This window comes from Capra hircus, chromosome 10 (genome assembly GCF_001704415.2).
Source record: "Capra hircus breed San Clemente chromosome 10, ASM170441v1, whole genome shotgun sequence".
Classification (NCBI taxonomy): Eukaryota; Metazoa; Chordata; class Mammalia; order Artiodactyla; family Bovidae; genus Capra; species Capra hircus.
In genome coordinates this window covers 5,517,851-5,589,939 of record NC_030817.1, presented here as the reverse complement: position 1 = coordinate 5,589,939, position 72,089 = coordinate 5,517,851, and positions in this window count along the sequence as shown.

Sequence of the window (72,089 nt, the reverse complement as noted above, 5' to 3'; positions counted from 1 at the left end):
AAGTGAAGTCACTCAGTCGTGTCCATCTTGGCAACCCCATGGACTGCAGCCTACCAGGCTCCTCCACCCATGGGATTTTCCAGGCAAGAGTACTGGAGTGGGTTGCCATTGCCTTCTCCAGGCCAAATACATACCCCTGAATTAATCAGGGTTCTCCAGAGAATAGAAACAATAGGTTATAATTATATAAACATACATATACGCATATTGCACATATAGATCTACATTTATGTAAAGTATAATATGCTGTTATATAATGAGTACATATGCTATGCATACAAGTGCGTAGATAATTGTATATGCTCACATATTATGCACATACACCTCTACATATTTTATGTAATAAAATAAGCATATATACTTATATATTCTTACCATATACATATAGTTATAATGAATGTACACATGTGTAAAAAATGATTAAAAATTGGTTTATATAATTGTGGAGGCTGACAAATCTGAAATCTGTAAGTGAGTCAGGCCTACACACAGGAAATTCAGATCCAGTCTCAAGGGAGAATCTCTTCTCCAGGGAACTTCAGATCTTTGATTTTCAGAAGTTTCAACTAATTAGACGACACCCCGATGACTATGGGGGTGAAAAATCTACCTGCATAGCAGGAAATGCAAGTTCGACTCCTGGGTCAGGGAGATCACTTAGAGGAGGAAATGGCAACCCCCTCCAGTTTTCTTGCCTGGAGAATCCCATGGACAGAGGAGCCTGGAGCCTGGATTACAAAGTGTTGGACACAACTGAGCGACTAAGCGCACAGGCACATTAGCGAGGATAGTCTTTTTCTAAAGTAAACGGGTTGTAAATATTAACTGTATATACTGAATACCTTCGCAACAACCGCTAGATTAACGTTTTTTAAATAACTGTGTATTACAGCCTAAACAAGTTGAAACATAAAACTAACCACCATACCTTCCAAAAGCAATAAGATAGATAGATAAGAAAATTCCCTGACATACATAGCATTAAAAAAAAAAAATAGAGGGGCAAAATATATTAGTTGGAGGTATAGACTTTGGCAGTCATCAAATTGAGGTCAAAACTCTAGTTTGCCACTTATTAGCTATATAAATGTGGGAATTAGTTCTAAAGTTCTCCCCTCCCCTATGAACCCCTCCTTTGAGTCTTCGTATACCTGCATAGTCTGCCTCTTTGCTTCTTCACTTGTCTGGTGATGCACTGCCTTATTTTGACCAAACATGGCAAGAATAACAGTATTATTTCTAGGGCTGGTTTATAAAAAGACTTACAGCTTCCACCTGGTTCTTCTGGATCATTTATTCACGTTTCAGAATTCTGACTAACCTGAGACAGTCATGCTGCAAGGAGAGCCAAGCTAGCCAGGTGGAGATGCCACCTGTCAAGTCAGAAGCCCAGCTAGTGGGCAGGTGTCACTTTCCTACTAACTGATACACCAGACAAACAAATGAAGAAGCTGTCTTGGACACTGGACAATTTCAGGACCAGCCCCGTTGGACCACGGTCACCTCTAAGCAGAACCTCCAAGTAGAACTACACAACTGAGACCATTCAATTCACAAAAACTTGGGACATAAAAATAAACTACTGTTTTAAGCTTCTTAACTTTGTAGTGGTTTGTGGAGTACGAATAGAAAACTCTCAAACTAAACAATGACCTTGGCAGAAAGATCAAAGCCAGACTGTGACCAGTACAATACTGGAATAAGGACTAGGATGTCAAGGATATGACTCTCTTAAGACCTGAGAAAGATTTAAGCCAGCGCCTTGCAGACTCTGTCAACTAGGAAAAAAAAGGACTCCAAAGAATCTTATGGGCATCTTATCACAGCTCCCAGACTCTCAGCTGTTAGCCTCTTCTAAAGGAAATCAACCCTGAATATTCATTGGGAATACTGATGCTGAAGCTGCAATAATTTGGCCACCTCATGCAAAGAAGCAATTCATTGGAAAAGACCCTGATGTTGGGAAAGACTGAAGGCAGGAGGAGAAGGGGATGACAAAAAGTGAGATGGTTGGATGGCATCATCAACTCAATGGACATGAGATTGAGCAAACTCCGGGAAATGGTGAATGACAGGGAAGCCTGTCCTACTATAGTCCATAGGGTTGCAAAGTGTCGAACATGACCGTGACTGAACAACAACACCAAAAGTCTCTCAGCTCAAATAGCAAAGAACCTTCACTGCAGAAATTTTGGCATATGGCTTTGGTACAACAGGATGGATCACAGTAAGTTTTATAGGTAACCCACAAAGGCATGTGTGTGTTAGGAAAGAAATATATCAGTGCAAGCAATATTAGCTTGCTATGGCAACGTAGGCAGCTTATTAAAAAGCAAAGACAATTACTTTGCCAACAAAGGTCTGTCTAGTCAAAGCTATGATTTTTCCATTAGTCATGTATAGGAAGCAAGAGTTGAACCATAAACAAGGCTGAGTGCCAAAGAATTAATACTTTTGAACTATGGTATTGGAGAAGACTCTTGAGAGTCCTTTGGACTGCAAGGAGACCCAACCAGTCCATCCTAAAGGAGATCAGTCCTGGGTGTTCTTTGGAAGGACTGATGTTGAAGCTGAAACTCCAATACTTTGGCCACCTGATGGGGAGAGCTGACTCGTTTGAAAAGACCCTGATGCTGGGAAAGATTGAGGGCAGGAGGAGAAGGGGAAGACAGAGTATGAGATGGTTGGATGGCATCACCGACTCATTGGACATGAATTTGAGCAGGCCCCAGGAGTTGGTGATGGACAGGGAAGCCTGGTGTGCACAGTTCATGGAGCTACAAATAGTCAGACAGGCCTGAGCAACTGAACCAAACTGAACTGAAAATGAAAAGAGACCTTTAAATCCTTAACCTTCTATTAGAAAATTTCATCATTGCAAACTCATGATAATTTTCTTTAAAAGGAAACATGACTCAGAGATCAGATATAAGAGACATGGAGAATTGTTCATGGCATGTTGATTGAGCTCCAACTATTGGCTTAGGTCTATCTTTATTTTAGAACTGCTGCAGACCATTGGCTGCAATGTGTATTCCATTTCCTCCCTTTTGCATAGAAGAATCTATAGTGGTTTTTCTGTCCCTGATTTGCAGCGGTGACTCTATTTCAGAGAAGACAAAAGGGACAATTTTTCCCTTACTTCCTACTTCAGAGTTCGCTGCATTGACAGAAGCTTCCCCTGTATATGTGTGGTGGTTGTTGCTTTTCCCTCCTCTGAACCTGATTAACATGATGTGATCTTGATCTTGAAACCTGCTTGGGTAAAACTTTGAGGATGTTGGAATGGAGTGAGCACTTTTGTTCATGAGAAGAATGTGAACAGTCTGTGGTCAGAGAGTGGAATACATTGGATTATAAATTGTTATACTATTTTTATTCAGTCAGTTAAGTCACTCAGTCATGTCTGACTCTTTGCAACCCCATGGGATGCAGCCTGCCAGGCTTCCCTGTCCATCACCAACTCCCAGAGTTTACTCAAACTCATGTTTGAGTCAGTGATGCCATCCAACCATCTTATCCTTTTTGTCCCTTTCTCCTTCTGCCTTCAATCTTTCCCAGCATCGGGATCTTTGCTAATGAGTCAGCTGTTCACATCAGGGGGCCAAAGAATTGGAGTTTCAGTTTTAGCATCAGTCCTTCCAATGAATATTCAGGACTGATTTCCTTTAGGATGGACTGGTTGGATCTCCTTGCAGTCCAAGGGACTCTCAAGAGTCTTCTCCAACAGCACAGTTCAAAAGCATCAATTCTTCAGTGCTCAGCTTTCTTTATAGTCCAACCCTCACATCCATACATGACCACTGGAAGAACCATAGCTTTGACTAGATAGACCTTTGTTGGCAAAGTAATATCTCTGCTTTTTAATATGCTATCTAGATTGGTCATAGATTTTCTTTCAAGAAGCAAGCGTCTTTTAATTTCACAGCTGCAGTCACCATCTGCAGTGATTTTGGAGACCCCCCAAGATGGATGTGAGAGTCGAATGTTAAAGAAAGTTGAGCACTGAAGAATTGATGCTTTTAAACTGTGGTGTTGAAGACTCTTGAGAAACTCTTGGACTGCAAGGAGATCCAACCAGTCCACCCTAAAGGAAATCAGTCCTGGGTGTTCACTGGAAGGACTGATGTTGAAGCTGAAACTCCAATACTTTGGCCACCTGATGCAAAGAGCTGATTCATTTGAAAAGATCCTGATGCTGGGAAAGATTGAGGGCAGGAGGAGAAGGGGACAACAGAGGATGAGACGGTTGGAATGGCATCACCGACTGAATGGACATGAGTTTGGGTGGACTCCGGGAGTTGGTGATGGACAGGAAGGCCTGGCATGCTGCAGTTCATGCGGTAGCAGAGTTGGACATGACTGAGCTACTGAACTGAACTGAAAATAAAGTCTGTCATTATTTCCACTGTTTTCCCCATTTATTTGCCATGAACTGATGGGACCAGATGCCAAGATTTCATTTTCCTAAATGTTGAGGTTTTAAGTCAACTTTTTCTCTTCTCTTTCCCTTTCAAGAGGCTCTTAATTCTTCACTTTCTGCCATAAGGATGGTGCCATTTACATATCTGAGGTTACTGATATTTCCCCTGGCAATCTTGATTTCAGCTTATGCTTCATCCAGCCTAGCATTTCACATGATGTATTTTGCATATAAGTTAAATAGGCAGGGTGACAATACATAGCCTTGACAGATTCCTTTTCCTATTTAGAACCAGTCTGTTGTTCCATGTCCTGTTGCTTCCTGACCTGCATACAGGTTTCTCAAGAGGCAGGTCAGGTGGTCTGGTATTCCCATCACTTTCAGAATTTTCCACAGTTTGTTGTGATCCACACAGTTAAAGGCTTTGGCACAGTCAATAAAACAGAAGTAGATGTTTACTGGAACTCTCTTGTTTCTTCAGTGATCCAGCAGATACTGGCAATTTGATCTCTGGCTCCTCTGCCTTTTCTAAATCCAGCTTGAACATCTGGAATTTCATGGTTCATGTACAGTTGAAGCCTGGCTTGGAGAATTTTGAGCATTACTTTGTTAGGTTGTGAGATGAGTGCAATTGTGCAGTAGTTTGAATGTCCTTTGGCATTACCTTTCTTCTGGATTGGAATGAAAACTGACCTTTTCCAATTTGCGGCCACTGCTGAGTTTTGCAAAGTTGCTGACATATTGAGTGCAGCACTTTCACAGCATCATCTTTTAGGGTTTGAAATAGCTCAACTGGAATTCCATCACCTCCACTACCTTTGTTCCTAGTGATGCTTCTTAAGGCCCACTTGACTTTGCATTCCAGGAAATCTGGAAATATTATTTCTGATATTTTTCTTAGCCCCTTACATAAAGAGGTCGAACTTGTTTTCTCTTTTATAATATGGATGAGCCTTGCTGTTGTTTCAGCAACGAATGGCAGTGGATTGACAATTGCCAGTTTTAGGTCTAAGCCGATTGCTTTCATGTGACCAGTCACATAACCACTAGGTTGTTGTTGTTTATCACTAACACAAGAAAGTGTAGAAAGAGACATTCCAGCTCTTCAGTATCCCATAGGTCAGTGCCTGTGTGTGTGCTAAATCACTTTAGCCATGTCCAACTCTTTGTGACTATGGACTGTAGCCCACTAGGCTCCTTTGTTCATGAAATTCTACAGACAAGATTACTGGAGTGCGTTGTCACTCACTTCTCTAGGGAATCTTTCCAACCCAGGGATCTAATAGAGCCATCCAGATTAGTCCCCTAAACCACAGAATGTGAAAAATAATAAGTTGTTTGTTAATATGTTTCCAATCACTAAACTTTGGAATATTGTTGTGCTATAATGGTGAGTAGTATTCCATTGTATCACTTTCTTAAAAAGCAACTTTCCCTGTAAAAATTAAAACCAACATCAAAATTCAACTCTTTGGCCTAAAGAGTCCATTTAAAAAAAATGTATTTATTTATTTATGTATTTCTTTTACTTTACAATACTGTATTGATTTTGCCATACATCAACATGAATCTGCCACGGGTGTACATAAGTTCCCACTCTTGAACCCCCCTTCCACCTCCCTCCCCTTAAAAAAATTCTGATTTTACTTTGAGAAACAGTAAAGCAGAAAGAGTATTAGATGAAATCGAGGCATCTAGGCTTTAATAATTTCATAGTTCTGTGCAAATCTATCTGATAACTTCAAACAAAATTAACATTAATTTCATTTTTTACATAAAATGATAAATTTGGTCTTGGTTTAAATCTCTTCTAAATATCACACTTTATGGCTAAGATTTTAATCACCTAGAGCAGAATTTCTCAAAGAGATATGAAAAGTTCTTCCTTTTGAAGTAATGTCTTTCTTGTTTCAGCCCTCTTCTCTAGGCATTAAACTATCTTTTTCTCCTCTCCCATCATTAAGAAATAAACCGGCTCACCCGTTACATACACATACATTCCCAAACTTCCTCAGGGATCACTACCATCTGAATCAAGAATCTCTTCATTTTTTACAAAATTAAATTTTGGGGAATTTTTTATGGATTGTATTGAATCTGTAAATCAGGATATGAAGAATGATTGTCTAAACAATGTTAACTTTTCTAATCTTAAATCAATACATGTCTTTCCATATATTTTGGTTCTCTTTAATTTTATATGCAATGTTTTATAACATTCAAAATAGGAGTTAAGCAGGTTTTGATGAATATATTCCCAAGCATTTTATGTTTCTGCTGATGTGAATGTTATACTCATTTTCCTAATTGTTTTTGGCTACTATATGGGAATAAATATGAACTTTGACTAGTAATAGTGTACAGCTCTATGGTGCTAAATCCATCTATTATTTCCTTTTTCCTCTTTTGGAAAGTCCCTAAAGTTTTACTTTCACCAATTTTGTTGTTTTCAAGTAAAAGCTGTCTGATTTTGTCCTTTCTAATCTGAATACATTTTATTTCTTTCTTGCCTTATTCCAATATCCAGGAATGCCATTCAAATGGTGAGTAAAGACAGTAAGATGCATGGGCTTCCCAGGTGGCTCAGTGGTAAAGAATCTGCCTGATAAAGCAAGAGAAGCAGGAGGCTCCATTTTGATCACTGGTCAGGAAGATCCCCTGTAGGAAGAAATGGCAATGCACTCCACTATTCTTGCTGGGAATATCCCATGGACAGAGGAGAATTGTAGGCTACAGTTCATTGAGTCACAGAGTCAGACACAACTGAGTACCAGCACCACCAGTGATAAACCGCTTTGCTCTCCCTCTCCAACATAGGGAGGAAACGTTTAGTATTTCATTATTAATATGATGTGAAGTTTTATAGACATGCATTATTTGAGAAAAATTCCCTCCCTTCCTATGTTGCCAATAATTTTTTATTGAGAATAACTATTGGATTTTGAAATGCATTTCTTAAATATGTGATTTTATTATGTTTGTTTCTATTAATTTGGTGAATTATGTTGATTGTTTTTTAAAATTTTTATTTTATTATTTATTATTATTATTATTATTTTACTTTACAATATTGTATTGGTTTTGCCATACATCAACATGAATCCACCATGGGTGTACATGTGTTCCCAATCCTGAACCCCCTTCCCGCCTCCTTCCCCATACCATCCCTCTGGGTCATCCCAGTGCACCAGCCCCAAGCATCCTGTATCCTGCATTGAACCTAGACTGGCGATTCGTTTCTTATATGATATTATACATTTTTCAATGCCATTCTCCAAATGTCTAATCAAGTGAGATAAACTCTACTTGGTTATAACCTATTATGTTTTTTGTTGTTGGATTTGATTTGCTAATATTTTAAAATATTTCTAAGTCTATGTTTATGAGGAAATATTTGATTATCACTTTTTCTTATAATGTCTTTTAAAGATTTGATATGAGTTCCTGGTAGCTCAGCTGGTTAATAATCTGACTGCAGTGCAGAAGATCCTGGTTCAATTCCTGGGTCTGGAAGATCCTCTGAAGAAGGGATAGACCTCTCACTCCAGTATTCTTGGGCTTCCCTCATGGTTCAGAAGGTAAAGAATCCTCCTTCAGTGCAGGAGACTTGAGTTTGATCTCTGGGTTGGGAAAATCCCTTGGAGGAGGGCATGGCAACCCACTCCAGTACTCTTTCATGGAGAATTCCCATGGGCAGAGGAGCCTGGCAGGCTATAGTTCACACAGTCTCAAACAGTCAGACAGGATTGAGCGACTAAGTGCAATGCAGCACATGCGTGGCTCTGGCTCAGCAAGAAAGCTGGCAAATGGTCCCTTTCTATTTTCTGAAAGAGTTCAACGCTTTAATGTTGTTTCTTTTTAAAATGTTTAATAGGTTTCACCATATGTGAATGAAACTAAAGTGCTTGATATTTTTAAAGATAGTTTATAGCAAATTTAAATTTTTAATAAATATTTGACTTTTAGATGTGCTTTTATCAGTTTTTGTGAGTTGTGTTTTCAGAGATATTTTCCTGCTTCATTTAAATTGTGGAAATTATTGGCATAAACATTTATAATGTTATCTATTTCATACTTTAATTCATTCTCAATACTGATATTTTGTGCTTTATTTCTTGGCTATATTTATTGCTATTATTATACGGCATTATTATTATGCATCATTTTGTTATTAAATATATTTATAGATAATGTATTATTATAAATCACTTTCCATATTAAACATAAATAAATTTTATCTACAGTTATGTAAGTATAAAATAGTTTGTTGAATATTAAATGTTAACTGGATTATTACTAACCTTTTCAGAGCAGAAGCAATGTGGCTTTATTACTTTACATTATTTTCTACTTCATTTTCCTACTTATTTTCATTTCCTTCATTCTGGATTTTTCTTTTTTTGGATATTTTTATGTTGGATTTTTCATTCTTTTCTACCTTCTCAAGGGAAAAAACTTGTTAATTTTTAAATATCTTCTTTAACTGTTTTAACATGTTTTATCTTTAACCATTGATTATATCAAAGATCAATAAATCTTTTCTGTAAATATTCATACAGTAAGTAAGTATTTCAACATTTGTAAGCCATATAATCTATGTCACCATTACTCAACTCTGCTGTTGCAATACAAAAATAGCCATAGACAATGTATCCATAAATAATGTGGGTTGTTTCTAATAAAACTTTATTTACAAAAAAAGAGCTGACAGGACTTGGGGCTATACTTTGTGTCTTTATATGCATCTCACAAATGTAATTCATTATCATATATAATTTCTTTTGATTTTTTTGAATATGGACTAATTATAACTGGTTATTTAATTATAAATATATTACTTTTCTGTATCTCATGTATACTTATTTCTAATTTAATTTTTTCTGTGATAGGAGAGTACAGTATAAACTTTTAATCTTTTGAAGTATACTGAGGTTGTTTTTCTTATGCAGGTGCACATGACCTATTTTGGTCAACATTCCATGCAGTTTGAAAAGGATATATGTTCTACAACTGTTATATGTTATTCAGATTCAAAGATGTAATTTTAAACCCTATGCATGTGCTTTGGTTTGGGTGATCTCAATTCCTAGTGTTAAAATCTCCAACTATTATTGTGGATTTATCTCTTTTTTGCTGTCACTCTGTTATAGGAATTTTGATGTATATACATTTTGAGTTTTTAGGTTTTCCTAAATCTGCTTTCTAGTGATTGAAAAAAAATTGACATGTTTGGATTTTCTTATGAAAATGCAGCCAAATAACATTTTAGTGACAACTTTCCTATCATCCAGGAACTATAAAATAGAGCTACAGCAAGTGAAGAGCCATGGACTGATGCCATACATATCATTTTATCATCTTCAGATCATTCTGTGAATTCACTATTCTGGGTGCATTTCTGTGCTTAGTATCAGCATCTCTCAGCTCAACCATCAACACCTATATACTGACGGTAAAAGAGTAAGTTCCTTGCAAGTGTCCCATAGTCTGAGGAGGACCCCATGTCAGGAACCTATCTTTTTTGATGTGTGTGATTAAATTTGTATTTAAAGTAATATATCTACTCTTAAGTGACAATATATTAGAACATCAGCTTTCACAAAGCCATAAAAGGGAAAGGAAAATTCACATGATTTGGAGGAGAGACAATATATCTAATTTAGATGAAAACTGAATTGGGATTAAAGACAAACAGGTGAAGGAAGGAAGAGCAGTTCAGGAACCCTGGAGAGAATTTGATACTGAAACCTATCTTGGGAACTAAACTTTGTATGCTTGCCGCGTGACTAAGCTCAAGCCCCAAACCGATGTTACATCTTCCCCAGAATGGCTCTGTGTGTGAAGGACCAAAGAGATTGACCTTGTCAGTGCTCTTTGGAAGCAGAGTCTAGGCCCACTCGAGCTTACCTGTGAACGGAGTGATTTATTGCAGGATGTCAGTATGGGGCCACTGAGAATCTGAAGCTAAATACTAGGGCATAACTAGGTCTTATGACAAATGGGGTCAAGAAAAGTTTTGACATCAAGACCCACACTAGTGGTAGAATCCTTGAGGGACATTCTAATCTGAAGAGTCTATTGGAGAATTCAGATATGCCTGATCTACATATTGCAGGCCCATTAGAAGTGGGCAAACTGATAATGTGAAGCATATTTGAATCCATATGCCTGCAGTGAACTGTAGTTTGAAAATAATCTCATACTTAATGAATTATGCTCTGCTGTGTGGAGAAATGGACATCCTTGGGGAACCTAGAATTTAGTACTTTTTCAAGCCAATATTTTAAAAAATTGCTATCCAAAATCACTGCAGATGGTGACTGCAGCAATGGAATTAAAAGATGCTTGCTCCTTGGAAGGAAAGCTATGACCAACCTAGACAGCATATTAAAAAGAAGAGACATTACTTTGTCGACAAAGATCTATTTAGTCAAAGGTATGGTCTTTTCAGTAGTCATGTATACATGTGAGAGTTGGACCGTAAAGAAGGCTGACCATCAAAGAATTGATGCTTTTGAAATGTGTTGTTGGAGAAGACTCTTGAGAGTCCCCTGGACTGCAAGGAGATCCAACCAGTCCATCCTAAAGGAAATCAATTCAATATTCATTGGAAGGACTGGTGATGAAGGTGAAGCTCCAGTAATTTGGCCACCTGATACAAAAGAGCTGACTTATTAGAAAAGACCCTGATGCTGGGAAAGATTGAAAGCAGGAGAAGGGGATGACAGAGGATGAGATGGCTGGATGTCATCACCAACTCAATGGACATGAGTTTGAGCAAACTCCGGGAGTTAGTGATGGACAGGGAGGCCTGGCGTGCTGCAGTCCATGGGTTCACAAAGAGTCAGACATGATAGAGCAACTGAACAATGACAACATCTATTTCGTGGAAGTGGGACTACGGACCCTTGAAGAGAGTTATGAAATTCCTACCTGAAGCTGTTATTGTCTTCTTCAAGCAGAGAAATAGGGACAATTTACAATTCAATGAGAATTTAACAAGTCAAGTTTAATCTGAGTTAATAGGCAACCTATTTTTATTTCAGTCTTGTTTTAGTGTCCTTTGTAGGCCAGCGTTCTGATCAACTGTCTGGCATGTCTCTTTAATCTAGCTTCCTAAATATGTACCACTTTTTGTTTGTGCTTATACTACTGTGACTTCTTTTTTATTTTTATTTTTTTAACATTTTGAAGTATCAGTAATTTAAAAAAGCTTTGGTCATTTCACAAACATTGACAGTACATTAACTATATTGTAGATCTCTAAAAAAATCATGGACATCTAAAAAGAGTCCTCATCATAAAAAAATTGAAAACTACTGTATTGAATTGTAAAGCTACCAGCTGCAAAAACAAAAGCTGTTTTTATTTTACTTTATTTATAAGCTCAATATCATTTATAAATGCAAAGAGTGTCCTTTTTTATTCAGAGATTGCTCTTTCATTTTATTCATTTACCCAAATACCCACTTTCTCTATTACAGAAATTGATTCTCATTTGATGTTGCTTTTTCCTCCTACCCTCACTCATCTCCCACTGAATAAACTAAATGAATTTTAGTCATCTGTAGAAACGTCAGAATTTACATCATCATCTATCTATTTTTCTCTCTCAAAATAAACTTGAATCTGTGGTATTGTAAGCCTTTCAGCTTAAATAATTTTGAAAATTTTCATAGTGTTTTCCAGATTTTTTTTTTTTTTCTGAATGGAAACTTTGTTAAAGCATAATCTGTCTGGACCTCAAAAAATATTTGGTTGGTAGTTTTTCCTCTTCTTCTCTTTGCTCCAAATTAAAGTTGAATTCTATGTCATCTCTGATTGGAAAGATTTTTCACCCTTCTTTTCCTTCCTAAATGGGCCACACTACATTTTTAGGGCAATAACATATTTATGTGAAATGTACATGGCGATAACCAATGGACTCAATACTATTAAATATTTATCAGTACAATAGTACAATTTTGACTGTGAAATAAATATTAGGTCCTGTAAACTTACTAGTTTCTTGTAAAGGCGGAAAGATCTCTTCAAGATTTTGAAGCCCAAAGTTATGATCTTAAGAAATAAATAGTTCATAGTGTGCCAAAACTGAATTTTCGAGTGACTGACAACATCCTATACGGCACAAAGAGAAGGCTACTATTGTTTGTACAAGTGTATTTTGCTCAATGTACATAAATAGTAGGAAGTTGGTATTTCTAAATTAACCTTTTTTTTTCAACTAACTACAGACAAAGAAGTATAATGCAGGACAAAGAAGCTGAAGGATATAAGGAAAGAGACCTTGAGCTGATATATCCTTCTCAGAAGGAAGAATTGTTTATTTAAATTTGAGGAGATTAAACCCAATGTTGGCTTCCCTGGTGGCTCAGAGGTAAAGAATCTGCCTGCAATGCAGAAGACCCAGGTTCAATCCCTGCTCAGAAAGATCCCCTGGAGGAGGGCATGACCACCCACTCTAGTTTTCTTACCTAGAGAATCCCATGGACAGAGAAGCCTGGCAGGCTGCAGTCCATGAGGTGGCTACATAGAGTTGGACATGACTGAAGCAACTAGGCAGCAACAGCAGACCCAATGTAGTACATTTTTGTACTATCACTGATATAAAACATTTACTACTTCTTGGAAAGGAGATCAAACCAGTCAGTCCTAAAGGAAATTGACCCTGAATATTTGTTGGAAGGACGATTGGTGAAACTGAAGCTCCAATATTTTGGCCACCTGATGAAAGAGCTGACTTATTCGGAAAGACCCTGCTGCTGGGAGAGATTAAAGACAAAAGGAGAAGGGAGAGGCAGAGGATAAGATGGTTAGATAGCATCACCAACTCAATGAACATGATTTTGAGCCAACTATGGGAGATAGTGGAGGACAGAGGAACCTCGCACGCTACAGTCCATGGGGTCACAAAGAGATGGACCCAACTTAGCAACTGAACAACACTAACAACAAAACTTTAAATAGGTAGATAGTGGTTTTAAGATACTAAAGAGTAAATAAATTATTCTTTATGACAACACTTGGATGCCTATGATATTACTTCAGCAAAAGGTATCTTTGGACAGCTACCTGTATTTGAACAAGTTATCCTCCATTGGGTAATTGTTTCCAGTTTTTAGTTGAATTGGAAATACTACATCAATATATTCTATGATACCTATATTGACGAATTCAATCACAAAACACTAAGTTCATAGTATGTTTTCATATTTCAAAATATTCTAGAATACATAACAAACACATATATAAATCTCAACTGGCCTATTGACCTTCTAAAGCAATAAATTACCTATAGACTATAGATGGCTCATATTAATATATATGTAGATAGCAATTAAACACCATTATGTATTTTGTCCTAGAAATAGTTATATATTTAAGATAGAAGAAACAAACATCTTGCTCTAACAATGTTAATTATGAAAATAAAGATAACATTTATAACAAAGCATCACTCACAAACACTTCTCATCTTTCCACTTGATTCATTGATACGCAGCCTAATACAGAAAGATACAGTGTAGTAGCACCCTAATTTTACAGATGAGAAACCCATGACTCACAGGGCTCAAGTTACTAGATCAGGTTAACACAGTTAACAATGTCAGAGCTCAAACTTATTATAAAATCTGAGATGTCTGTCTTCTCATACTAGGGTAAAATTACCTAATATTTTTACTAGCAATTTGTAGCAGAGGCTTTCTGGAAACAAAAAATATATATAATCTTGCCCATCAGTTCAGTTCAGTTCAGTTCAGTCGCTCAGTCATGTCCAACTCTTTGCGACCCAATGAATCGCAGCACGCCAGGCCTCCCTGTCCATCACCATCTCCCGCAGTTCACTCAGACTCACGTCCATCGAGTCCGTGATGCCATCCAGCCATCTCATCCTTGGCTGTCCCCTTCTTCTCCTGCCCCCAATCCCTCCCAGCATCAGAGTCTTTTCCAATGAGTCAACTCTTCACATGAGGTGGCAAAAGTACTGGAGCTTCAGCTTTAGCATCATTCCTTCCAAAGAAATCCCAGGGTTGATCTCCTTCAGAATGGACTGGTTGGATCTCCTTGCAGTCCGAGGGACTCTCAAGAGTCTTCTCCAACACCACACTTCAAAAGCATCAATTCTTTGGTGCTCAGCCTTCTTCACAGTCCAACTCTCACATCCATACATGACTACTGGAAAAACCATAGCCTTGACTGGACGGACCTTAGTCAGTGAAGTAATGTCTCTGCTTTTGAATATGCTATCTAGGTTGGTCATAACTTATCTTCCAAGGAGTAAACGTTTTTTAATTTCAAGGCTGCAATCACCATCTGCAGTGATTTTGGAGCCCCCAAAAATAAAGTCTGACACTTTTTCCACTGTTTCCCCATCTATTTCCCATGAAGTGATGGGACCAGATGCCATGATCTTCGTTTTCAGAATGTTGAGCTTTAAGCCAACTTTTTCACTCTCCTCTTTCACTTTCATCAAGAGGCTTTTTAGCTCCTCTTCACTTTCTTCCATAAGGGTGGTGTCATCTGCATGTCTGAGGTTATTGATAATTCTCACGGCAATCTTGATTCCAGCTTGTGTTTCTTCCAGTCCAGTGTTTCTCATGATGTACTCTGCATAGAAGTTAAATAAGCAGGGTGACAATAGACAGCCTTGACACAGTCCTTTTCCTATTTGGACCCAGTCTGTTGTTCCATGTCCAGTTCTAACTGTTGCTTCCTGGCCTGCATACAGATTTCTCACGAGGCAGGTTAGGTGGTCTGGTATTCCCATCTCTCTCAGAATTTTCCACACTTTATTGTGATCCACATAGTCAAAGGCTTTGGCATAGTCAATAAAGCAGAAATAGATGTTTTTCTGGAACTCTCTTGCTTTTTCCATGATCCAGCGGATGTTGGCAATTTGATCTCTGGTTCCTCTGCCTTTTCTAAAACAAGCTTGAACTTCAGGAAGTTCACGGTTCATGTATTGCTGAAGCCTGGCTTGGAGAATTTTGAGCATAACTTTACTAGCATGCATGGCCATAATTCCAACAGCTTTATCTGCCTTTCCAGTAACTTCCTTGCAAGATGACTTAGGTCATAAAATCAAAGAGGAGAGTAATCTGATTTTGAAGATGGTTGGGACAACAACACTGACTGCTCTCAGGACTTTCCTGAACCACTGAATCAACATGTAACAAACAACATTTTTCTCAACACTGGTTTTTTTTTTTTTTTTTTTTTCATTCTACATGTCAGGAATAAACAGCACCTTCAACTACGTGGTCGCACAGCGTAAAATCTGAGCATCCTTCTCCATTTCTGCCGTTTCCTCTTTAATCCTTTATCCTTCATCCTTTAATCTCTTAAACCTCTTGTCTGCAAAATATGGGTTCTGCTGAATCTCACCTTCCTCACAGCTCCCACCAAACTTCAGGGGACTGATATTAAAAGTCTTCCAGAATAGAAAGTGTGAGAGATGAAGGGAGAAGAAGACAGAAACCCTCATAGTATCTCCCATCACATTTGGAATTCTTCCCCCCATGATCCAACAAACTCCTCAGGTCTCTGAGTGCTCAGTTTTAGCCCTAGCCTTCCATGGTCTGCGTCTAGTTCTCCTGGCCAAGGTAATAGTCCCTAGGGAACATTTCAACAACAGCTTGGGGAACAACTTGTGACGAGGAGGCCTTTCTAGCATCTTCATATCTCATTGCTGATATAGCAACTTTTTGGTCTGTATGCAAAGTTATCATTATGATATCTGTAATATGCTCTAAAATATGTCAGTCATGATACTGAGAGAGTACAAACATGTCAATATATTAAAAAAATATCTCTAATGGTCAATATCATAATCCAGAATCCATGTTGGAGGTACAGCAAACCTCATATGAAGAAGACCAAATGCAACTCACAGAGCTATAAATTCATTCTTTATCCACATATATGATGAACATCAGAAAAAAGATTTTCATTCATTGATTTATTTGCTAATCAGTCCAATGAAACGTTAGAATAGGCTTTCATTGCAAAGATCAAATTTATTCAAGATACAGAGTTACTAAATGTATTTTAAAGACTTCTCATTTTTGCCTGAACATGTCATTGCAAGAACTGAGTGAGGTCTTACTCCTTTACCCATGGGGAGACTAGGCTCAAGCTAAATTCCTAGACTGTCCTGCTTCCAGGGTTTAACTGTGTAGGACTCTGGTCACCTAATGCCAACATATAGAATATTAATAGCTTGAATCTGGAACCTTGGTTTTTAACTTACAAATAGCTGTGAAAAGAAGAGAGGTGAAAAGCAAAAGAGAAAAGGAAAGATATCAGCATCTGAATGCAGAGTTCCAAAGAATAGCAAGAAGAGATAAAAAAGCCTTCTTCAGCGATCAATGCAAAGAAATAGAGGAAAACAACAGAATGGGAAAGACTAGAGATCACTTCAAAAAAATTAGAGATACCAAGGGAACATTTCATGCAAAGATGGGCTCTATAAAGGACAGAAATGGTATGGACCTAACAGAAGCAGACGATATTAAGAAGAGGTGGCAAGAATGCACGGAAGAACTATACAAAAAAGATCTTCATGACCTGGATAATCATGATGATGTGATCCCTAACCTAGAGCCAGACATCTTGGAATGTGAAGTCAAGTGGGCCTTAGAAAGCATCACTACAAACAAAGCTAGTGGACGTGATGGAATTCCAGTTGAGCTGTTTCAAATCCTGAAAGATGATGCTGTGAAAGTGCTGCACTCAATATGCCAACAAATTTGGAAAACCCAACAAGTGGCCACAGGACTGGAAAAGGTCAGTTTTCATTCAATTCCAAAGAAAGGCAATGCCAGAGAATGCTCAAACTACTGCACAATTGCACTCATCTCACATGTTAGTAAAGTAATGCTCAAAATTCTCCAAGCCAGGCTTCAGCAATACATGAACAGTGAAATCCCTGATGTTCAAGCTGGTTTTAGAAAAGGCAGAGGAACCAGAGATCAAATTGCCAACATCCGCTGGATCATGGAAAAAGCAAGAGAGTTCCAGAAAAACATCTATTTCTGCTTTATTGACTATGCCAAAGCCTTTGACTGTGTGGATCACAATAAACTGTGGAAAATTCTGAAAGAGATGGGAATACCAGACCACCTAACCTGCCTCTTGAGAAATCTGTATGCAGGTCAGGAAGCAACAGTTAGAACTGGACATGGAACAACAGACTGGGTCCAAATAGGAAAAGGACTGTGTCAAGGCTGTCTATTGTCACCCTGCTTATTTAACTTCTATGCAGAGTACATCGTGAGAAACGCTGGACTAGAAGAAACACAAGCTGGAATCAAGATTGCCCGGAGAAATATCAATAACCTCAGATATGCAGATGACACCCACTTATGGCAGAAAGTGAAGAGGAGCTAAAAAGCCGCTTGATGAAAGTGAAAGAGGAGAGTGAAAAAGTTGGCTTAAAACTCAACATTCAGAAAACGAAGTTCATGGCATCTGGTCCCACCACTTCATGGGAAATAGATGGGGAAACAGTAGTAACAGTGTCAGATTTTATTTTGGGGGGCTCCAAAATCACTGCAGATGTTGACTGCAGCCATGAAATTAAAAGACGCTTACTCCTTGGAAGATAAGTTATGACCAACCTAGATAGCATATTCAAAAGCAGAGACATTACTTCACTGACTAAGGTCCGTCCAGTCAAGGCTATGGTTTTTCCAGTAGTCATGTATGGATGTGAGAGTTAAACTGTGAAGAAGGCTGAGCGCCAAAGAATTGATGCTTTTGAAGTGTGGTGTTGGAGAAGACTCTTGAGAGTCCCTCGGACTGCAAGGAGATCCAACCAGTCCATTCTGAAGGAGATCAACCCTGGGATTTCTTTGGAAGGAATGATGCTAAAGCTGAAACTCCAATACTTTGGCCACCTCATGCGAAGAATTGACTCACTGGAAAAGACTGTGATGCTGGGAGAGATTGGGGGCAGGAGGAAAGCGGACGACCCAGGATGAGATGGCTGGATGGCATCATGGAGTCGATGGATGTGAGTTTGAGTGAACTCTGGGAGATGGTGATGGACAAGGAGGCCTGGCGTGCTGCGGTTCAACGGGTCGCAAAGAGTTGGACATGACTGAGCGACTGAACTGAACTGAACTGAACTGAACCGAACCCCCCATGCAAACAGAAAGAACTTTGAGTGTGAAATGTAAGTTGTGTGTGTGTGTGTGTGTTTTCTGCTTACTTTTTAGTGCATGTGTAATAAATAAATGCCTGTATTAATGGCAGAATTTGGTCTGGAGTGTGCTTTCTTTATAGTTTTGAAGCAAGGTTGGGAGGTGATTAGTTAACCTTACTCTGTAAAACTTCTTTGGCAGCTATTGTTAACACCTAAAAAGTCCCCAAAGTTGTGTAGGAACAGTTCTGTAGGTCACTGTACCTTCATATTTGCTGTGGGAGTGACTGAATGTTTATAGTGATGATTCTTATAATAATATTTCTTTCTAGATGTTACAATCAGATTCAAGATTACTTTTAGTTTCTTTTGAATATAAAAAGAAACCAGGAAAAACATACTCATTAACTAAAGTCAGGGTTAAGTTGATGTTGCGATAACATTTATATTAATTTTATATTACAATTGATGAGTAATAAAATTTTACTTACACTCTGTTTTCATTGACAATACCTCATTTGAATTTTCTTCTGAAGGTATTTTTGAGATATATACTCTGTGCTTATATTTGATGTTTGCCATGGTAATGGTATATCCTTTTACATTTTGATTCCCACCCCGCCCCCTTTTAGGGAACTAGCAGCATAAACAGGTTTTTAAAACATAAGGTTTCAAAATTATTTTATCCCTTGTAATTCTGTCAGTATCTTTTATAGTACTCTCAAGTTTTTTGCAAATTTTCTCTTAAAATAACTTGAAATCTCAGGATTGGTTTATATAGAATGCATACAGCATGATACATATGTTTATTTATTTAATATATAAATATATATGCAGAAATATATGTATATGTATATAAGCATATTCTTTGTGTGAGTATGTATATATATGCACATACGTATATCTAGATTTTAAGTCATCTGTGAGTGGCTAGTTATCACAATGATAATAAGTACATGAAAATATAGGTAGGCTGATAAATAAAAGACATATTCTGAATACAGCATAGACAGCAGAGAGCAAAATAATTTTATTCTAAATGGGTTTGATTTTCAATGAGGATAAAAGTTGTGATAGTTTGATAGCACCAGGGCATTACTAGTAAGGCCTGGAGAGAAAGCAGGGAATACCTTGCTCATCTTGACAAAGGATTTGATCATACGTAATTTCATTTCGTTTCATTTCATCTTATCTCTGTAGAAATAAGTCTGATGTGTCAAACAATTAGTCACAGAAGATCTGTAGACCTACTGTGAAAAGAATAATGTCCTCAGAGAATCGGTTGCCTTTTAATCATTTTGGTGATCCAGAGAACAGATAACAGACATAAAGGCATTTGTTTTCAGGCTAATCACCTGAGTAATTTTCATGTACATTAGCATGCTATTAATCCACAGTGCACCAATATTTCCCTTACACATTGCCCAGGTACTGGTTGAACCATTAACTTGGTTCTTTATCTTTTTTACACTGTTTGGACTACCAGACTTCTCGGAGAAGTCTTAGAACAGTTTCAGGTCAGTTAGCTCCTAGTGTCAGCAAGAGAAGAAAATTTGATCTGTTGCAGTTCTTAATGTCTTTTCTGGCTAAAACACTCAAGGGGCTATCCTCAGTCTAGTGTTTCTTAAAGTCTCATTCTCTGTGAATTTATATAAGCCACCTGAAGAGTTTACTAAACACAGAGATTTCGGGAGCTTCTCCAAGGTCACCGGGATCAGGATGGGGACCATGAATCTGAGTTTTAAATATATAGCCTCTTTCAGTGATGCTCAATGAATGTTAAAACAGCTATATTCCAACAAGTCTAAATGAGCTGCATTTTTTCTGTCTTAAGGACCCTAAATTTCCCTCGACACCTTTCCAGAAGGCATGTCTAGGGCATACCTTTCTACAGTAGGGGACTCAGTTTTGCAACGTTTTGGCAAGAATCACCTCTTTTCTCAAGTCTTTCTGTCCTCATAGGTTTCAACCACTGGCATCACCTTTCTTTGCCTCTCTTCTCTGCTCCCCTCTTCTCATTTTTCTCTCCTCTTCTCTTGAATCCGTTTTCCATCCGTTCTACTATCAGAACTCTCTCTTCTCTTGAATCTGTTTTCCACCTGTTCCAGTATCAGATCTCTCTTCGTTTCATTCTTGGTCAGGAAGGAGAGATGTAGTCTGCACATTTTGATAGTGTAAGTTTCCCAGAGATTAGTGAAAAAGTGTGATCCATGAAGAAGAAAGTCCAGTAGTTCAGGCACAATGATTCTGTGAAGTATGTATTGAGAGACCTATATTCTAGGAGATCAGGAGCTTCAGGGAGGTATTTTGGAGTCTCCAGTGAGAATTACCCTTAAACCCCGAGTTCCTGGATCCAGATATCGAAGCCAAGAGAGTAGTCAAACAGAAATCTGAAAACTGGTAATTAGGGATGACACATTCTGGTTGTTTTAGGACCTAGGTCAACAGTTTGGGAGTGAAACGCCTTTCTCCAATCACAGAATAAGATAATCCAGCTTGACAAGTTTGACTACGTAATCGGAATATTGGTATACATAAAACAAGTATCTTGTCCACATTTTCTCACATGGGTAGGCACCGCTAACCTTCCAGAGTTTTAGCTGAATTCAGTGCCTCATGTAACCAAAACGAAAAACCATTTCACCAAGTGCTTAGTGAAAAATGATTATTTTACTGAAGATTTCTTTGATGAAAACGAGAAGGCTTATATAAAATGTTACACAGCAAAAATCAATACAAATCCCCACTTGTCATTTCTATTGCTTCTCAAACATGTACTTTCTCCTTCAGACCCCAATTCTTCCCCACAGTCACTTTCAGAAGAGCCTGTTTATTTTCCCTCTTAATGTTCTGGGTCTTAAAATCAGGAATCTTCATTCTGGATGTTTCTATAGTTTTTGTTTCATTATCTAGTTTATGAATAATTTACATTTGTGTCAGTCCTTACCCACTTTAATACCCAAATCCATTAACTTTTGATTCAAAATTAACCAATCCTTTTGTTATGATGATCCACCCTCCTTAAGAAGTCAGTGTTGCTGTTTAGTCTCTATGTCCAGTCCAATTCTTTGAGACCCCATGGGCTGCAGCACTCCAGGCTCCTCTGTCCCTGGTATTTTCCAGGCAAGAATACTAGAGTGGGTTGCTGTTTCCTTTTCCAGGGGATTTTCCCAACCCAGGAAATGAACCTGTATCCCTTGCATGGCAAGGAGAATCTTTACCACTGAGGCATCTGGGAAACCCTAAAAAAATGAATAGCAAGTTGCTAACATGTCCCTTTTACCATGTCACACATATGACACTTCTTATATGTATTATGTTAAATAGCACTATATATACTCTATTATTTTTCTTGCGGCTTAGAGAGGTTAAGGACCTTGCACAATATCAAATAGCTGGAAAATGAACTAGCTATTTGATGCCATGAAAGATCTTTAATCTCCCTTGGCCTCAAGAAAAATATTAGCACTCATTTCAAAGGGAATCAGAAGAATATATATATATATATATATAGTGTCTGGCCAAATTCAGGATATACAAAGTACATAAGAAATATATACTGTTATTTATTTTTCATTTATCATATATATGACACCACAGAAGTTTACTGGAGGAATTTTTAAAAATAGAAGTCTCAAAATGGAAAAATGAAGCTTAAAATCTAACTCACAGCAGAACATAATACAAATATTTAGAAAGAGCTATAGTATGTTTTTGCATCTGCAGAAGATTTGACAGGACTCAAGTTTAGCTCTTTCATCTTGTTTTGCAGTACCATCCACATACCCCAAAGTCTTATCTTCCTCAGAATCTCTGCCCTCTTTGTAGTTGTACTTGGAGGCAAGGATAAGATGATCTACTCTTTCACTTGGTAAGTGTCAAAATTTACATAGGAACATAATAGTGAGCTGTCCTTGCCCTTGTTCCAGGCGTCTTGCCAGGTTGTGAGGTTGAATATTCAGTTGGGTTTGTATCTCATCATTACAGCTATGGCCTTCCAGGAAAGGCCAAAAGGGCCAGACAGAGATGAATTAATGAAGCTCTGTGGGAAGTCTAAATAGAGACAAAAGTTTTCATCTATATTTGTTTAAGAATTTTGAAGTAGAGACTACTATCCAAATGCCATGTCTAATTTAAGAGCAGGCCTGCAGTGGTAATAGACCAATATCACCATGTCTCCACTGCCTGCTAAAGCTGATATCAGGCGGCATCATGCTGGGGAAACAATTATATCAACATAATTGGATTTTTTTTTTTTTTTGGTGCAGTTGTGCCTTAATTAAAGCTCATTTTACATCTTGAGGAAGGAAATGTTTTCTTAAAACTTTGGAGTATATTCAAATATCTTTCAAAAAAATAAAGCTTGAATGAGGCACACACAGGAAAACTAATGTAGATTGTGGATGCTGCTGCTGCTAAGTTGCTTCAGTCATGTCCGACTCTGTGTGACCCCATAGAAGGCAGCCCCACTGGGCTCCCCCATCCTTGGGATTCTCCAGGCAAGAATACTGGAGTGGATTGTGGATACAGAGAATCAAATAGCAAGCTTTACATCAGATGATCTAAGTTTGAATTCCAGTCCTGTCACTTACTGCCTGTATGACCTTGGACACATGATCTCCAGCCTATAAATCTAGGGCTTTTTTTTCCCCTCTGAAAACGCCCATGAAAAATATGTGCTTATGAGTATCATTGTGGGAAATGATAACTTGCTCATGAAAGTATTTTGAGAAACATAGCAGTAGAATGTGCCATCCTGGGGGAGTATGGTGGTAGCAAACCTGTTCTTCATGAGTAAATGAGAACAAATGGTTTTATGTTCCTGAGAGCAGCATAAAAAAATAGAATTTGAAGTGAAAAAGGGGAAGAGGAGAGCCATTGATAAAATGGCAGAAGGCTGGCCAATGAGGGTTCATGTATTTCAGGCAGTCATCATTGAACTTTTGGAATACTGAATAAGAAGAACGTCTAACATACAATTCTTTATAACTACACTCTGATCCTGATTCGATGCATCTCATTAAACAGAATTCCCAATGATATCTGTCCATCACATCTGTGAGTACATTAGTGTTTTATAATTGGTAGTGCCAGTGGCGGAAAGTTGAGACTTACTTGAGTTTTATCTCTCTGGTTCAACAACATGGCATCAAAAAAGGGTGCTGTTGAAGTCAGGAACTTGTTCACAGAAGGAACAATGAGAACAAATTCCACAAGAAAAGTTGCAAATATTTTGAAGAGATCGAGTTTGTTGTTAGACATGGAAGAGGGGTTTGACATGAAAATCATTTGACTTGGGAGACCAATCTAATACCTGGGTTACAGACACATGGTAATCAATGTGTAGCCTGGCACAGGTGTGTGTTCAATATATTTTTATTACAGTTGTTAAACTGAGGATGATATCTCAGAACAGTAATATAATGTTTTCACTATATGATATTTTACCCTTTATAATATCTTCTCATTTATTTTAAATCTCTTGGTCTCTTAGACCTGGTTGTTTGTCACCTTCCCTCATTGCTTTTCTAAACTGTCCCCAGAATATTAGTCATTACAATTTATTCAATCTTAGTTACACATTTGTTCTAGGAGAGATTCTCTAGAAATGAGTTTATGTCCATCTTGTATTATAACTATCTTCATGAAATCTAGTAATGTATCCATTGAATAGTTAGTATCTGCTGTAAAGAACCTGATGCTTTACTAATATACTAGTAAAGTATTTGATGCAAACAACAAATATTTGTTAAATGAATCAGTGGGTTTGATTTTCTCAATAACAGATAGGAGGGATATAGTTTCCTTTTGTGCTGTGCTGTGTTCAGTTGCATCTGACTCTTTGAGACATATGGACAGTAGCCTGCCAGGCTTCCCTGTGCATGGGATTCTCCAGGCAAGAATACTGGAGTGGGTTGCCTTGCCCTCTTCCAGGGGATATTCCCAACCCAGGAATCAAACCCTTTTTCCCGGCACAGTTCTGCATTGCAGGCAGGTTCTTTACCCACTGAGCCATGGGAAGCCCAGTAACTGTGGGCAAACTGAAGATAAGAGCAACATGTCCAAAGTCACAGAGAAGTAAATGATACAGTCGTGACTAAGATCTGGGCCTTCTCCAAGGTTAGAAATCTTCTCTTTGTACTTCCTTATTCACCACAAACTTTTCCAACAGATAAAGCCAGAGGTAGCAGAATTTAAATTTTCTGCTAATTATTTTAATTTATGGGAAATTAGAAAACTCCCTCATACTATTAGTTGCTACTCTAAAAAGAGTTTGAAACTTTAATGACAGATTGTATAAGTTTGTTTCCCTTGGTACTGGATTTAGCCATTATTCCTCAAAATAAAATTGAATCATTTTTAGTTTGTCATATCCTTTCCAGCGAAGAAGAAATGAGTGCTTTTTGTGCTTGATGACACAAATTCATGACATTAAGAAGAATTTTAAGATTTTAAAATTCTGTCTTTACATTTTTATTCTAGATTGTTGGATGCTGATTAGCCTAGACATTGCTTTTAAATCTTGAAAAAAAAAAAAAGGAATGCAAGTGATTTCTGTGTGTTAATTTTATATACTTCAACTTTATAATATTCATTGGTTAGTTTTGGTAATTTTCTGGTGGTGTCTTTAGGTAGAGGATCCTGTCGTCTGCACACAGTGAGAGTTTTACTTCTTTTCCAATCTGAATGCCTTTCATTCCTTTTTCTTCTCTGATTGCTGTGCTAAAGCTTCCAAAATTATGTTGAATAGTAGTGGTGAGAGTGGGCACCCTTGTCTTCTTCCTGACTTTAGGGGAAATGTTTCAGTTTTCACCATTAGCCAGTGGGTTTATCATATATGGCTTTTATTATGTTGAGGTATGTTCCTTCTATGCCTGCTTTCTAGAGGATTTTATTATTATTATTATAAATTGATGTCGATTTTTGTCAAAGATTTTCTCTGCATCTATTGAGATAATCATATAGATTGTATCTTTCAATTTGTTAACGTGGTGTTTCACATTGATTGATTTGTGAATGCTGAAGAATCTTTGCATCCCTCAGAGAAAGCCCAGCTGGTCATGATGTATGATCTCTTTCATATGTTGTTGGATTTTGTTTGCCAGAATTTTGTTGAGGATTTTTGCATCTATATTCATCAGTGATATTGGCCTGTAGTTTTCTTTTTTTGTGGCATCTTTGTCTGGTTTTGGAATTAGGGTGATTGAGTCCTCATAGAATGAATTTGGCAGTTTACCTTCCTCTGCAATTTTCTAGAAGAGTTTGAGTAGAATCGGAGTTAGCTCTTCTCTAAATTTTTGGTAGAATTCACCTGTGAAGATATCTGGCCCTGGGCTTTTGTTTATTGGAAGATTTTTTTCTTACAGTTTTGATTTCCATGCTTGTGATGGGTCTGTGAATATTTTCTGTTTCTTCCTGGTTCAGTTTTGGAAAGTTGTACTTTTCTAAGACTTTGTCGATTTCTTCCAAGTTGTTCATTTTATTGGCATATAGTTGCTGACAGTAGTCTCTTATGATCCTTTGTATTTCTGTGTTGTCTGTTGTGATTTCTCCATTTTCATTTCTAATTCTGTTGATTTGATTCTTCTCCTTTTTTTTCTTGATGAGTCTGGCTAATGGTTTGTCTATTTTATTTATCTTTTCATAGTCAGCTTTTAGTTTCCTGATTTTTGATATAGTCTCCTTTGTTTCTCTTTCATTTATTTCTGCCTTAATTTTTATGATTTCTTTCCTTCTACTAACCCTGGAGTTCTTCATTTCTTCTTTTTCTAGTTGCTTTAGGTGTAAAGTTAGGTTACTTATTGATTTTCCTCCCATTTCTTGAGGTAAGCTTGTATTGCTATGAACCTTCCCCTTAGCACTGCTTTTACTGAATCCCATAGGTTTTGGGTTGTTGTCATTGTTTTTCATTTTTATTCATTTTATGCATATTTTGATTTCTTTTCAGATTTCTCCTGTGATTTGTGGTTATTCAGAAGCGTGTTGTTTAGCATCCATATACTAACAATGAGAAAACAGCAAGAGAAATTAAGGAAATGATTCCATTTTTTGCAATGAAAAGAATAAAATACTTATAAATCTACCTAAAGAAACAAAAGACCTATATATATATAAAACTATAAAACACTGATAAAAAAATAAAAAATGGCAAAATAGATGGAGAAATATACCATGTACATGGATCAGAAGAATCAATATAGTGAAAATGAGTATATTACCAAAAGCAATCTATAGATTCAGTGCAATCCCTATCAAGCAACCAATGGTATTTTTCACAGAACTAGAAGAAATAATTTCACAATTTTTATGGAAATACAAAAAACCTTGAATAACCAAAGTAATCTTGACAAAGAAGAATGGAACTGGAGGAATCAATCTGCCTGACTTCAGACTATGCTATACTATACAAAGCTACAGTCAAGACAGTATGGTACTGGCACAAAGACAGAAATATAGATCAATGGAACAAAATAGAAAACCCAGAGATAAATCCATGCACCTATGGACACCTCATCTTTGACAAAGGAGGCAAGAATACACAATGGAGAAAAGACAATCTCTTTAACAAGTGGTGAGGGAAAGCTGGTCAACCACTTGTAAAAGAATGACACTAGAATGCTAACACCATACACAAAAATAAACTCAAAATGGATTAAAGATTTAAATGTAAGACCAGAAACCACAAAACTCCTAGAGGAAAACATAGGCAAAAATATCTGACATAAATCACAGCAGGATCCTCTACGACCCACCTCCCAAAGTAATGTAAATAAAAGCAAAAATAAACAAATGGCACCTAATTAAACTTAAAAACTTTTGCACAACAAAGGGAACTATAAGCAAGGTGAAATGACAGCCTTCAGAACGGGAGAAAATAACAGCAAATGAAACATCTGTCAAAGAATTAATCAAAAATATAAAAGCAGCTCATGCAGCTCAATTCCAGAAAAATAAATGACCCAATCAAAAAATGGGCCAAAGAACTAAACAGACATTTCTCCAAAGAAGACATACAGATGACTAACAAACACACGAAAAGATGCTCAACATCACTCATTACCAGAGAAATCCAAATCAAAACCACAATGAGGTACCATTTCATGCCGGTCAGAATGACTGCTATCAAAAAGTCTACAAACAATAAATACTGGAGAGGGTGCAGAGAAAAGGTAACCCTCTTACACTGTTGGTGGGAATGCAAACTAGTACAGCCACTATGCAGAACAGTGTGGAGATTCTTTAAAAAACTGGAAATACAACTGCCATACGACCCAGCAATCACACTGCTAAGCATACACACCAAGGAAACCAGAATTGGAAAAGACATGTGTACCCCAATGTTCACCACAGCACTGTTTACAATAGCCAGGACATGGAAGCAACCTAGATGTCCATCAGCAGACGAATGGATAAGAAAGGTGTGGTATATATACACAATGGAATATTACTCAGCTATTAAAAAGAATGCATTTGAACCAGTTCTAATGAGATGGATGAAACTGGAGCCTATTACAGAGTGAAGTAAGTCAGAAAGAAGAACACCAATACAAAATATTAACACATATATATGGAATTTAGAAAGATGGTAACGATGACCCTATATGCGAGACAGCAAAAGAGACACAGATGTAAAGGACAGACTTTTGGACTCTGTGAGAGAAGGTGAGGATGGGATGATTTGAGAGAATAGCATTGAAACATGTATATTACCATGTGTAAAATAGATCGCCAGTCCAGGTTTGATGCATGAGACAGGATGCTCAGGGCTGGTGCACTGGGATGACCCCGAGAGATGGGATGGGGAGGGAGGTGGTGGTGGGGGGGTGTTCAGGATGGGGGAAACATGTACACCCATGGCAGATTCATGTCAGTGTATGGCAAAAACCACTACAATATTGTCAAGTAATTAGCCTCCAATTAAAATAAATTAATTAATTTATGGAAAAAAAAGCACTTTGCCCATAGAAAACAGGTGAAGGGGTCTTGCCAGGGGCTCTTAAAAGCAAACCACTAGCCAAGTTCATGGACATTTCCCATTTACTTTCTTCTTACCTGAATTTATCATTAAACTCTGCTCAAATCTCACGTGATTTCTTGAAAGTCATTTCTTAATTTCACTTTTTTACAGATTAGTCATCTCCTTGGTATTCATTAAATGAATGAATTTGAAGTTGAATCCAGCTTCTATTTCCACTTAATTCAAAGAGGGTATGGTCAGCTTGTGGACATTCCTCTGGTTGATGGACATTCCTCCCAGTTGGTGGTGTTATAAAGGTTCCAACTTGCCTGGGGTCTATGTACTTGTGGGGAATATAGAGTTAACTTCTTTCAGCTGGTGGGAGTTTGACTATCTGCAAAACATCATTAAGGTATTATTATTTATATCCATGAGGGGGAACCAGGACCTCACACCAAGGCTATACTATGTTTCTTGATTGTTTCTTTCTTGTCTCTGCATCCTCTCTCTTCCTTTAATTAGCATCGATTTGAACCCACTCATTGGGAACCTTGGAAACGGAATGAAGCCTATTTCCTATAATCAAGAAACAGGGGATACAGAAAAGCTTTTATGCCCAGGAGTCCCACAAAGTCCTGCTTGTTATCAATTTTGGCTGTGAACTCTTAGACTCTCAGTCATGTCTGACTATTTGCAACCTCATGGACTGTGACCAGCCAGGCTCCTCTGTCTATGGGATTCTCTCGGTAAGAATATTGGAGTGGAATGTCATTTCCTCCTCTAGGGGATCTTCCTGACCCAGGGATTGAACCCATATCTCTCAAGTGGTCTGCATTGACAGGGGGACTCTTTACCACTGTACTCTCAACCACAAATTATACTCTTTTTTCTGTATTAGTTTCAGAGCTTTTTAATTAAAAATGGCAGAAAAAGAAATGTAGTCATTTAAAAACACACAGATGTGTTTATTTTATATAATATTAAATCCAGAGAAACCCACTCAAGTATTGGGAGGGCTGCTTAGAGTTATTCTCATTTACCGACTTTTTTTTCTATCTTTCTGCTCAACCTAGTAACTTTTCCCCACATAGTTTCATGATGGCAGCTGCCCCTCCAAATGTCCATTGTGAATTTCTTAGTGATGTCTCACATTTTCATTCATAGAGACATTAGTACATATGATTTTGATCAGATATTTATCAAATGGATAACACTAGCTGGAAGATTGCCAGGGAAGACAGGTTTGTGATTAAGAGAAAGCCAACAGTGTCTACCCAAATGGCGATATTATAGTTCATCTCAAAACTTTGACTGTTTACTGCTACTATCAAAGATATATAAGAATAAGAGAAAGGTTAAGTGAAGTGAAATCGCTCAGTCATGTCCGACTATTTGCGACCCCGTGGACTGTAGCCCACCAGGCTCCTCCATCCATGGGACTCTCCAGGCAAGAACACTGGAGTGGGTTGCCATTTCCTTCTCCAGGGGATCTTTCTGACCCAGGGATCGAACCCAGGTCCCCTGCATTGCAGGCAGATGCTTTAACCTCTGAGCCACCAGGGAAAGGTTAAGTAACTCTAATATATGTAATTTCTATAGTAAAACTCTTTGTTCCCAAATCTCTGAAGCTTGGGCATGGGAAGGACTTTAAAGGTCATCTAGACCAATCTTGTATTTGGTGCTGATTTTCATGAAAATGAATTTTCTCAGCTTGATTTAGAAAATCTTCAGCAATTTCCATAAGCCAATGGCTGACTGAGGCTGGCATCAGTAGAGTATGGCTTTTGATTCACTTTAGTTCTTTCTAATGGAGCCACCTACCAAGTAAAGTGTCTCTGTGGTCAGCCTTCCCCCTGGGCTCAGATGGGAGGAAAAAAATGCACAGCAGAATACACAATAGCTTACTTATCTGGAGTTCTTTCTCCCAAGTGGCTGCTGCTGGCCTGAAATACTAACAGCCCACTGGAAAATTCTGGGGGTGAAATTAATGGTTAGAACAAGAAATGCTGTCAGGGAGATTGCCAACAAGTCCCTTTCCTAGAACATTATCCATCCTCTGAATGTGACATGGGTGGGCTGGCTAAATTGTCAGTTCATTTTGTTGCTTTAAAAAGGGAAGAATGTTAGAAAAAAGAACTGAGGAATTCTGAAGATGGCTCTCCTAGAGTGTGATTTGTTAAATGAAGTTATGTTTGTATTCACAGGCTTGAATTAGCTCAGCTAGGTAGAGACACTGTAATATTTCATTGCAGCCTAACTATATATATATACTTATGCACTTATTATATCTTGATGGCTCTATCATGTGTATATATATATGTCATATATATATCATATATATCATATGTATCATATATCATATATATAATGTATAATATATATGTATATATACTGCTTATCTGGTTTTAATAGTCTGGGAAGTGAAAATAAAAAGGGGCTTTTATTTTTGAGAGAGCAGTTCATATTTTTTGAGATATTACATAAAATGAATATTCTCAAAATTAGATGTTTTTCAAAAACTAAACAAAATGTTACCAAAAGATCTCTAAACTCAACTACCATAGTGTCCTGGAGAGATTACATCAAAGTATGTGCATTGCCCTTTTCAAATTGTTGTAGAAATTGGTATGACTGAAAACAAATGCTTCTGCGGCCTTTTTAGTTGAAGTTCTGACATATTTTAGATAATGCAAAAGCACAAAATTTTAAAAAATATTCTTTTACACCTAGAAAGAATTCTGAGTTATATAATGTCTCTAATATAATGTAATTTATTTGATGTTATTTTTGTTACACTAGGTTTCAATTTCAAATTTTTAAGACATATGTTTTCCTATTTCCTCTGTGATAGCAAAAGAATTAGTGGAACATGTTCAACAATTCACAAAGATGTGATTGACTACAAAGAGACATTTAATAAAACACTTAACTCATACTGATTTTTTTCCCAATTCCAAAGGGTTTTTGTATCACTATACATTTATATATTTAATACTTTATTAATAGCTTATCTTTTTATATATATAAAAATTACTCATCAGGTCTTTAATTGGAAGGGAACAAAAAAGGGTTAACTTGAACCTTTTATACACACACAGCCTCCTATATTCAGCTGTATCATAAAGGATACAAATTTGACATTTTCCCATTCTTCTAAGTTTATTCCATTTTTAATCTACCAGAATGTGCTGACACTTTAGCCTATGTCATCATAGGTAGGCAAGTATATAGATAGATAGATAAAGATGAATAGGTAGATAAATAGATAGGTAGATAGATAGACACACAAATAGACAGATGTAGTGGCTCAAAACAGAAACTCAAGTTTAACCTCCGTATATTTAAACATAGGTTTCATAAAAGGATTCTTACATACCATAGACAGCGCCTTAGTAGAGTTCTTGCTAGAACTTTCTTCGTTAGGGTACTTCACTGACTTTTTGAATTTAAGTGGCTACTTGAGGAAAAGAGGTACTTTTTGCCTTTTGAAGTATGATATACAAAAGCGTTCTTTTGGTAATATCTCCTATTGCTGTTCAATCCTTCAGTTGTGTCTGACTCTCTGATTCCATAGAGTAAAGCATGCCAGGCTTCCCTGTCCTTCACTATCTCCCTAAGTTTGCTCAAACTCATGTCCATTGTGTCAGTGATGCCATCCAACCATCTCATCCTCTGTCTTCCCCTTCTCCTCCTGCCTTTAATCTTTCCCAATATGAGTCTTTTCTTCACATCAGGTGGCCAAAGTATTGGAGTTACAGTATCAGTCCTTCCAGTGAATATTCAGGACTGAGCTCCTTTAGGATGGACTGGTTGGATCTCCTTGCAATCCAAGGGATTCTCAAGAGTCTTCTCCAACACCACAGTTCAAAAGCATCAATTCTTCAGTGCTCAGCTTTCTTTATAGTCCAACTCTCACATCTATACATGACTACTGGAAAAACCATATCCTTGATGAGATGGACCTTTGTTGGCAAAGTAATGTTTCTGCTTTTTAATATGCTGTCTAGGTTGGTCATAACGTTTCTTCCAAGGATCAAGCATCTTTTATTTCATGGCTGCAATCACCATCTGCAATGATTTTGGAAGCACCCCAAAATAAAGTCAGCCACTGTTTCCACTGTTTCCCCATCTATTTGTCATGAAGAGATGGGACCCGATGCCATGATCTTAGTTTTCTGAATGTTGAGTTTTAAGCCAATTTTTTCACTCTCTCCTTTCACTTTCATCAAGAGGCTCTTTAGTTCTGTTTCTTACTCTTTCCTTTTTGTATGACCTGGAAACTTTTGAGGAGTAGTGTTTGGGTACTGGTGAGGAATAGTTATAGGTCAAAATGGCCCTCAGTTGAGATTTGTTTTTTAAAGGAGAGAAAATTATCATGTTTTCAAATTCAAAGCTAGTGGAGGTGAATTCCAGTTGACTATTTCGAATCCTAAAAGATGATGCTGTGAAAGTGCTGAACTCAGTGTGTCAGCAAATTTGGAAATCTCAGCAGTGGCCACAGGACAGGAAGAGGTCAGTTTTCATTCCAATCCCTAAGAAAGGCAATGCCAAAGATGCTCAAACTGCCACACAATTGCACTCATCTTACACGCTAGTAAAGTAATGCTTAAAATTCTCCAAGCCAGGCTTCAGCGATACATGAACTGTGAACTTCCAGTTGTTCAAGCTGGTTTTAGAAAAGGCAGAGGAACCAGAGATCAAATTGCCAACATCTGCTGAATCATCGAAAAGCAAGAGAGTTCCAGAAAACTTCTGCTTTATTGACTATGCCAAAGTGTTTGACTCTGTGAATTACAATAAACTGTGGAAAATTCCGAAAGAGATGGGAATACCAGACCACCTGACCTGCCTCTTTAGAAACCTATATGCAGGTCAGGAAGCAACAGTTAGAACTGGACATGGGACAACAGACTGGTTCCTAATAGGAAAAGGAGTACGTCAAGGCTGTATATTGTCACCCTGCTTATTTAACTTTTATGCAGAGTACATCATGAGAAAAGCTGGGCTGGAAGAAGCACAAGCTGGAATCAAAATTGCCGGGAGAAATATCAGTAACCTCAAATATGCAGATGACAGCATCCTTATGGCAGAAAGTGAAGAGGAACTAAAAAGCCTCTTGGTGAAAGTGAAGGAGGAGAGTGAAAAAGTTGACTTAAAGCTCAACATTCAGAAAATGAAGATTATGGCATCTGGTCCCATCACTTCATGGGAAATAGATGGGGAAACAGTGGAAACAGTGAAATACTTTATTTTGGGGGGCTCCAAATCACTGCAGATGGTGATTGCAGCCATGAAATTAAAAGACACTCTTTGGAAGTAAAGTTGTGACTAACCTAGACAGCACATTAAAAAGCAGAGACATTACTTTGCCAACAAAGGTCCATCTAGTCAAGGTTATGGTTTTTCCAGCAGTCATATATGGATGTGAGAGTTGGACTATAAAGAAATCTGGATGCCAAAGAATTGATGCTTTTTAACTGTGGTGTAATGCTCTTGAGAGTCCCTTGGACTGCAAAGAGATCTAACCAGTCCATCCTAAAGGAGATCAGTCCTGGATATTCATTGGATGGACTGATATTGAAGCTGAAACCCCAATACTTTGGCCACCTGATGCGAAGAGCTAACTCATTTGAGAAAACCCTGATGCTGGGAAAGATTGAGGGAAGAAGGAGAAGGGGACAACAGAGGTTGAGATGGTTGGATGGCATCACTGATTCAATGGACATGAGTTTGGGTGGGCTCTGGGAGTTTGTATTGAACAGGGAGGCCTGGTGTGCTGCAGCTCATTGGGTTGCAAAGAGTTGGACATGACTGAGCGACTGAACTGAGCTGAACTGAAATAGTACAGGTTAGTGGATTTTAGTATATACACCTGAGTGTTGAATCACTACCCTTATCTAATTTTTGAATTTTTCCTGATTCTAAAGTGAATTGTCATTTGCATTTCGTATTCCCTCAAACCCTCAGAAACCACGAATATGTTTTGTGTCTCTATAGATCTGTATATTCTAGACAATTCATACTGGAGAAGGCAATGGCACCCCACTCCAGTATTCTTGCCTGGAGAATCCCATGGATGGAGGAGCCTGGTGGGCTGCAGTCCATGGGGTCGCTAAGGGTTGGACACGACTGAGTGACTTCACTTTCACTTTTCACTTTCATGCATTGGAGAAGGAAATGGCAACCCACTCCAGTGTTCTTGCCTGGAGAATCCCAGGGACTAGGGAGCCTGGTGAGCTGCCATCTATGGGGTCACACAGAGTCGGACATGACTGAAGTGACTTAGCAGCAGCAGCAGCAGCAGACAATTCATACAAATTGAATCATATTATACATGGCCTTTTGTATATGTTTTTTCATTTAGTGTAATGGTTTCAATATCTGTCCGTGCTATAGTATGCTTCATATCTTACTTCCTTATTAGGGTAAATAATATTCAATTGTGTGAATATACTTTTGTTTTTCTATATATCAGTTGGTCAACATTAGGTTTACTTCCACTTGTTGGCTATTATAAATAATGCTTTGCTACGTACATTTGAGTATAAGTTGTGTGTGAGCATATGTTTTCATTCTCTTGGATATGTGCCTAGAAGCAGAAATACTCTTAAATTATTGAGGAACCACCAAATTATTTTCTATAGTGGCTGTTCAATTTTACATTTCCACCAGCAATGTATAAGAATTTTAACTTCTCCACATCCTTGTCAGCATTTGGTATTTTCTGTCTTTTTAGACTTGATCATCCTAGTGGGTGGAAAGTGAAACCTTACTGAGGGGCTTCTCTGGTAGCTCAGAGGGTAAAGAATTCGCCTGCAATGCAGGAGACCTGGGTTCAGTCCCTGGGTGAGGAAGATCCCCTGGAGAAAGGAATTGTCACTCACTCTAGTATTCTTGCCTGGAAATTCCATGGACAGAGGAGCCTGGGAGGCTGCAGTTCATGGGATTGCAAAGAGTCAGACATGACTGTGTGACTAACACACGCACACACACACACACATCTTACTGTGATTTTGATTTACCTGTTCCTGATGGCTAATGATGATGAGCATTGTTTAATGTCCTAATATATCTCATTTTGAGAAATGCCAGTTCAAATTTATTGACCATTTTTAAATTAATCTTTTTATTTTTGAATAATAAGCTTTCTTACATTCTGGATATGTGTGTGCTCAGTTGTGTCCAATCTTTGTGACCCCATGGACTGTATCCAACCAGGCTCCTCTGTCCACAGGACTTTTCAGCCAAGAATATTGGAATAAGTTGCCATTTCCCTCCCCAGGGGATCTTTTCAACACAAAGATCAAACTTGAATTTCCTGCATTGGCAGGAGAATCCTTTACCACTGAGCCACCTGGAAAGCCCAATATTCTGTATACTAGGCCAATATCGGATACATAGTTTACAAGTATTTATTTGCATTCTACGGTATTTCTAAATTTTCTTGATAATATCCTTTGAAGCACAAAGTCTTAAAATTTGGTGAAATCCAACTTATCTATTTTTCCTTTGATTGCTTGTGCTATATCTGTTATATCAAATCCTCCACATACATTGCCTAATCCAAGGTCACTAAGATTGACATTTATGTTGTCTTCTAAGAGTTTTATAGCTTTAGCTTTATATTTAGGTTGTTGATCTATTTAGTTAATTATTGTGTATAGTGTGAGGTTGGAATTCTCCCCATTCATTTGCAAGTGGATACTCTGTTGTTTTGGCATTGTTTGTTGGAAAGAATAAATTTGGGATTTGTCTGTGTTTTTTATCATGATGATGGCTCAGAGGCTAAAGTGTCTGCCTGCAAGGCGGGAGACCCGAGTTCAATCCCTGGGTCGGAAGATCCCCTGGAGAAGGAAATGGCAACCCACTCCAGTATTCTTGCCTGGAGAACCCCATGGATGGAGGAGCCTTGTAGGTTACAGTCCATGGGGTCGCAAAGAGTCGGACACGACTGAGCGACTTTCATTTTCTTTCTTTATCATAATGAGGCCGCGTTTATGGCTTTGAGCAAGAAGGTCAGAGAAATAGAGTTCTGTTGTGGCATTTTTGACTACTCTTGTCTCCACTGACATATTCATTCACTACATTCTCATTTGAATTCTTACTTAACCTGTGACATTTCAAGACGTTTCAGATTCATGTATCACGTGCCCTGGTCCTAGAAGCAGCTATTTCTCCAATGAGCACAGGCTTGTTTTGTTGGAAAATAGCCTTAGAAACAAATATCTGGGCTCTAGGTTGTTCACTGTTACTAAAGGGTCATTACTTCTAGGTGTTTTTAACCGATAGATCAAGGGGATGTGTGCGAATACGAATGTGTGTGTGTGTGTATGTATTCATATGTAATTTTACATGTAGCTATATATAAACTTCTGTGTAAATATTAAGCTAGATATGAATTTATAAAGCACCTTCAACTCTCATCCATTATCACCGGAATCATTTTTGCTTTCCTTCTTTGCTTATCTGTAAAACCTATCACTCCAAAAGAAAGAAATCTAGCTTTTATGAGTGTATGTTATGTATGCTGTACCTTTTGAAATTATGCCAGGATTCTTGACATTTTTGTTGTTACTCTTTCATTCCTTTTTCTCTTCCCATGTAATTTAGGAATTTTCTAATGGCATATTTTTAACATCATTCATTTTTCCCTCAGTCATGTGGAGTTTACCAAGTCATCAAAAGCATTCATCTTTTTCTGTTATAGAGGGTTTTTCCCTAGCATTTCCTTTTGCTCTTTTTATGAATAATTGATATATGTTCTGCTTTGCTCATACAGACTTCAATTGTCTTTCCATGAGACTAGAAAGCTGAGTGATTAAGTGCAATTAAGTCAATCAAGTGGACATATTTCAATTATCTAGAATTTTATAAATGATCAGATTAAGCAATCAGACAATTAAATTGTCATTTTTAAATCATTTTATTTGATCCATGTAAATACATTATCATACCTGCCTTAGTAGGAAGCAGAATTTAATTTTGGCTGCACATTAAAGTGAATTTGCCATAATAGTACCAAGACAGGTACAGAACCACAGCATATACTAAAATATAAATCCTGGGGTTAGGAGTTGATCTGGGGCTAAATCAGTGTCAAGTACATAATCAGAATTATCCACACATTTGGGGACCAAAATTGAAGAGCCAAAATCTGCGTAATTACCAGGACCAATTCAATTGAATCTAATGTAAACACCAGGTGATGGGATAAAACGATGAAAATGTGAGTGAAAGAAATTTCTATGAGCAGTCTTTTCTGTCTTCCTGTTGTGAAGGCTAAGAACTCCATTCTTGTTGGTTCATCTTCATACTGATTAAAGATAGAGTGTGGTAAGACTAGTATTCAGGGATTATTGAGGAGTGGGAAAAACTTACTTAAATCCTTTCTTGAAAAAGAATGATCACAAGGAAACTAATAAATACTAACATATAATCCATGTTCATTCGTACTCAGTTGCTCAGTTGTGTCCAACTCTCTGTGACCCCATGGACTGAAGCCCACCAGGCTCCGCTCTCCTTGAGATTATTTCAGCAAAAATACTGGAGTGGGTTGTCATTTCCTCCTCCAATAATCCATGTGAACAATCCTAAATGCAGATGACCCCCATGTTACAATAATTTTAAATAAGTGCTGTACTGATATAATTTATTATGCACACTAAATGTTGTTGAGTAATATATATATATATATATATATATATATATAGTACATATATATACTTTTGCACAACCCTTCCTCCAAACTCCTACGTTCAACCCAGGGTGCATTGTTTTTATAATCAAAGTTTCTCAAAACATTTTCTTTGAAAAGGTTAGCATCAACATGACATACTGGGGAAACTGCAAAAACAACTTTCAACTGCAGTCGTTTATTTCCAACACAAACCACAAACTATCACTCTTTTCTAATACTTTGCATTGAAAAAAAGAAGAAAGGTGTTCAAATACCAAACCTTCAAAATATTCTTGTTTTCTTTGAAATAGCAAGAAGAAAACACTCCCTTACAACAACTTGAAACAGTAACACAGCAGGGATAGTCATTACCGGGTAAAATTCTTTATAAAAAACATTACTAGATACTTGGTTTGTGTATCCTCAAGCAGTGACTGAAGAGCTCAATGATGCCTTTTTTTTTCTTTTTAATAAACAACAATGAAACTCTGAGTCTGACAGACTCCATTCCTTTCTCAAAAATTCATCTCCATACTAATGTAAAGCTGACTCTATGCTGTTGTGGTTTTGTTGCTAAGTTGTGACTGTTTGCTGACTTTATGCATCCATTTAATTCTTGTCAAAAGTATCACAAGCAATTTGCTTTCTAATGAAAATAACAAAAGAGCCATGTCTCATTCTGCAGGCAATTTTTAGGAAAACACAAAAGACTGGCAACTTATTTTCTAGTTGTAGGATTAGTTTGTGGGGGAAAAAAAAAAGTAGGGAGGTAAGATTGGAAGGTGGGCAGAACTAACTGAGAGAAAAGACAATTCTCTTTTGCCTTTGTATTGTTGGTCCTAGTAAAGGACACTTGCTCAATTATTGCTTGTAGAATGAAAGAGTGAATGAACCATTAAACTATGAAAATTTCCACAAGGGTGTTTGCTACAACACAAAGTAAATACTTCTTTGTTCACTATAATCATGAGTGAGATCGCTGAGGTCAGAGCTTAAGGATACACTTCTCACGGTCAACATATCAGTTGTGATAGCATCAATGAAGAAGCCATTTTTTTCTTTTGAATAAAATAAGTGTTGAGAACACTCTATGTTCTAGAAAAAATTCCTGTGCTTATTAAACACATGCAAGAATATTAGACGTATTTCCCTTCCCTCAGATAACTATAATGGACGCGGTAGGCATTAATTAAATTGATGAAATATTTAATTATAACTTGCAGTTTTTACTGTAAAAGAAGGTTATAGGGGTCTCCAGGAGTGCATATGGGGTCTCTTATCTGGCTGAGAAAGCGGTGGGGGTGCATCCCTGAGAATATGGTGCTTGAGCTAAGATGGAAGAGACGGAAAAGGAGTTGACTATGACATGGCGTAGAAGGATGGCTCTTGAGTAGGAAGGAAAAAGAAGATATTAAAACTCTGAGGTGATTGGACACTACTGACTTGGAGAAAGTGCTTTGTAGAGCTGTGTGCAGACTGAACTCTCCAGATGAGTGCAAGTATATTTGCTTGAGAGGAAGAGAGTTCCAATGTGCCAGACCCCGCCTCATCATCAGAGGTGATGAGACAACCGCAGGGAAGACCAGAGCTCAAATCGTACTGCTGTTTCCCCTCAAGGCAACAATTGCTCATGCTTACTTCACTTCACTTCAAGCCAGATGCATCCGCGCCTTCCCACACTGAGGATTTCCAAAGTCTTGCCTGTAACACTACCCTGTCTTCAGAGTGCATGTGTATAAAACGCAGGTCACGCAGATTGATTCTTTCCCTTTTTTTTCAATGTGACGCCTTACTTTTCTCACAAATTCTCTCCATTTTTTTCTACAAGACGCCTTGGTAATGGTTCTACCAGACATCCTCTCTCCAGGTCCAATGGGACTACTTCCTTGCCTGCTTAATTTCACATTTGTTACCAGATCTGACTATAGCTGTATCTCTTCCAGAAAACTTCCCTGATAGGAAAGTAGTTGGGCATAAGTTGGTGGGTGGCTTTGGATTTAAATAGATAGGATAGTGAATCCTGGACCTTCTACTTACAAGATATGGACATATTTAGCTCTTAGATGATGATATTTTTGAGGATGACAATTATATCTACTTTCTCCAGTGAAGACTCGAGGAGAATAGCCTATAAAGCACTTAGCAGAGAACCTGAAACATCAAAAAAAAAAAAAAAATTAACAGTTGACACTAACAGTCATTTTGTTGTACTTTTTATCATTATTTAAATGATATCTGTGTTCTCTGAAGCACATCTATTTTAACATTAAATATATGAGATTGAAAATATATGTTTGTACACCCATAATTCCCTTTACAATGCAAGATCCTTATGTCACACAAAACTAGCACCCAGCAGACTGGAACACAGACACAGCCTTTGTCTGTTCAGCCTTGTCTAGTCTCAGGAAGTAAATAAACTTCATTTTCCTTCTCTTTATGTGTACTCAGATAAAACATAATTTCGCAACTCATTAGCTGTGTAGGTGTTAGAAATTCTCCATTAGTGTCAAGGAAATAAAGCTAAATTTCAAAGCAATTAGCCACTTATATTTGTATACTTTTTTTCCTTTTGGCTCTTTTTAAATAAAAACAGACAAATAAATCTCCAGTTTGTCTTTGAAATTTGCTTTTTTTTTTTTCAAATGCACAGATCATATAAATAGAAAAATTGTATCTTTGCAAGTTTTTGAAATATGCTGATTTCAATAAAATTGCACTGTATACTTATCTAAGAATTCTGGAACAGATAATAAATGCTTTTAGGACAAACTCTTTGGCTAGTCTAAAATTTTTAAAACATAATTTTTGTTACTTAAAATCTCAATCTTTTTTAAACCTTTTTACAATCCCTTGTTAAACATCAATTCTATGACATAGGAAACTCAACAAATCTAAAAGTCATATATTGACAAAGTTTTAAACCATGGAAATACAAAAAGAAAAGGTAGTCTCGGAAACTAAAAGGCAAGCTTCTGATATTTTATCAACAAAAATTTAATATATATACCAGTATATGGTAGTAGAAGAATAGCTGTTTTTGTTGATATTTAGTTGCTGAGTTGGACGGACTCTTTTGCAACCTCAAGGACTGTAGCCAGCCAGGCTCCTCTGTCCATGGGATTCTCCAGGCAAGAGTACTGGAGTGGTTTGCCATACCTTGCTCCAGGAGATCTTCCCAACCCAGGGATTGAACCAAGGTCTCCCACATTTGCAAGAGGATTCTTTACCACTGAACCATCAGGGAAGCCCTATGAATGCCAATGTCTGGTTGATATGAAAATAGAAGATTTCCATTTTATTTTCTCAGTTCAATGGAAGGAGCTCATTCTGCCTCTTTTTGAGTTGAATTGGGAATAGGTAGTTGGAATGAGAAGCAGGAGCAGACTAAGTATATCCCTTACCAGTAAGTATCAACTGCAGAATTATTCAGTTCTCATTGCCTTTTACAAGTGGGAAAGCCTTATTTATTTATTTTTCTGTCACTCATAGTTTGGTTTTAATGGATTATTATTAAATTACTGATTGGCTTTCAAATGTTATTACAGAAAAAAGAGTGATATGTGTCTGTGGCAGGGGAAAAAGGGCTATAAGCTAAAAAGAGAGTCTGAAAATTAGGGGAGAAGAGAGAGGTATGTGAATTTTAGGATTCCTTTAACAGGAACATGGACTCTGAGAAAGGACACTTTGTGGAAGAATTTAGTAGTAGGGAAATATATATATATATATATATATATATATATATATATATATAATGCAAAAAAGCATTACTCTATTGCTGAAAAGCTTTGTTGAATAACAGTTCTTTAAGTCATTATCAGTCAGGTTCCCATTAGTCAAAACATTGGGCCAGCAGCCCTCAAAACCTTGTTTCCTAGCCAACAATAGGATAATGCCTGGATTATTTGCTCTGTGAGTCATCTAACTCTTATGCGATGCTCTGTAGTTCATTCTTGAGAAACCGTAAGATCCAATGGACCCTTGAATATCTGGTGGGATAGGAAAGAGGAAGTCCTAACCCTTGTACTTGTGAGTCAAATTGTGATTATGCCCAGTTTCCTATGACTGAGACAGTTAAGAATGGATATTTCTCATGTACCTGTGACCTGGTTAGTCATAGATAAATAGCATGGCAATTCAATTTGTTTTATACCTTTAACTATCCACAAAGGATTTTAATAATGGTTCATGTAAAGCATACACAAAATCTGCATTATAAGGAAGATATTTTGTGATTTTCCTACATGATATAAACTCATGTATTATCAGTTGGGTTGTATATTAAAGAAAAAATAAATTTCTCTGCATTTTTAAGAGATTGAAGTATTTATATGGAAAATTTAAGAGAACACTGTAAATAACTGAGTTTGAGAGGATTCAGATATCTCAAATGTCAGTTGATTGTCTCAAATAGAAATGGACTCAGTTGTAATAGAGACCAATATTTCAAAGAGAATCTTATGACAACAGAATACCGCTTTCTGATTTCTGACCTAAATCTTCACCTTCCAGTCCTGGAGAGTATTTACTGTAATCTTTTTTTCAGGGTAATGCACTGAACTACCTACTTCTCTCCCTGAGGAATTTTCCACTCTTCAAACTTGAGAAGCCAAAGTGCCAGAACAATTGTGAAACTATTCAGAGGAAGAATGTCAGCTTTTGACAAGTCGACTTTTCTCTCACTTGAAGGGACCAGAGGAAATCAGCAGATGAAAGGAAAACTGATGAAGCTTTTGGCACAGAAAATAATATCTACGTCCACTGCTCTCATAGGTCACTCACTTTCTCGGTGCTCTACCTGCTATCCAATTTGTTGACAACAAGCCACTTCTTAAATGACAATTCCTGGGTGTCCTGCCGGATGACCTACTGCTCTGAGATTGTCTGTATGGTGCTGGATATTATCTTGGTCCCGATCATCAATTCATTTCTAAAGAAAAACTAATTTCTTCCTTATTGGACAACAGATTGACTAAGTTGAGTTATTAAGTGGCTGATTTTAATAAAAGATAGAAAACGATCTTACTGTAAATATTTTCCAATTATAAAAAAGTTTTCCTTAATGAAAAAAAAATGCCCAATTTTAATACTTAGTGCTCTTTTATATAAATCTGTCTTCAGAACTGAAGTTAAATGTGTGGCTCACAGAACATACGGCTAAAAATAATCCATGACCTTATTCAAGATGGCAGACTGAGCTCTCAGCATTACTGCCTCTTCACAAACTCCCTTTGGGGTTATAAGAAGTTATGAAAGAAATAAGAAGACTAACTGCAGCAAAATAAGAACTCAGTGGGCCAGGATATTTGAGGAAATCTGGAAAATTTCAAGCAGATGGGCTGATATTAATAGAGAAATTCACAATCCAAAACACCAGAGGTGAGAACGGTCTTTACTGAGAAAGCCCCAGGGGCACTGAAATCTGAGCGAACTGCACGAAGGACAGGCGTGGGACACCGGGCAATTACGAGTGCAGTTAATTAAAGAACTCTATCAGGAATAAGTGGGCCCGTTAGGAATTCACCCTTCTATTACCGTTTCTCCTCCCCTCGCATGCGAAATGGCAGTTTTCGAGTCCCAAGACAAAAGCATAGAAACTGCTCTCTGTAGAAAAGAGATGGAGCCATAAAGAAAGACCCAATACATTTCAAAAGAATGAAATTATTCAGAGTATGTTCGTTAATCCTAAAGTGGTTAAGTTAGAATTTATTTAAAATTATTTTTTTTCCCATAAAAAGAAGATAACTAGAAAAATCCCCAATTCTTAAACTCCAAGGTATTCGGTAAGATTCATTTACCTATTCCAGGGTCAAAGAAGAACTTAAAATATAAGTTGGAGAATATTTTAAATAAAAGTTAACAAGCTATGAAATATTTGCAAGTGTGGAATAGAGCTAAAACCATGTTTTAAGAGAAATGTGTAGGCTTAATTATACATATTTTTAAAAATGTGAAGTTTGAAAATCAATGGCTTAAGCATTCATCACAAAATTTGAGAACAAGAAAGTCAAGTCAAATCCAAAGAAAGCTCAAGAAAATAAATACCAGAGAGAAGAAATAAAGAAAGTACGATATAAATGTAAGACAGAGAACATAAGACTAAAAAGCTTTTTCTTTGAAAATACCAATAAAATGGATAAACCACTGGGAAAAAAATTCAGGAAAATTTTTAAATGACATGAATTATTGTTGTTACACTTGAAAAAGTGACATAAATAATTTAACTATCAAATGATGATAAGAGTATAGTAAGACCAGCTTTCTAGTATTCAATTTTATAATTTGTAAAAAATAGAAAAATTCACTGAAAAATACAAGGCTGAAAGGAAAATAAATATAAAATCTGATTACTTCAGTACTTGTTAAAATATTGAATCCACAATTTGGGTTCGTCCACAAAGAAATCTCAGAACCAGATGGCTTTTCTAGGTAATTTTTCCAATAGTGCCAATCTTACTCAAACTTATTCCAATAAAAGAATAAAAAGGGAAATGATTCCTAACCTTTTATAAGACTATCATAATTTTTATTCCAAATATTGACACACATTTTTCAAGAAAAAATACACCATTGCCCAGTTTTTCTCAGGAGCTTACATGCGCAACTATAGCAAAAATATATCAGAACACAGAATGGTAATTAGTAAAATTTACACATTCAAAGAAAAAGGAAAATATAATTAGATAATTTTAATACATGTTCAAATGGCAAAAAACAATTTGACAGTGTTTAAATCTATTTAAAATTTAAAAAAAAAGAAATTTCCTTTAACCTGAAAAAGAATAGCCCATCAAAACCTATGTTACACATTTGCAAATGGTGATTTATTAACATCTCTTCCCCAGAAATTGAGAAAACTATCAATAAATGAATGTCCATTATTAGTGCTTCTATACTATATTTAAATAAATCAAGGAAAAAAAATAACCAGAATTATAGCATGGAGAAGATTATAACATCAGTATTACAGATGACATTACCAGGCAGACTGACAATCCAGAGAAGCCAATAAACAATTAGAATGAATAAATATAGCTAGTTTGTTAGTCACAGAGAAATGTAAAAAGAAAAAATCAAATTTAGTTCCGTGTACCAACACCAAAAAGTTAGAAAATCAGATTAATAAATTATCTTAAGAATCGTTCAATACTAGTTCCTAAAAATGGATAGATCAGAAGATACGTATTGCCTATCTGTGGTCTTAATAGTGGTAGAATATTTGTTTTTAGCTCCACATGGGCTTCTTTTCAATTATTTTGTCTTCCTCTTGATGTCTGGTGCAATGTGTTGCACTGTTCAGACATCATGACTGACGTGCTCTGATTCTTTCTTGAACGCACATGTAAAGAGGAAACGTACAAACACATTAACAAGAAAACAAATGAAGAAAGACCTGGCACAGACACTTTGCTTTCGTTTCTTTCTTTTTATGGAGTCTCCCTCAGTCCTGCCATGTGGCAGTGGTCCATTCTAGGACTGTATATCTTTCATGTAGACAGGCCTGTGAAAATTCCCATCAGAGGTTCAGAATTTCATCCCATGTTATTACTGTTAAACTCTAAAACAATGGAGGCTCTTAATTTTGGCGACAATCAAGCCTTCTTCCCAAGATACTGCCACACTTTTCTTTGTGATCACAAACTAAAAGCATGGTTCAAAATAGCAAAATACATGTAGAAAAAAAAATGAACTGTAGCTATTCAGTTGATGTCATTATACTTACAGAATCTCAAGACTCCTTGACTTATACATAGGTTTCAGTATCCCATAATGGGGAACATTTTCCAAGAATAGGACCCAGAGTCATTCTTACATTCTCTTGGTCAGTGTTCCTTGAACATGTTGTACAGCGTTATTGACTTTATCCTAATTTTTAACTCTTGGTTTGTTGGTATCACAGTAAACCACGTGGTCACAAGGAGTTGGACAGGACTGAGCAACGGAGCTGAATGGAACAGTACGCCTGATCAGCATTTGAAAGGGTTGACTGTTGATAATTATTAGTTAGCTCAGACTGCCATAACAGAATGCCACAAAGTGGCTGGTTTAAACAAAAGAAATTTGTTTTTCTCATAATTCTAGAGGCTAGAAGTCCAATATCAAGGTGCCAGCAGGGTTGATTTTCAGTTAGAGCTTCCTTGCCGTGTTTTCACAGGGCGTTTTCTTCGTGGGTACTCTGAGACTGAGAGAGAGAGAACTGGCTAAGAGTGCTATTTTTCTCTTCTTGTAAGGACGTCAATCCTATCAGACTAGGGGCCAATCTTTATGACCTTATTTAACTTTTATCTCCCTCATTAAAGGGACTATCTCCAAATATAGTTATACTGGGGTAAGGGTTTCAGTATGTTAACTTGCTGCTGCTGCTAAGTCCCGTCAGTCATGTCTGATTCTGTGCGACCCCATAGAGGGCAGCCCACCAGGCTCCCCCGTCCCTGGGATTCTCCAGGCAAGAACATTGGAGTGGGTTGCCATTTCCTTCTTCAATGCATGCAATTGAAAAGTTAAAGAGGAGAAATATAATTCAGTCCATAATGTTAATGATGAAAGTCTTAGCCATTCCGTCATAACTGCTTATGACCGCAGGGAATGTAGCCCACCAGGCTCCTCTATCCATTGAATTCCCCAGGCAAGAATATTGGAGTGGGTAGCCATTCCTTTCTCCAGGGGATCATTCCTACCCAGGGATTGAACCTAGGTTTCCCACATCTGAGCCACCAGGGAAGATCAATGTGATATTATATTACTTAAAAAAAAAAAGCAGTATTGGAATAAAAAAATGGATTATAAAATATTTTTTAATTTAAAATAGCAGATTTTAAATTCAAACTATACGTGTTTGATAGCAAAATTCAAACTTTGTAAGCTATGTTCAATAATGTAAAGTTTAACATTAATTAGAGCATCACTTCATGGGAAATAGATGGGGAAACAGTGTCAGACTTTATTTTCGGGGGCTCCAAAATCACTGCAGATGGTGACTGCAGCCATGAAATTAAGAGATGCTTACTCCTTGGAAGAAAAGTTATGACCAACCTAGATAGCATATTCAAAAGCAGAGACATTACTTTGCCAACAAAGGTCTGTCTAGTCAAGGCTGTGGTTTTTCCAGTAGTCATGTGTGGATGTGAGAGTTGAACTGTGGAGAAAGCTGAGCACTGAAGAATTGATGCCTTTGAACTGTGGTGTTGGAGAAGACTCTTGGGAGTCACTTGGACTGCATGGAGGTCCAACCAGTCCATTCTGAAGGAGATCAGCCCTGGGATTTCTTTGGAAGGAATGATGCTAAAGCTGAAGCTCCAGTACTTTGACCACCTCATGCGAAGAGGTGACTCATTGGAAAAGACTTTGATGCTGGGAGGTATTGGGGGCAGGAGGAGAAGGGGACAACAGAGGATGAGATGGCTGGATGGCATCACCGACTTGATGGACGTGAGTCTGAGTGAACTCCAGGAGTTGGTGATGGACAGGGAGGCCTGGAGTGTTGCAATTCATGGGATCGCAAAGAGTCAGACACGACTGAATGACTGAACTGAACTGAGAGCATCACAAAATTAAAAAAAAAATAAAAAATAAAACCTTACCCTAACATTTTTCACATACCTTAGCTAAGTTAGCACAAATAATTCTAGTGGTATCCTGAAGTGATTTGTATTAAGCAAGAATTTTTTTTTTTTCAGCTTCCTTGACTAGTGAGAAGTGACAGTGTATAACAATACAAGGAAATAATATTTTTAAATGCTTACTTAAAAATTAAAGGTTGGATGTTTGTGTGTACGTGTGTGTGGCCATCTAGTGTAGGGACCAAAACACTTTAAAAAATCCTTTAAGACTGTTTTCCTAAGTTTTGTCATAGGAGAAATTAGTAACAATAAAATTGTTTTTTTAGATCCTCAGTTTAGAGAGCTGGAAATTTGTGAAATATATTTTCAAAAAAAATTCCAACAGTAATTGTAAAAGAAGCAAGAGTATTACTTGACTCTAAAAGCATTGATTTTTACAAAACAATTCATTCTCCCACAATACCAGAAAAACAAGCATTCTCTATCAAACTGAATTAGTAAAGCTACAAGTGCTCTGGAACCACTGTTTCAAACTATGGCTGAATCCTGTCAATTACTGAAAAAGTTCTCAAAGTCCAGTGTTACAAAGTGAAAGTGAAGTCGCGTAGTTGTGTCCGACTCTTTGCGACCCCATGGACTGTAGCCTACCAGGATCCTCTGTCCACGGGATCTTCCAGGCAAGAATACTGGAGTGGGTTACCTTTTCTTTCTCCAGGGGATCTTTCCGACCCAGAGATCGAACCCAGGTTTCCCGCATCGAAGGCAGATGCTTTACCATCTGAACTACCAGGAAAGTCCAGTGTTTCCATTATTATAAACAGAAAACTGAATAACTAATAATTTGATATTTGATATTTTGATCCATACTGTGGAGCCTTTTCAATATTTCTTGAGTAACTTCAAGTTATATTTGATGAAATGTTCCTCTAGGTAAATCAACTATGTGACTTACAGTACTTTAGAGTTGATCTAAATTAAAACCATTTTAAATCATCAGTGCTCAGATAGAGCCACACTTAATGTATTTTAACCAATTGTACTTGGGTTTGTACTGTAGCAACTTACGGAAAATTAAATTTCTTGAATATCATGCGGAAAAATGTTTTAGGTGGTGCTGAGGGAAGTTGGATATAGGAGGTACTAGTAACTGAAGAAATGGTTTTATAGATGTGATATTCTAGTACTTTGTAACTATAATTTCCTTACTGAGATCATTCTTTTTTCTGGTATGCTTCACTATTCAATTGTCTTTAAAGATGTTCAAATTAAAGACAAAATGAAATTGGCGTCACTATAAAATTTCAGCCTGGAAACTGGAAGAAAAATCTATTCAATTTATAAAACTGGAGTTTGGATGTTAATTGGGGGTCTTCAGAAAACTTTGTTGGTTAGCAAAGCAGGGCTCTGTTTAAAGAACATAAACTTGAGAATAAATAAATCTTTTTCACAAGCAACCGCAAATGACTGGTTCTAACACCAAACACACTATGGAAATTTTTATGAATGCAGATAATACTGTGCTAAATTTGAATTGCTTATGCATCTTTTTTTTTAAATCCATTAATGTGATTTGTGATCCAGAGGTGATGTTGTAGATGAACGTGGATTTAATGAGACAATTACCTCAGTTAAGACTTTGTTTTTCTCATATTTTTGGCACAGATGCCTACAAAAGTTGGTCAAAAGTTACAAATTCAGTTGTTTCACGAAAATGTTATTTAAAATGAAAGAATATTGGTGTTAGTACCTGTCCCTTATTTGGGACTTCTTTATTTCATCCATATCGTTTTTTTCCTACCCTTTCCTTTCTTTCTAATATAAAGTTACTTTGATAATGCTGGCTTTCAAATACCTTGCAATTACACAGTTTGACTAAGAAATACAAACCAACATTTCTCATTACCTTTATATCAACCGCATTTAATCTTAGACAGGGTCACAATTTTTTTTTTAATTAGTCCATGATAGAGAAGCCATTACATGCCATTTTTAAGAGGAAAACAACAGAATGGGAAAGACTAGAGATCTCTTCAAGAAAATTGGAGATACCAAGGGAACATTTCATGCAAAGATGAGCTCTATAAAGGACAGAAATGGTATGGACCTCACAGAAACAGAAGATATTAAGAAGAGGTGGCAGGAATACATGCAAGAACTGTACAAAAAAGATCTTCATGACCTGGATCACGATGGTGTGATCACTCATCGAGAGCAAGACATCCTAGAATGTGAAGTCAAGTGGGCTTTAGAAAGCATCACCACAAAGAAAGCTAGTGGAGGTCATGGAATTCCAGCTGAGCTATTTCAAATCCTGAAAGATGATACTGTGAAAGTGCTGCACTTAATATGCCAGCAAATTTGGAAAACTCAACAAGTGGCCACAGGACTGGAAAAGGTCAGTTTTCATTCTGATTCCAAAGAAAGGCAATGCCAAAGAATGCTCAAACTACCACACAATTGCCGTCATCTTACATGCTAGTAAAGTAATGCTCAAAATTCTCCAAGCCAGGCTTCAGCAATACGTACACGTAAACTCCCTGATGTTCAAGCTGGTTTTAGAAAAGGCAGAGGAACCACAGATCAAATTGCCAACTTCCGCTGGATCATGGAAAAAGCAAGAGAGTTCCAGAAAAACATCTATTTCTGCTTTATTGATTATGCCACAGCCTTTGACAGTGGATCACAATAAAGTGTGGAAAATTCTGAGAGAGATGGACCAGACCACCTGACCTGCCTCTTGAGAAATCTGTATGCAGGTCAGGAAGCAACAGTTAGAACTGGGCATGGAACAACAGACTGGTTCCAAGTAGGAAAAAGAGTATGTCAAGGCTGTATATTGTCACCCTGCTTATTTAACTTCTATGCAGAGTACATCATGAAAAACGCTGGACTGGAAGAAACACAAGCTGGAATCAAGATTGCTGGGAGAAATATCAATCACCTAAGATATGCAGATGGCACCACCCTTATGGCAGAAAGTGAAGAGGAACTAAAAAGCCTCTTGATGAAAGTGAAAGAGGAGAGTGAAAAAGTTGGCTTAAAGCTCAACATTCAGAAAATGAAGATCATGGCATCTGGTCCCATCACTTCATGGGAAATAGATGGGGAAACAGTGGAAACAGTGTCAGGCTTTATTTTTTCTGGGCTCCAAAATCACTGTAGATGGTGACTGCAGCCATGAAATTAAAAGATGCTTACTCCTTGGAGGAAAAGTTATGACCAACCTAGATAGTATATTCAAAAGCAGAGACATTACTTTGCCGACTAAGGTCCATCTAGTCAAGGCTATGGTTTTTCCTGTTGTCATGCATGGATGTGAGAGTCGGACTGTGAAGAAAGCTGAGCGCCGAAGAATTGATGCTTTTGAGCTGTGGTGTTGGAGAAGACTCTTGAGAGCCCCTTGGACTGCAAGGAGATCCAACCAGTCCATTCTGAAGGAGATCAGCCCTGGGATTTCTTTAGAAGGACTGATGCTAAAGCTGAAGCTCCAGTACTTTGGCTACCTCATGTGAAGAGTTGACTCATTGGAAAAGACTCTGATGCTGGAGGGATTGGGGGCAGGAGGAGAAGGGGACAACAGAGGATGAGATGGCTGGATGGCATCATGGACTCGATGTTCGTGAGTCTGAGTGAACTCTGGGAGTTGGTGATGGACAGGGAGGCCTGGCATGCTGCAATTCATGGGGTCGCAAAGAGTCGGACACGACTGAGCCACTGAACTAAACTGAAAGAATATAGATTCTCAAGTGGAAGAATGAATATAGCACCACTTTTTTGTAACAAAGTAATTTTTCAGGTATCTTCAGAATTATCCCATAGCTTTCACTGTCTCTAACAGCTTTCTTTCTTTTTTTTTTTATCTTAATCCAAAGAAACTTCATCCCATCACTTGAGTTGGTCTATAAATATCAATTCAGTACTGATGACTCCCTAAATTGTATTTTTATTTGTTTATTTATTAACTGTGCACTCCAGTAGGATTTAATCTATATCAAGCCAGGCACTTTGTCCATAATATCTATTGATATAGTTCTAAAATATAGAAGAATACCTACTAAATAAAACATCTAGTAAAGCTACTTTGAATAAATTATTTCATTACTAATTTTCTTTTTGATGAACATTGTAAGAGACATGCTTGTACTATTTAGAATTTCCTCCAAATTCCAAAAAAAAAAAAATTGAAAATGATTACTTTTCCTGAAGTAACTTTCTTTAAAAATGCATACATGGATTCTAACAGGTTTCTCTGCTTTCTTTCCTCTTGATACATACCTTTCATGAAAATCTACATCCATCTGACCCACAGAAAGTGTTTGTTGAAATCAAACAGCCCAGAGCTTATATCTTAATTCAGTCATATAATAGCTGTGTGAATCTTATAAGTCACATAACATCTGTGAACCTCAGCCTTGCAATCAGACATAAATAATTCTTGACTTGCAGAAATGGTAGAAGAATTAGAGATAGTATACATAAAGCCAAGATCATAGAACCTAGACATATGTCAGGGGCTCAGAAATAGAAAGATAAGTATTTCCATTCATTTTATTATTATCAAAAGTATTTAAATGTTCTCCATAAAACAAAACTCAACTAATTTATTTAAATTATCTATAGAGTTCAAGGCATTTTGTCAGGCTTTGTAAAGTTGTTTACTTCTGCTTCTGGAAACTAGCTATTTTAGGCATGGACCACTGGAATCCAGTCTGACTTATGGAAGATATCAGTCATTGTGAGGGCTGGTTTTCTTCCCTTCGAAGTAAGACTTTGGAGGGTCCCAACAGAACTGATGGTGTTAACCAAGATTCCTCTCTCATGTCAAAGCTTGATTTCTGAGTTCCAGTCCCCTTCACCCCTCATATCGCTGAAAGCTCTCTACCAGCGTCTCAGCCTCCAGACTTCCACTTGTGTGTCAGCAAATGCCTCCAAGGGAAAAACTGTGCTGATCCTTGGGCATACATTTGAGCATCTCATTTTTAAGCCTCTGAACCCTCAAGTCCTGGCTGCCTTGGTTTTTCAACAATACTTTTAAACAAAATGTAAAAAAAAAAAAAATTTAATTTAGCTCTTCTTGTTTCCAGTGGGAGAGTTAATCTGGAGTAGTTTATCTACAAATATCAAAAGAAACATCTGGACTGGCGATTCGTTTCATATATAATATTATATATGTATTAGACTCTAATTAAAATAAATAAATTTATATTTAAAAAAGAAATATCTGTAACATTGATATTTTTGAATAACATAGATTCACCTTTTTTTTCCCTCAAGATCATTAGTTTCTTTAATAACAGCACATTATGGTTAATGTTTGTAAATTGGTAAGTTTCACACAACCTAGGCTGAAAGCAATGGGTGTGAAACATGAAGTTTAATTTCTACCTGAAAGATAATTATCATCAACTATGAAAGAAGTGTTAAAACCTCCTCTCTAACTTTGCTATCATTGAACTTCATTTCCAATTAAAAACAAATCCTACTCCACACAGGTTGTTGAATATTGTATCACAAGCGAATCAAGGAAGATCTGGGATAATATTGACCAGGTGGCCTCTGATGGCTGCTGACGGAAAAGGGGAAGCATTTCTCCTCCAAGACTGGGATGGAGATGCGTCTCTTGCACAGACAACGTTCAGGTAGGTTTGCCTGATCTCCTTTGTTTACTCTACAAGGCTGACTGTCTGTGAGGGCCTTGGTGTCAGACTACATTAGCGTGCACGTACATGTAAAATTAATCAACAGACCCAGCAACTTACCAAGTAGTCCCCTTAGAGCCTGGGGTTAAACATCTGTCTGGAGTGATGTTTCCTAAAAGGCTTTATGTAATGGCCAGAGGAGCTCAGAGTAGGCACTTAGTGTGGAAGGAAGGGCAAGACTGACACTTGAGGGGAAGTGCTGGGTTTCAGTGAACTGACAACCTCACCATCATACCCAAAGGTTACAACCTTAGACTCCAAAAGCTTTTAAAGCTTCTTGCATCTGTGTTACTTGACTGCCTTTAACATTAGGCACTTATGCCCAGGATACTCTGCACATATGTCTTTGTTCAGAATATCTTTAATGTTGGGTGAAAATGTTTGCATCTTTTTGAAATGTCTATTCCATAAATCACAAATTGCACTTTGTTGTACGGGGCTGAAGAATTTGATTTTGCCATGTTTTGCAACTGGGAAAACTTGAGCCAGTAATGCATGAGATACATTTTGCAGTGGTTGAAAGCCTCAGCAAGGTTTTGTTGTTGCTGTTGTTGTTGTTTGTTTTGCTTTGTTTTCTAAATAGTTGACAAATTTGTAATGTGTTAGAATGAAGCATCATGTAATCAAAAGAACATGAGCTTTGGGTTCAATCTGAGCTCTACTATCTATTAGCTGTGTGACTGAACCTGTCTTCCTATCTATTGAACTGCACCATCCCATCTTCTGAGGGGTATCATCCCTAAGTCTGTAGTTGGGGTTATACATACTGTACTTCTATTTGGAAGGTGCTTTGTAAGAATACTTACTCTGGAATCAGTTCAATGATTTAGTCTTATGTGGTTGCTTCTAAAACTAATTGTGGTTGCTTAGCCATTAAGTTAATTCTGACTGTTTTGCAATCCTGTGGACTGTAGCCCACCAGGCTCCTCTGTCCATGGGATTTCCCAGGCAAGAATGCTGGAGTGGGTTGCCATTTCCTTCTCCATGATCTTCCCCACCCAGGAATCAAACCCATGTCTCCTGCGTTGCAGGCAGATTCTTTAACACTGAGCCTCCAGGGAGGCCCATAACAGATAATCATAAACAAATTGACTTCTGTACTGGCACTCTACAGACAAACACATAATTAATAGTTTGGGAGGGAAACTTTAACAGTGACAGAATAGCTCCTTCCACTTAGCTGTTTGAATGCTGCTTGGAAAATTTTGCAAAATGATAATCAACTCATCTTAAGCCAATTTATTTAGAATACAGAAGATTTAGAGACATGTATAGGAAAGATTTCCTGGGGTGAACAGATGCATCACTAAGTATCACTCATTTGGAAGTGAGTTATAGTCAGCTGTCACTGAGTTGCATGGCAGGGTTTCTTGCGCAATGCAGTGTTTGCACTGTATATTTGAAGGTGCTCTATTAGCGAAATAAGAGAAAAAGTGATTAGGATTTTGTACAAGTTTCCTCAAATTAGTCTCTCATTAAATAAGAGATATTTCTCAAACTTGAACTCAATTTATATATGAAATCTGACAGAATCATTTTTTTTTTTCTGGGAAATAAATGGACCAGCAGTCAAAAGCTTTGAATTTTAATGATATTCTGCTCCTATCACCTGTGACCTTGGGCATATGAATTAAACTCCCAGAATATCAGTTGCCTCGTCTTTAAAATGAGAATTAGAAACAAGATTAGCTCTCAAAACAATTTCTTGCTTGAAGAGTAGATGAAAGACCCTGTAATATTTAGATGATTTGCTGGTTTAGTGATGAAGCAGGTAATCAGAATTTGGGGAGACAGCTAGATCTCATGAGTAAAGATGAACAATATAGATCTGAGACTGTACTAGCAGAATAACCCCCCAAAAGACACTCAGTCCTAATCCCCAGAACTTGCAGATATGCTATTTTACATGAGACTCTGCAGGTGTAACAAAACTAAGACCTCGAGGTGAGGAGATTGTGTTGGATTATCCAGGAGGGCCCAATGTACTTGCAGGCATCTTTGAAAGTGGCAAAGGGAGGCAGAAGTCAGAGTGATGTGATATATGTAGGACTCATACCAACCTGTCCCAGAGGGCTGCTGTTGGATTTAATGATTCAGGAAAGAGAGCATAACCATAGGAAGGCAAATGGCGTTTAAAGAGGCAAAGGAAGTTTCCCCTATAAAACCTCCCAGGCAGGAATACATATAGACATCACCTTGATTCTAATCCAGGAAGGTCATGCCACACTTCTGACCTAAAAAGCTGTAAGTTAATAAATTTTGGTTGTTTTAAGCCACCGAGTTTGTGGCAATTTATTGCAGTAGTAATAGAAAACTGATACAGCCCTTAACATGGTAACCAACACATAAAATCTTCTCTATAAAAGAAAGAAGGTTTAAATTTCCTGGTTAAATAGATGAATAAGTAATGAATGAATGGATGAATTCGTATGATAAATACACATGTAGAGCTTCCTGAAAAATCTGGTTAAATGGAGCAGGGGCCTTTCGCTTTCTCAGTCTTCATGTATATTTTGAATTCACATGTAAGTTCCTCCTTTTGGGGAAGATATCTCACCCTTAAGATGAACTCATGTACTTGTTCTCCGTAGTGGATGCACTGTGATGCAAATACTACTGATAACTCACTATCTCTCTAGAATGGAAGTATCTGGAAAGTCAGATTGTGTCAACTTCATTACTATCTACCCAATGCCCAGCCCAGAACCTGGCTCAGGTAAGAATGCAGACGGTGAGTGATAGAATGAATGGAATGAAGGATGGATACTAGGAAATGACTTTGAGTTCCATTTGCTCATCTCTGAATCAAATGCTTTGGGAGATTTAAGCATTGTTTACACTTTTACCCACTCATAGCAAATACTAATTCCATTCCCCTAAAGAGAAAACATAAGGTCCAGTCTTGTCACTGTATCTGCTCAAAATCTAGGGTCTCCTGAACTTGAACAATCTTCGGCATGTGGTCTGACTGGGATTCCCTGTGCTCTGACTTCCGACAAACCAAAAAGATCAACTTTCCCTAACCACATGTGGAATTGCACATACTGTATAGAATAGGTATTATAAAGAGGAAGAATAAGAGACTCAGTAGTTATTCTTTTTCAGTAGCTCTGAAATGCCCCTGGGGAATGCTAGAAAGCCTTTGACCCCGGAAGAGAAGAAATAATCTTCGTGGCCCCAGTTCTGTCTTCTAGAAGTTCTGCTTTATCCATCATCATCCGTCCAGCAGGCTATCATGTCTGATCCTTCATGACCCCATGGACTGTAACTGGCCAGGCTCCTCTGTTCATTGTATTTTTCCAGGCAAGGACACTGGAGTGGGTGACCATTTCCTCCTCCAGGGTTTCTTCCTGACTCAGGGATCACATTTGCGTCTCCTGCATTGGCAGGTGGATTCTTTACCACTGCTTATCCATCATTTTCCATGGCAATGTCTAAAGCAGAAATAGTGTTAAGACATTGAATATCTTTAAAAATTAGTTCTATGAAAATTCAGAGGACTATAGATAGATTTTCATTAAGCACAAGAAGTCAATGTTCAGTTTGCCCCGTGGCTTGTTTGGCAAAATTACCCCTTCAGAAATTTTCTAGTCTTCTAATACATTTACTTTCAGTTATATATTTTAACAATCATAGTTATATTGTTACACATTGTCTTACATATACTTTCTTTGTTTACTCACTCCATACCCTAACTTTTAAAATAATTGTTACTAAATGGAAGCTACCAAGAGTCAATGAAAAGCCTACACAATGTCATCTTTATTGCAAACTATACTTTCCATCTCTAGAGTCACAAATCCCATATAATTAAGTTGTCCAGTATTATATATACAATGTGATGATATTTACAAAATATTCAATTCTGCAACCAATATTACAACTATGACATAAAAACATTTCTGGAACACCAAAAACTTTTCTCATGTACCTTTGCAGTCAATCTCTGCTTCACGCTCAGCCTCAGGCAACCACTGATATGCTTTCTGTCACTAAAGATTATTCTATGTTGTCTGTAATTTCTTATAAAATGAATCATATACTATGCAATCTTTTGTATCTGGCTTTTTAAAATGTGCCTAGTGATTTTGAGATTCTTCCTTGATATTGTGTATATCAGTAATTCATTCTATATTTTGTCGACTACAATCTCGTTGTGTAGATACATTAAAAAGTTGTTTCTCTTTTATCCTCTTGATGGCCATTTGGATTGTTTCCAGTTTTTGGCTGTCATGCTTTATGACCTATGACTGTTTGTGTGTGAATTTTTATGGGAACATGCTTTCATTTCATTTTGATAAATATGCGAGTGATAAATATGGTACATGCATGTTTGACTTTACAAGAAACTGCCAACATGATTGTATGATTTTTCATTCCCACCAGCAGTTTATGAGTTTCAGTTGTTCTTTCCAGCATGTGATATCGTCAGCCTTTTTAATTTTAGCTATTATGGAAAGTGTGCAGTGATTTTATTGCGATGTTTGTTTCCTGTTAGGAATGATTATGCTATATGTCTTTTTATGTGCTTTATATATCTTCTTTTATCTTCTTCTGTAAAATGTTTCTTCAAATATTTTGTCCCCCTGCTTGATCTTGCTGAGTTATAGAGTTCCACATATATAGTTTTTTTTTTTTAAAGGTCCTTTGTCAAAGTTTTTATTGCAAATATTTTCTTCCAGTTGGTGACTTGGCTTTAAATTCCCATAAAAGTTTTTTTTTGTTGAGCAGAAGTTTTTGATTTAGTTAAGTCCAGTATATCAGTTTTGTCTTTTGTGGTTTGAGCTGTTTGTGTCCTATCAAAATATCATTGCCTTTTCCAAGGCCATAGAGATTTTCCCATATGATTTCTTTGAGACATGTAATTGTTTTAGCTCTTGCATTTAAGTCAGTGATCCATTTTGAATCAACTTTTTGTATATGCTGGGGGGTAAAAGGTAGAAATTAAGTATTTTGCATATGGATGAAATTGTTACTTCACTAACAAAATTATAAATATATTTCTTCCATTGAATAGCCTTGGGATAATGTTGAAATATTAACAATATATATTGATATTATCTGGGGCTTCCCTGGTAAAGCATCTGCCTGCAATTTGAGAGACCCAGGTTTGATCTCTGGGTCAAGAAGATCCCCTGGAGAAGGAAATGACAACCCACTCCAGTACTCTTGCCTGGAAAATTCCATGGATGGAGGAGCCTGATAGGTTTCAGTCCTTGGGGTCGTAAAGAGTTGGATATGGCTGAGCAACTTCACTTTCTATTGATATTGTCTAAATATTTATATATATGTGTGTGTATGTGTGTATTTCAGAATCTTCATTCTGCCCCGCATGTTTGTCTATATGCCAAAATCAACTTGTTTTGTTACTCACATTGTAGTAAGTCTTGATATTATGTATAGTAAGTACTCCAACCTGGTTTTTATTATTAAAAGAATATTTCTGACATATGGTTCATCTTCATTTCCACATAAAATTTTAAATAATCTTGTCTAAAAATTCTAAGAAAAGCAAAAACAAACAAAATATTCATCTTAGACTTTGATCAGGAATCTATAGATCGATTTTATGAGAATGAACATCTTAATACTATTTTGTCTTTCAGTCCATGAATATGGTATACATTTCCACTTCTTTTGGTTTTCATTAAGTTACCAGGGCAACATTTTGTAGTTCACATGTCTTACTTATGTTTAATTACATTGCTCTGTGTTTAATAACTTTGATGTTACTATAAATGGCACTGCTTTATTTCATTACAATTTATAATTGTTAGTCCATAGATATACAATTGATTTTTATATTGCTCTTGGATATTGTGACCTTCATAAGCTCATTACTTAATGCTGATACTTTCGATATTTTCTATATAGACAACCATGGTTATGCAGATAAAGATATTTTTTAATTTTTATTTTCCAAAGTGTAAAGTTTTATGTTTTTGTTTTCAGTTTCCTTTTCTTGCCCTTAGTGTAATATTGACTAGGAGGGGTGAAGACATACATCCTTGCCTTGTTCCAGATCATAAGAAAGAAAGCATTCAGTCCTTTACCATGAAGTGTAATGTTAGCTATAGGTGTCTTTGTAAATGTCCTTCATCAGTTTGAGGGCTTTCCCTTGTACTTTTTATTTCTCAGATTTTTTATGAGTGTGTGTAGACTTTTGTGAGGAAAAGACAATTACATTTATTGAGAGCATCATATAGTCTTTCTTCTTTCCTCTCTCTCTTTCTCCTTTACTCTTCCCCTCTTCCTTTTGCTCCTATACTTTCTTAAGTTGTCTAGTTGTTTAAGGAAAAATAATAAGCTGTTCTCTGTTACTTCCTCATTAATGGAAGGCCTTTTTCCTGCACACAGCTGTCTTTTAATATGATTTGTGACCTAAGATTGCTGTCATCATGTGCTGTTCTTGTTCATTTGCTAAGTTGTGTCTGACTCTTTGCAACCCCATGGACTGCAGCACATCAGGATTCTCTGTCCTCTACTATCTCCTGGAGTTTGCTCAAGTTGTTTATTCATCATATCACCCCCCTACTTTGGAATGGGAAGCAGTTAACTTTCCCAATAGAGTGTCGGAATTTCCAGACAGTCTCTAATTTCTGCTTGCAAAATGACCAGTTTTCTCCTAGACATGCTTTTTTTTTTTTTTTCCTTAAGACAAAAATATTCAATAGTAGCCAGCAGATACGAATACCCGGATTCTTCTCAATCTTTTCTCCACAGCTGCCTGTACAGTAGACACGTGATCTTCCCCCAGGAAATTGCAGGCAAGAGTTTTGCCAAATGTTTCCCATTATGTAATATGGATCATCATCTCTTCAGCCTCTGATAACAGGTTTATTACTTCTTGTTTCCTGTATGCTAAGCTTTTGCCACATGTTTTAGATTTTTCGTTACAAAGCCTGTCTCTTGTGTTTATCCAAGGCTTTGACAGCCAGATGGCAGTGGGAATCAGAAATGAACGAGAGAGAAGGCACCGCATAAATGGCACATCTATCCTACTCACATTCTACCGGAGAAAATTAGCCCCATGTCATGCCTGTGGACAGGAGAGAGTTATTTGACTATGTAGTCAGAATACAGGGAGTAGATGTAAAGACCTATCAATCCATCTTTGGTATAATGCTGCAGCTTCTTTTCCTCAGAAAGCTATCTTGTAAGCACACACTGACATAGAGGGCTTTGCAGATGTCTCAGTGGTAAAGAAATCTGCCTATCAAGCAAGAGATGTGGGTTTGATCCCTGGGATAGGAAGATCCCCTGGTGAAGGAAATGGCAACTCACTCTAGTATTCTTTGGAAAATTCCATGGACAAAGAAGCCTAGAGGGCTGCAGCCCAACTTGGACACGACTGAGTGACTGAGCAGGCGCACACCAAGGCAAGTCTTCTAAGGACTCATGACCAAGCCTTCCAGTATGTGAAGGAGGACTCATGTCTAAATATCAATTTACTAGACAAATGCTAGAAAATATATTGACCCTAAAAGAATTTTGAAAGTGAAAGTGTTAGTGGCTCAGTTGTGTCTGAGTCTTTGCCACCCTATGGACTATAACCTGCCAGACTCCTCTGCCCATGAAATTCTCGAGGAAAGAATAGTGATGTGGGAGGTCATGCCCTCCTTCAGGGGATCTTCCCTACCCAGGGATCAACCCCAGGTCTCCTACAGTGGAGGTAGATTTTTTACCATCTGGGGCCACCAAAGAAGCCCAGTTTTAGAACTTTGCTAAATCGTATCAGCTGAAAAATCTTGCTGGTAGATTCTGGAATAGACTGATGCTGGTCAACTTAAAAAGAATATAATTTCATATTAGTCTGAATCCATCAAAATGTCTACAATTCTCAGAGTTTGGGGATTCAATATTTTAGCTCAAGCAGCTAGGGATAGTAACAATTGTTTGGTTTTAATTGTTCATTCAGTGGGGTCTCATACTAAGTCTAGTTGAGAGGTGAAGATTTGAAGACAATGTTGCTGAAGGGCTCCACATAATCAGGAGAGTGAAATGCTGAAGTGAATATGTGATTCGTGATCTGCTTTGTCCTTCATGAAAGCCCAACAGATAGGAGGCCGTGAGAAATACATCAATAAAGAGAGCAGCAGCACATTTGAATAGTGACTAGTGGCTGCATTTGTCATCTGAAATGCTGGTGCAAAATGCTACGGTTGAAATGAGTCCATTGTTTGGAAGGGGATTGGAAGAATCCTGGAGTGGCTGCCACCAAAATGAGGTACATAAATAGAATTTATTATGAGAGGCAAAGGAGTTGCCATGAAAATCAGAAGAATCCAACATGCTGGAATGTTTAGCACTTTAATTATGCTTTGGAAACCTAAAATTCAGATATATAGGTGGTATAATATATTTAAATATTATTATTATATAACAAAATCCTAAGATTTATATAACCGCTGCCCTGCTTTAAGACATCATGATGTTATGTTGTTGTTTGGTGACAAGTCGTGTCTGACTCTTCTGCTACACCAGGGACTATAGCCCTCCAGACTCCTCTGTTCATGGGATTGTCCAGACAATAATACTGGAGTGAGTTGCCATCTTCCTTTTCCAAGGGATCTTACTGATCCAGAGACGGAAGCTGAGTCTTCTGCTTTGCAAGTGGATTCTTTACCATTGAGCCACAAGGGAAGCCCTAAGACGTCATGATCAGTTCAGTCACTCAGTCATGTTTGACTCTTTGCAACCCTATGGACTGCATCACACGAGGCTTTCCTGTCCATCACCAACTTCCAGAGCTTGCTCAAATTCATGTCCACTGAGTTGGTGATGCCATCCAACCATCTCATCCTCTGTCATCCCCTTCTCCTGCCCTCAATCTTTCCCAGCATCAGGGTCTTTCACATGAGTCAGCTCTCTGCATCAGGTGGCCAAAGTCTTGGAGTTTCAGCTTCAGCATCAGTCCTTCCAATGAACATTCAGGACTGATTTCATTTAGGATGTACTGGATGGATCGCCTTTCAGTCCAAAGGACTCTCAAGAGTCTTCTCCAACATCACAGTTCAAAAGCATCAATGCTTCAGGGCTTAGCTTTCTTGATGATCCAACTCTGATGTCTGAGTAGTAGTTCTTTTTTCTTTTTTCTCTCTCTCTCTCTTTTCATAGATGACATGGTAGCACTGAATTGCATTCTGAATAGCTCCTGCAGCCTTCATGTCCTGCTCTAAAATAGGTCCCATGCTTCAAAAGCTAACCATGCCTCCTCAAAGAAAATCCCCTTGACATTTCCTATATCATAAGTCTCTTTAGTTCTCCAGTTATTTCTTCTTCTCCTTGTCTCTCTTCATCCTTTCTCTGAGCCTCCATTTCCATCGAGTGTTCATAAGTAAGCTTCACATTCACATCTTTGAAAGCTCGCAACTTGAAAGTTCGTATGTCTGGGACTTACTGTATTGGGTTTGCCCAGGAAATAAGGACTAGTATAATAGAAAGGATTGAATAGAAGAGGCTATGAAGTAATCCCTGTTCCAAAACCAATGAATCAAAAGAAAACTCACATTTAAGCAGTGAGATGTCACACATTTTGCTATGATCAGAACTTGAAAGATGCAGAAGCTGTGACTACCAACAAAATACTGTTTAATGCTCCAAATTGGCCAGTGCAGAAGACTGCAGAATTGGCAGTGGATTAGCATAAGCTTAATCAGATAGTAAAGCCAATTGGGGTGATATTGGCACAAATGAATATATAATATCGAATGCTTCTTATTGATATTTTAATACAAAAAATTATTTGTTTGTTTTATCTCTATTTCAATAAATAAAAAACATGGCAAGAAGTTTTTTATCATGTCAGGCACCTCCTCTTTACAATACCTCTGAGATAAATTTTCCCAATTTGCACCATATTTTAGCCCACAGAGATCTTTATCACCACAGTAAACTTCACCACATTGGTGGCCTCATACTTATAGTCTATATAGACAAAGAAAAGAGAAAACAGCAAAGATGATTTAAAAATAAATGTACATTATTGAAGATGGGGGTAAATTTCATACAGTCAAGAATACTATTTGATATAGAAAAATATTTTGAGAGCTAGCTGGATCAATCAGCAGATAGAGATGGCTTACTTATAAATAAGTATAAATATTTATATAGATAAATACCTGAAGGTACTATGCATATTAATATAAATAAAATACAAATAAGATGTAATTTTTACTTCAGTTACTCAATTTAAGATCTACAGCATCCTCAGACATTTTAGAACAACATTACAGGTATATTTCTTATATTAAAAAGCAAATTCAGCCTGGAATTCAACAGTAGCAAGAGGAACAATCAACAAAAGACAATATCTGGACATTGATGTAAAAGGTTTGAAACTAAGAGAAGTGACCTGCTAGAAAAAAAGGAGTAATAAATATAAAGATAAATAATATTTTATCTCAATACCAAGCCCTTTTAAAGAAGAATGTGGGAAAAGCTAAATAAAGATGACTGAATTTTAATCAATATAACTTGGCCAAAATGTTTTTTTCTTTTTAAGCATTCAACATTTGTTAAATGTCATTTATATACAGAAATAGTTTAAAAATATTTTAAATATTTTAAAATATATTAAATATATTAAAATATGTAAAAATTCACTTAAAAGAAAAAAGTGAATATATGTCAAATCTAGAGACAATAACAAGGTCAGTCAACAATCCAAGTAGAAGACAATGAACAACTTAATAATATAAGTTACAGAAAGATAAATTGGCTTTAAGTGTTAGCATAAGTTTAGGACTGTTAAACAAAATATTTTAATAAAAATAAATCTATATAGTGTGACAACATGCAAGCTTATTCTTCAAAACATTTTTAAGCAAGATACAATAGTAAAAAATATATATAAGGATTAAGAAATAGTGTTAAGCTATTTTTTCAGTCTTCCATAATGTGAATTGAAAGGTTTATTGAGAAAAGTATAAGTCAATAAATAAAATAGTATAGTTACCAAAAGTTACTTTAAAATATTTGTTGTTAAAGTATTGAGGATGACTAGATGATGAACTACACTGTATTTTAAGAAGTGTATAGCAAAATAAAACACTGAAAAATAAAAGCGAATTTGCTTACTACAAATTAAATAAAAATTTTCATATTCTGCATATCCTGCATATTCTGCATACTAGCTTCTGGATCTAGGTAATTTTTCTAGCTTAATGAAATAAACAGCTTAACCTCATTAAATATCAAATAAATTTATAAAAAGAAATATGAACAACTAAAGATAAATTTCTAGGATTTTATACATACATACACAACTCATAAACACACACATATATGCATCTGTATGTATATATGTATACACATTCATATACACATATATATGCATACATGCAAATTATATATACACATATATGTATGCCTATATAAGGTAATATGTAAATGGCCTTAACTTCTCTACAGAAAAATGTGGACCATTGACTATATTTTTAAAAATTCAAAGTTATTCTGTCTATAAGTAGAATAAGCAAATAGACTAGAAGCAAAAGAATAATTTAGACTATACCAGGCTTGTGTTGGAGAAGGCAATGGCACCCCACTCCAGTACTCTTGCCTGGAAAATCGCATGGACGGAGGAGCCTGGTGGGCTGCAGTCCGTGGGGTTGCTGAGTCAGACATGACTGAGCGACTTCCCTTTCACTTTTTACTTTCATGCACTGGAGAAGGAAATGGCAACCCACTCCAGTGTTCTTGCCTGGAGAATCCCAGGGACGAGGGAGCCTGGTGGGCCGCCGTCTATGGAGTGGCACAGAGTCGGACACGACTGACGCAACTTACCAGCAGCAGTAGCAGCAGCAGGCTTGTGTGGATAACAGAATTAAGAACAGTTAATGTATCTATCTCAAACAATATAGCATCTGAGAAACATTAAGGAAAATAGAATTACATCTAGATATAACTGCAATTTCAAATCAACTTAGTTACCTGCATTATTAGATCAATATATTAAGAAAAAACAATAAAAAGGGTGAGTCTGGACTATAACACTGTATTGACAAGTTACCTCATAATAACACCGTGTCTGAAGAGATATGCTAGATAAAATAAGTTGAGTTTCTAAGTGGCTGAACAACTGAACCCAAAAAGCTTTAATTAATGGATGAAATCAAAAGTAAGGGAAGTTTCAAGGAATATCCCCAAAATACTTTTCCCTGTTTGATGCAATAGTTCAAATAAGTTTAAAAATGGTATGCTTATCAAATTTGAAGAGTAGTGTGGCTGTTGTTTATTTGCTAAGTCATGACCGACACTTTTGCAACTGCATGGACGGTAGCCAGCTAGTCTGTTCTGCCCATGGGATTTCCCAGGCAAGAATGATGGAGTTAGTTGTCATTTCCTTCTCCAGGAGATCTTCCTGACCTAGGGACTGAACCTGCAGCTCCACTGCATTCCCTGCATTGCAGACGGATTCTTCACTGATGAGCCACTGGAAATGCAGTGATTTGTTTACTAAATGTTATTTTAATATATTTGATAGAATTATTCATGCCAGATGAGTAAAAATCTACTAAGGTGGATTTTAACAAAGATCCTAATGTGTTATTACTCCTAATGTGAGCTCCAGGAAAACACCTATTTCTGCTTTATTGACTATGCCAAAGCCTTTGACTGTGTGGATCACAATAAACTGTAGAAAATTCTGAAAGAGATGGCAATACCAGACCACCTGACCTGCCTCTTGAGAAATCTGTATGCAGGTCAGGAAGCAACAGTTAGAACTGGACATGGAACAACAGACTGGTTCCAAATAGTAAAAGGAGTATGTCAAGGCTGTATATTGTCACCCTGCTTATTTAACTTCTATGCAGAGTACATCATGAGAAACGCTGGACTGGAAGAAACACAAGCTGGAATCAAGATTGCTGGGAGAAATATCAATCACCTCAGATATGCAGATGGCACCACCCTTATGGCAGAAAGGGAAGAGGAAATAAAAAGCCCGTTGATGATAGTGAAAGAAGAGAGTGAAAAAGTTGACTTAAAGCTCAACATTCAGAAAACGAAGATCATGGTATACTGTCCCACCACTTCATGGGAAATAGATGGGGAAACAGTGTCAGACTTTATTTTTCTGGGCTCCAAAATCACTGCAGATGGTAACTGCAGCCATGAAATTAAAAGATGCGTACTCCTTGGAAGGAAAGTTATGACCAACCTAGATAGCATATTCAAAAGCAGAGACATTACTTTGCCAACAAGGGTCCATCTAGTCAAGGCTATGTTTTTTCCTGTGGTCATGTATGGATGTGAGAGTTGGACTGTAAAGAAGGCTGAGTGCCGAAGAATTGATGCCTTTGAACTGTGGTGTTGGAGAAGACTCTTGAGAGTCCCTTGGACTGCAAGAAGATCCAACCAGTCCATTCTGAAGGAGATCAGCCCTGGGATTTCTTTGGAAGGAATGATGCTAAAGCTGAAACTCCAAGTATTTTGGCCACCTCATGCGAGGAGTTGACTCATTGGAAAAGACTGTGATGCTGGGAGGGATTGGGGGCAGAAGGAGAAGAGGACGACCGAGGATGAGATGGCTGGATGGCATCACTGACTCGATGGACACGAGTCTGAGTGAACTGCGGGAGTTGGTGACGGACAAGGGGGCCTGGCGTGCTGTGATTCATGGGGTCGCAAAGAGTCGGACATGACTGAGCAACTGAACTGAACAGACTTATAGTTATACATTTGACCTTTTGGTCCAAAGTGTAATAACACAGTTCAGTTCAGTCGCTCAGTCGTGTCTGACTCTTTGCGACCCCATGAATTGCAGCACGCCAGGCCTCCCTGTTCATCACCAACGCCCAGAGTTCACTCAGACTCACGTCCATCGAGTCTGTGATGCCATCCACTCATCTCATCCTCTGTCATCCCCAAATGACTTAAAAGATTATCTTAAAGAAATATTAGGTGTTGTGATTGACAGTAAGCTCAGCATCAGCCAACAGTGTCTATGCTGCTGCTGCTAAGTCACTTCAGTCGTGTCTGACTCTATGTGACCCCATAGACGGCAGCCCACCAGGCTCCGTCATCCCTGGGATTCTCCAGGCAAAAACACTGAAGTGGGTTGCCATTTCCTTCTCCAATGTATGAAAGTGAAAAGTGAAAAGTGAAAGTGAATTTGCTCAGTCATGTCCAACCCTTAGCGACCCCATGGACTGCAGCCCACCAGGCTTCTCTGTCCATTGGATTTTCCAGGCAAGAGTACTGGAGTGAGGTGCCTTTGCCTTCTCCAACAGTGTCTATAGGAACCAGAAAACCTATAGTAAGCATAAGCTGCACTTAAGAGCCAGCATAGATTGAAGCGGGAAAAGGATCAATTTTATGGGCTCATAAGTAAATAAAGTATAAGAATAATAAGAAACATAAATACTCTAAAAGTTACTTAATTTTAAAGGATAAATACCAATGGATTCCCTGAAGAATGATGTACAAATAGTGAAAGAACAATCTCTGTATTCCATAAGCTGTTCTAAACATATGGGTGTATATAAATTATCAAAAAACAGCCAAAAAATAGCCCCCCAAAATGAGTATTATGTACCATTTATGAATAGAGATGCTGAGTGAACATAACTTATACATTGCATTAAAGTATTACTCATGGTTTAAGTACTCTCAGTGAAGAAAGACATGTTCAGTATATGCAAATTTCCTGTACCACAATCAAGTAAAACATGTTATGTATAATACATACTTATAATTTGTCCAGATATTTATTAACATGACTGGAAGAAATTCATGTCAGCAATATTTGGGGGGTTTCTTCCCTTACAGATTTTGTGGAGAAGTATTTAAAAGAACATTTTGAGAAGTGTATTCTGGGCTTTAGTTTTTCCTGATTATGGCTCATGGGTTCATTGCCCAAACAGCCATATTTTCTTTAAGGTCTGTGATTTCATTTTTTTCATTTTGAAGTTTGTGCAAGGATTTTTCAATGGCTCCCAAGATCTGTTTTAATTGTCTGAACTGTGCGTTCTTCCCTATCAAATTGCCATTGCTCTAAATACTGTGTGTTGAGGCAGATAATGGGCCTGTCCCATTTGATGGTGTTCCTCTTAGGAAAAACTTAGACATTTTTTCATTCCATCCAATATTAGCCTAAATATACCACTTTCTAGCTTTCAAATCCTCTTTTCTTGACAATTTGGTATCATCATTCTATGAGCCTATTTTTAAAATAAAGAAATACACTTTGTGACATTTGTCTTTTCAGTATCTGGAAAATTTTACTTCAGAATCTGAAGATTCATAGCTTTTATCATAGATAACTTTGCTTCCAAGATCTTAGAGAAAAAGCCCAAAGATTAGACTTGGCAAATTTCTTAGGTGAGTAGTGATTAAATTCAACCACATGATGATAACAATCAGGAAATTATTGACTTAACATGTCACATAAGATGTACGCATTTCACAGGTATTACACTCTAATTTGATTGCCACTTTATATCATTTTAGATCTGTTATATAGTGAAATACTATAAAAGCCCCTGATATGTATAAAACAAAAATATACATTAAAAGAATAAGAAATCATTCTATTCAGTAAGTATCAGTACTTTTTCTTAAAAACAAAATGTAGATATAGAATACAACCTTGTCATTCTTTTGATATCACATGAGAATCCATACAAAATATATAGTAGCAAAAAAAAAGAATATGTGCCAAAATATAGCGAAAGAAAACAGAGTTTAAAAAAAGGCGCTTTTCTTGCAGAGTATCACTGCATATGAGAATATCTAGGAAAATCAACAAAAATCGCCAGAGGAAAACTTTCCAATTAAACTGCAGTGTATAAATAATGCTTATATATAAAAACAGTGACAATATCAAAGACATTTGTATTTATTTCCTGTGGCTCCTATAACAATATATTACAAACTTGAAGACTATATCAATAGAAAAATTTCCCTTTATATTTCTGGACGCCGGATATAAGAACTCTATCACTGGCCCTGAATCGAGGTGTCAGCTGTATTCCCTCCAAAGGCTCTGGGGAGAATCCACTTCTTGGCTCTTTCAGCGTCTCGGCCTGCTGGTATCCCGCTGCTGGTAGCCGAATCACACCGAGTGCCTCTGCGGTCACACTCTTCTTTTTCTTCTCTGTCAGGAACTCTCCGGATAGCTTAAGTCCTTGTGGAAAATTTCATAGAAATTGACAAACTGTTAGGAAAATTAAATTTAAAAAGCATGCTACTTTAGTTAATGATTAACACAATAAAAAAAATTAATGATGACAAATTTACCATGCCAGTTTTTAAGATACAGGAAACAATTATAACTACCACTTTTTTTTTAACGTTATTTTATTTTGCTCTTTCCCATCTGCAGCTACTCTCGTGGGCATTCAGAGTCATACAAACGACACAAAAAATAAAAGACCAAGACACTCTGAGTGAGATGCATGGTGTATACTAACCAGAGGTGAGGGGCCCTGGCGGGGCTGTGGGCCGGGCCGCGTGGTTTCCACGGGGTTCCTGGCGGAGGGCCATGTCCAGTTTCACCCCGCTGAGACTCAGGAGTCGGTGCAGAAGAGAAGCAGAACTCACACCAGGGGCTCTGGCTGAGGCAGTGAGGGGCCCAGCACCCAGAGAAGAGTCAGCAGGAGGGGTCTGGGAAGGGAGGGCGAGGGATGTGGGCAGCAGGGCCTAGTATCCCCACAGGGTAGCTGGAGTCGATAACACTACCTTAGGCCTTCAGTACCCCTATGGTTGTGCCAGCCCACTTTGATGGGCACTTTGCTGTGCTTGCAGGACTCAAAGAAGTTGTACACCGGGCTATCACTGCAGCTAATGATCAAGGGGTCCTTGCCCCCATCCACTAATTTGCTCATCAAGTCTTTGATGTAGTAGGTATCATCTCTGAACTCCAGCCGGAAGACATCCTAGCTGGAGCAGTTGGTGACCAGGGTACCTGAGACCTTGCAGCGGCCCATGAAGCTGTGCTCCCAGGGCAACACCACCATCTGGCGGCTCATCAGCTTCCGACGGACACACACCAAATCAGCTGCTGTCTCCACCGAAGCAGCCAGCCTGCTGTTGCTCTTGGGTCACAGACTTGCCACTGGACACACTCAGGATGATCCTCCGATCACACCTCTTGACGTCAAAGTAGCTGCTGGCGTCCTGGATGGAGGCGTTGGACGGCAACATCCCAGGGGCGGCCAGCGTCCAACATTTGGCCAAATGGGTGCAGAAGGTGTGCTTTTTCCGTCAGGCCCTCTCTCTCCAGCTGGAAAATCTCTTGGTTGGTCCCAACTGGCCAACAGTTCTGCACCCTGGTGCGTAGACACGCAGGTCTCCTATCCGCCTCCTGAAGCTGGACCTGGGGGCAGCTCCACGCCAGGGTGAAGACTTCATCTTTGCCGTCCTTAGTGGCCTGGCCTTCCTTGAACGTGATGGCGCCAGACACAGGCCCTTGCAGTCACAGAAGGCCACTGGGCCAGGATGGTCCTGAAAGCTGGCCTGGGCCACGCAGGTAGGCCTGCGTCTCAGTGCAGGAAGCAGTAGACTGCCAAGCCGTAATGCAGGTCCTGGAAAGACCAGGCGATGAGCAGGTGGAAGCTGCAGGGCAGGGGGCAGTCCTCTGCACTTGGAAGACCGGCTACCTGCCCAGGTGCGCATCGTACTCGTGGCCTGGGCTGAAAAAGCAGCAGAGAGCGCTGGGCCCTGAGTGTTTGCAGGTCAGGTCGTCATCCTTGTTTGCTGCCAGGTAGCAGCCCAGGTTCTGCATGGGCACCCAGCTGCCCTGCCTGCCTGTTCAGAAGGTTACTTCAAGTGTCCAGAGCAGCTGCCACTTCAGACGGCTGGCCCACAGGTTCACCTCGAATCCAGACGTCTGGGCCTCGGGTGCTTGTTGCAGCTAACAAGACCCAGCTGGATCTGCAGCGCCTCAGTTGTGCTCTGGGAGGTCTTGCTGGCCACGTGGCCTGGGTCCTTGGGCATTGCCCTTCTCTTTCGTCCAGCTGCCATGGCCATGGGGCACACCCTCAGAGGCCCTCTGTAATCTCTACAATTTTTTGACATAGTTTTAAGAAGAATAAAAATGTTTGGTGGAAAAAGAGCTAAAAATGGACTACATAAATTCTAACTACAATGGAAAAAAGAATAGAAATGTGAGTAAGCATGACTTTCATGGGCTTTAAATCTGAGTTTAAATATTAATTAACTCCCTCTTCATTCTACACATTGAAATAAACTGCAAAGAATATATCTAAATAGAATAATTTTGTGAGATTATAAACACAATGTGATATTTGTTCCAAATCAAAAGAAATTTGAGCAATGATGACAGAAATGAGAAGGTTAAATCTGTGATAGATAGTTTAAGTATATCCCTCATAAAGTTCCATCATAAAATTGTACCAGGAAGACTTTCAGACACAAGCAATAGAAAACCCCACCTAGAATGACTTAATAGCAGTGTTTAATTATCTTAAATACAAGGAAGTCTGGAAATGGGTGATCTAGAACTGGTATAGCTCAATGATATTAAGAAAGATGTTCTGCTACTCCATTTTCTAAAGCTGATTTCTTTCTTTGACTGCAGACATTCTGAACCGTGGTTTGCAGATTGAAATGTGGTTTGTAGATGGTTACAACACCTCCAGACACCATGACTGTATTCAAAGC